General features: G+C 41.2%; 2 protein-coding genes and 1 long non-coding RNA gene across 4 annotated transcripts in view; 2 read left to right on the forward strand and 1 right to left on the reverse strand.

Moving 5' to 3' along the window:
* Window positions 1–3,428, forward strand: part of nebl (nebulette) — a 10,422-nt gene extending 6,994 nt beyond the window's left edge. Inside the window, exons 5-7 of the mRNA XM_024435039.2 lie at window positions 1,565–1,739; window positions 2,183–2,277; window positions 2,746–3,428. Of these exons, the coding sequence (XP_024290807.1) occupies window positions 1,565–1,739; window positions 2,183–2,277; window positions 2,746–2,922 (447 nt within the window). The 3' untranslated portion in view covers window positions 2,923–3,428. The remainder of the gene's footprint in view (window positions 1–1,564; window positions 1,740–2,182; window positions 2,278–2,745) is intronic.
* Window positions 3,429–15,024: 11,596 nt separating this feature from the next.
* On the reverse strand, window positions 15,025–41,608 carry LOC112260149 (chromodomain Y-like protein). 2 transcript variants are annotated; one of them, XM_024435036.2, is made up of 7 exons: window positions 41,294–41,608; window positions 29,042–29,834; window positions 20,090–20,355; window positions 19,589–19,761; window positions 17,761–17,971; window positions 17,339–17,482; window positions 15,025–15,399 (listed from the first exon to the last, which is right to left on the reverse strand). In XM_024435036.2, exons 1-7 carry the CDS (start codon window positions 41,315–41,317, stop codon window positions 15,241–15,243), a joined length of 1,770 nt encoding a protein of 589 aa, XP_024290804.1. In that variant the 5' UTR covers window positions 41,318–41,608; the 3' UTR covers window positions 15,025–15,240. The 2 variants fall into 2 exon arrangements, with proteins under 2 accessions (XP_024290804.1, XP_042184459.1); XM_042328525.1 differs by lacking the exon at window positions 29,042–29,834 and having other exon boundaries at window positions 41,294–41,606.
* Window positions 41,609–48,971: 7,363 nt separating this feature from the next.
* Window positions 48,972–59,566, forward strand: LOC121847441. The gene is made up of 2 exons (XR_006084301.1): window positions 48,972–53,706; window positions 58,681–59,566. It is a non-coding gene; the product is annotated as an uncharacterized LOC121847441 (long non-coding RNA).
* The last annotated feature ends 1,382 nt before the right edge of the window (window positions 59,567–60,948 follow it).

Genomic DNA, 60,948 nt, shown 5'->3' on the forward strand with positions numbered 1-60,948 from the left:
TTGTCTTGGTAAGCAACTCCAGTGTATATTTGGCCTTGTGTTTTAGGTTATTGGGCTTCTGAGTGGCACAGCATCTCAATGCTAGTGGCATCACTACAGACCCTGGTTCAATTCCAGGCTGTATCACAACCGGCTGAGATTGGGTCCCATAGGGCGGCGCACAATTGGCCTAGCGTCGTCCGGGTTAGACCGTCGTTGTAAATAAGAATTTGTTCTTAACTGATTTGCCTAGTTAAATAAATAACAAATATATTGTCCTGCTGAAAGGTGAATTTGTCTCCCAGTGTCTGTTGGAAAGCTGACTGAACCAGGTTTTACTCTAGGATTTTGCCTTTGCCTAGCTCTATTCTGTTTCTTTTTATTATGCCGATGACGAGCATACCCATAACATGATTCAGCCACCACCATGCTTGAAAATATGAAGAGTGGTACTCAGTGATATGTTATGTTGGATTTGCCCCCAAACGCAACGCTTTGTATTCAGGACGTGAAGTTAATTTCTTTGCCACATATTTTTTGCAGTTTTACATTAGTGCCTTATTAAAAACAGGATGCATGTTTTGGAATATGTTTTACTCTGTACAGGCTTCCCCCCTTTCACTCTGTCATTTAGGTTAATATTGTGGAGTAACTACAATGTTTTTCATCCTCCATTTTCTCCGATCACACAGCCATTAAACTCTAACTGTTTCCTTGCTCTCATGCAACTGAGTTAGGAAGAACACACGTATCTTTGTAGTGATTTGGTGTATTGATACACCATCCAAAGTGCAATTAATAACCTCAACATGCTCAAAGGGATATTAGGTCTCTTTTTTTTACCCATCTCTCAATAGTTTCCCTTCTTTGCAAGGCATTGGAAACCTTCCCTGGCCTTTTGTTTGAATCTGTTTGAAATTCACTGCTCAACTGAGGGACCTTACAGATAATTGTATGTGTGGGGTACAGAGATTAGGTAGTCATTAAAAAATCATGGTAAACTTATTGCACACAGTGAGTCCCATGCAACTTGTGACTTGTTAAGCAAATATTTCATCCTGAATTTATTTGCGCTTTTCATAAAAGGGTTTGAATACTTATTGTATTGACTCAAAACATTTCAGCTTTTCATTTTTAACTAATTTGTGAAAATGTCAAACGCAATTCCACTTTGACATTATGGGGTATTGTGTGTAGGCCAGTGACAACAAAAGAAATCACCAGAAACACAACAAAATGTGGAAAAGGTCAAGGGGTATGAATGCCTTCTGGAGGCGATGTATGTAGGCTGGGGTGTTTTTTTTAACCCACATATGCACAAAAGTAGTTAGAAACAGTTTACTTAGGAAATATGTTGTCTGGATCCACATGTCAGTGTTTAAAAACAAAATGTGCATATTTAGCTGATACATAATCTGACTGCTTCACATAGTAATTGAAAGAGTTTCCTATTATACCATTTAAAAAATTAAATTAACCCTGGTTAATTTAATGTATCCTCAGAATACACTAAATTAACCCTGGTTAATTTAATGTATCCTCAGAATACACTGATAGCATGTAAACTTGTCTGTGTCTCTTGCAGGTGAAATACCACAAGGACTTTGAGGTGATGGGCCCACAAGGAGTCACACATGGTGTTCATGCACCTTACCTTGTGCGTGGCCAGCTGCGTCAAAACGTCCGAACAGAAAATACAGGGCACAAGGGTGTGCACCAGTACATAGTGGAGATGGCCCGGAGGCCTGGTGTCATCGTAGGTGGGTTTTCATCTTGTATAGACATTTTATATTTTGGGTCTTGAGAGGTTGAGAGGTGGTTGTTTTCTTTCTTTTTTCTGTAAGCAGGAAGTTGGCCTGCTATTTATGATGAGGTCATAATCCTGAGTCTAACTTTATATTTAATCTTTATTCATGCAGGGTGGAATCCCATTGAGTCCAAGGTCTCTTTTACAAGGGAGCCCTTCAACCATACCACATTTTTAAGTTGTCTTGGGTTCAAATTGTTCATGATGAATCACAGTAACAAACAAACAAAATATTCAAGTTTCCTTTATTTGTAGCCGCAGCAGCAGCCAACAGTTAGCCATCAATATTGGGTTAGTCTTAGCATGCTGCTGGATAATGGAGTCAGCCCCGTGTTTAGGCAACAACTGAACCAATAGTGTCTGTACTGTAACAGACTGTCTGCGGTGTCTTTGCAGCTCCTGTGCTGCCAGGCGCGTACTACCCCAGTGGACACGTCCAGGGGCACAGCTACATGCACCAGACCAGTATGCACTCCTTACGGTCTCTGCAGGTGAATTAATCTATCTATCTATTAATATAGTAGTCATTTATCTAGCAATCAATTAAGTCTGTGACAGGCATCAGGGATACAAAGATTGTTTGCTCTTGACAATAGAAATCAGCATCATGCATCCTAATAAATATCCTTTCACACTTGATGAGCCAGACCAAACTGTACTGGGCAAGCATGGTTACACATAAACAATAGTTGCTGGAACCATGCTGGAAAGGTTCATATGAAAATAAAATTTCCAAGCCAGCCCAGTACAGGTTGTGTTGGCCCCAATAGTGTGAGTCTGGTCAAACATAGCCTACTGTTTCAGTTGATGTGTTTTTGCACCCCGACTGGGTAGAGTCCCCAATTGGCACCCTTTTCCCTATTTAGTGCACTACTTTGGTCAAAAGTAGTGCAATATTAGGGAATAAAGTGCCATTTGGGATGTACCTGGTGTCTCACCTTGGTGCTATCTTGCCACAGAGTGTGTACAGAGCCCTCTACGATTACGTGAGCCAAGACACGGATGAGGTGTCGTTTCGGGACGGTGACATCATCCACAGCGTGCAGCCCATTGATGGGGGTTGGGTGTACGGCACGGTGCAAAGGACTGGCAGGTCTGGGATGCTCCCTGGTAACTACATAGAGGGTCTCCACTAAGGCTTACCAAACTAACTCAAGGCCTGGAACACATTCAAGTTGTACAACTGTTTTGATACAACAGTTTGTCTGCACAAAAATAATTAAAGGCCTCAATTCAATCAGATCGAGCGTAAACCCTCATTGGTCAACATCCGCATAGTGTATAACTGCGGTATAAAATGACAAATCGGTGAGCGGCTGCTTTTGTGTCACCAACCACTCCTTTTCTTATTATCCCTACCGCGGTAGAAAATGTAGGCTATCAATTATAGAAATATTGACGGGCTAATGCATGTTTTCATGTTCATTTTGATGGGCCGATTTATAGCCTATCAGTCTAGTCAAGGTGTAGATAGAACATCACACATTCAAGTGTTTGAACTTGTAACATGATAAAGTTGGGTGTGGTTTCATTGCATCAAATGTCAGTGTCCAGCGCCTCACGACCGGCGCAGTGGTCTAAGGCACTGCATCACAGTGCCACTAGAGATTCTGGGTTCGATTCCGGGAGACCCATGGGGCGGTGCACAATTGGCCCAGCGTCGTCCGGATTAGGGGAGGGTTTAGCCAGCAGGGATGCCCATGTCCCATCGCGCACTAGCGACTCCTGTGGTTGGCTGGGCACGCTGACACGGTCACCAGGTGTATGGTGTTTCCTCTGACACGTTGGTGCGGCTGGCTTCCGGGTTAAATGGGCATTGTGTCAAGAAGCAGTGCGGCTTAGTTGGGTTGTGTTTCGCAGGACACATAGCTCTCGACCTTCGCCTCTCCCTAATCCGTACGGGAGTTGCAGCGATGAGACAAGACTAACTACCAATTGGATACCATGAAATTGGGGAGAAAACGCGGTAAAAACATGTCAGCGTCCGCGATAAGGTAACAAGGAGCCGCTTGTGGGTTTGACAGCTCTAACGCCACATCACCACCAAAATGACCGCTATGCGGATGTTGGTTTCGCTAATGATAGAATCTAGCCCAACAGTAGTTGTACAACCTGAGTGTATACTGGGTCTGACTGAGAGCATTATGTAGATAAGATGCACCATGACACTCGACGCACTTGTATATCAGAATATACAAGTGGTAATAGCAATTGAAATAATGTTTTTGGAAATATATGAACAAGTAAAGATTCAAATTCTGTACATGTTTAAAAATGAATGTAACTGTCATTTTTGTGTGCTTATAGTATATAACATGTTCTATTCACAGCAGTGTGTGCACTACAAAGTATGTTAACAATTTGAGTGTTCCATCTTCAAATCTAAAGTTGTAAACATGACAATTCCAGTACGTAATGTCAAGCTACTGTATGCAACCTGTCACTTGCACGTCTTCGATTCCATGTCTTCAATTCAAATGCAGGCAAAAGGTTTGCAGATAAATGTTTGTTTTTTTAAGTTAAATGTATTAACATGAAGTATTTTCTTGTTTAATAGTTTCCATACCTTAAAATAAATGAAAGATGACTGGCTGCAATACAATTTCCATGTGGTTATTTTGGTGTACATACGGGCTAATTTTAGCACAGGACATCAGGAGCACCTGCCAGCAAGCTGTTGCAGTAACTGTACATAGAAGAGCCCTTAACCTCTTTACACTCGTGGGAATGGGCCTATATGGATAGGGCTACATGAAAATGCATAACCATGGTAGCAATTGAAAGGGAACAGTTTTGAGATTATGGGGAAATTATTGGACCAAAAATGCGGACAACAGTTCACATTCGACGCATTTGTTGATAACGAAATCAGAAAATACTCTAGATACATTCAGTAACGTAAAATGTAGGGTAGGTGAAACATGAAATAATTAAGGGTTTGAGTGAGAGTACTAACTGGTGTCTCCAAGTGGGACACACACCTCAAGTGTGCACAATTCCTAAGTAATTTCAATCCACTTTTATGACTTTAGTCTTCAACTATTTGGTGCTTTTTTGAACTCTCCTTAGCTGTGCCGTTGAAATAGAGCAAGCACACATGCAGTTGTTTTGTTTGGGCAACAACCCTGCATCCCCGTCATCACACAATTACTGTTATTTTCGCAATCGAAAAACGGTACATTATAAATCCAGTCTGGGACAGGTGGGCATCATATGAAAGCTTGTTCTTTTATCAACATTACCAACAAATGTATAAAATACAATATTAGTGTTACATGCTGACTAGACTGGACACGTTGCGTGCGCGAGTGTCGCAAAATACATTTAGGAATCCATGTTATTTAATTTTTGCGCGCGCCAACAAGCATCTGCGATGCCAAGGGCTAAAATAGAAGTCATTACTATTTGACGCAGATCGCGCTGCAAGTCCTGCCTCTCCCATCTCCTCATTGGTTTATAGAAGCGGGTACCCACGTGCCATCTCATTGGTTATACCCACGTGGGGTGATTGAAAGACTAAATGTTTTGCCGGTTGTCATGGTTATACTATGAAAGTGTAGATGCCAGTCACCATAGGTTCAAATATGAAAAAGCCTGGGAGAGATGACTTGAAACATTTCGGTTGGCTATTTTATGTGTAGATCAATTGTCGGAGTAGCGGACCTTGTGCATTTCAGGTAAAATAACAATGTTTATATCCCAGGACAAATTACCTAGCAATAGCAAGATAGCTAAATAGGACAAATTAGCCGGCAAGTGCAAGTTAACTAGCTAAATTGCCATACATGTTAAATGCTTCTCGACCTGTCCCCAAATTAATGTCATTGGTTCAGAGTTTGTTTTGATATTTTAACCTGCTGTCGTGATCATGTGTGGGGGGACAAAATAAATGTATGCACGATAGTGCAATGCGCGCATCCGGTTTGGGTTCCATGTGTGCATAGGAGTCATGAGTGCGTGTGCAGTGTTCAGAACAACCCAGGGCATAGGACCATGTCCATCAGTTCAGAGTTACTGGGTTAAAGTTCATGTTTAGGGATAGTATCCCTGATTTCTGGATCCACTCATTTGCCTTTCACCTTTGAAACCCTCTCCTTTCGCTTCTTCACGTGTTTTGGTACTTTGTTTTTTCCTCTTTTGCCATTTTCTTATTTTCCTAAAATGCCTAAACAAGTTTGGATATAGCTAGAATATTAGATTAAAGATGTTGTGTGTGATTTAAGGTAACCCAAGTTCAGCCTGGAAGAAATCCAAATATTTTTGGACATTTGCATGATAAATGCTGAACATTTTTCAAATTAGTTTAATTTCGTATAGACCATGTTATAACCTAAGAAAGTAGAGGCCAGTCCTATTAAAATGTATTCAGATTACAGTCACAATATCCACTGGAGGTCAATTTTGTATTTTCATTTCATCCAAAGTGATACTCATCCCTCCAATGCAATAACATAAAAGGTCTGTTAAATAGCAGTTAAATATTGCAAGATTAATTGACAAACGCATGCTTGTCGTTAAGTCACAACCCTAATGGAAACGTACCTTCTTGGCGATCTGCTCGTTCCTTGCATCAGATTGGCTCTGGACTTGAGGGCAGCATGCAGCCTGGGAGACGGGGTTGCCTGTCAGGCGTTGTTCATGGCTTAAATGTCCCACGAGCGCTACAGGCCAGGTACTTCTTTCTGTGCATGCTCAGGCGCAAAAGTTCCCTCAACATTAACTTCTTATGGCTGCAGGGGCAGTTGAGGAGCTTGGATGAATAAGGTGCCAAGAGTAAACGGCCTGCTCCTCAGTCCCAGTTGCTAATATATGCATATTATTAGTACATTTGGATAGAAAACACTCTGAAGTTTCTAAAACTGTTTGAATGATGTCAGTGAGTATAACAGAACTCATATGGCAGGCAAAAACCAAACAGGAAGTGGGAAATCTGAGGTTTGTAGTTTTTGAACTCAGCACCTATCGAATACACAGTGGGATATTGGTTGTTGCACTTCCTAGGGCTTCCACTAGATGTCAATGTCTTTTAGAAAATTGAATGAGGCTTCTACTGTGATGTGGGGCCGGATGAGAGCTCTTTGAGTCAGTGGTCTGGCAGAGAGCCAGGTCCTGGTCACGCGCATTTCACATGAGACCGACCTGCGTTCCATGGCTTTTCTACAGACAATGGAATTCTCCTGTTGGAACGTTATTGAAGATTAATGATAAAAACATCCTAAAGATTTCAAACTAAGTATAGAATCAATGTTTCTATGACCTGTAATATAACTTTTTGTCCGGCGACCTGCACGAGCCTTTGGATCTGTGTACTAAACGCCCTAACAAAAGTAGCTACTTGGACATAAATAATGGACATTATCGAACAAATCAAACATTTGTGGAATTAGGATTCCTGGGAGTGCATTCTGATGAAGATCATCAAAGGTAAGGGAATATTTATAATGTTCTGATTTATGTTGAATCCAACATGGCGGATAATTATTTTATTTTCTTAGGGCCATTCTCAGATAGCATGGTTTGCTTTTTCCGAAATCTGACACAGCGGTTGCATTGAGAGGTATATCTATAATTCCATGTGTAACACTTGTATTGATCAATATTCACGAGTATTTCTGTAAAATTGATGTGGCCATTCAAAATCACTGGATGTTTTTGGAACTAGTGAACGTAACATGCCAATGTAAACTAAGATTTTTTTTTTTTACATAAATATGAACTTTATCAAACAAAACATACATCTATTGTGTAACATGAAGTCCTATGAGTGTCATCTGATGAAGATCATCAAAGGTTAGTGATTAATTTCTCTATTTGTGCTCTTTGTGACTCGTCTTTGGCTGGAAAAATTTATTTTTCTGTGGCTTGGTGGTGACCTAACATAATTGTTTGTGGTGCTTTCGCTGTAAAGCCTATTTGAAATCGGACACTGGTGGGATTAACAACAATATTACCTTTAAAACGGTATAAGATACATGTATGTTTGAGGAATTGTAATTATGAGATTTGTTTTAAATTTGGCGCCCTGCACTTTCACTGGCTGTTGTCATATCGATCCTGTTAACGAGATTGCAGCCCCAAGTTTTAACAAGACAGAGAAACCAGACATGCTCAAAGGATTCCGTTTTGGAGGTCTCTCGGTTGGCCGGGCACGGTGGCGTGTGCCCTGTAATCCAAGTCACTGGCAGGTTGAGGTTGGTTTTAGTCTATTCAGATGTGGGTCGAAGTTCCAGAGATTAGAATGTTGAGATGGGTGGGTAGAGGTTATGTTAGAATTTAGACGAGTATCGTATCAAATCATGTAATGCAGATCGGCTGTGAATGGCCTCACACACCAGTACGATAGGTGGTGGTGTATGCACCTAAAAATTGGATGCGCTCAGACAACCAAATCCCAAAGAAGAAGACACTCACTCATTGCTCACATGGAGCACTCCAAACATAAGACTATGAAAAAAGTCATAACTCATAAATGGTTATGAAATAAACCAAAACTTGTTTTTCACAAGTGTAGCAAGTTGTGAATTCTGCAAAAAAAACATTTCCACCCCGAAACTGAGAACAGTAAGAGTTGAGTCTAAAGAGTCTACCGTGCCGGAAGCAACTACAGCATACATTTTCAGGACCCAGGTTCACTCAAACATCTTTATTTTTTACTCTTGACAGTTGCAGCTGATTTCGGGATTGTATATTGATTTGTTAAATAGTTCTCATCTTATGTATTCGTTTGCCTCTGAATTGTTTGATCGATCGAACTTTTCGCCACAAGCTCCTGATATCAGAGCATAAATACTAGTTTGTCGTGAATTAGTCCAGGGTGCATGTGCGCCCAGCTATATCCTGTCCCTGGATAAAAGGGCAAGCTCATTGCCAAACTACTTAAATACTGCACCCTCAACTTCAAAACTCCTTTGCTCGTTATACAATCATGTAACTAAGAAATTCGCTGTAAAGAAACTTGAAAATTAGTTATTGTTTTGTTGAAGTCATGACGAGCAATATGTAGTGCCATAAAACAACGGTGGCGAAGGATATCATTGCTACTTAACACAGATCCAAGTTCAGTTTTGAGATCCACCGGTGTCACTGGCGTAGGGTTAGCTGGACGTTTCTAACTGGTTTTGGAACAGTGAAAACGGGCCGCCTCTCCCCGCTTGGCTGGATGGGATATGTAGTGATTTTGCCAACACAGCCAGAAACAGTAACTTCTCCCTTGTTTAATGTTTCTCTCATGCAGAAAGCTGATGTTTGTTGTTTAGTCAGCAGCCAGCTTCCTTTCGACATGTCTATCCAGAGCCCCAAACACCAGTGGGCCAAACCCTGCTGCTGCCCAAAGACATCTACTCACTGCTGAAGGAACTGGGGTAAGTTCACGTTCTGCAACATATCTGAATGTATCCGTCAAACAAAAGGCAGTATTTGTAATTCAATTTTGGTGAGACAAAAAAAGTTGTCCGAAAAGGGAGAACAGTACCGATAATACAATGAGGGCAAATTTATACAGTTGACCCCTAAAACACCATCTTAATTATCTGATTTAGTGAAGACATTTAGCAAAGTCCCAGGTCATCATTGACAGCGTCCTACAGAGTTCAAACCTGCAAAGCCGCACAGTCTAGGGACAGCAGTCTACGACTTGATAACATTTGTAGTCTCTGAATTAAGCTTGTCAACTGTATTGCACCAAAAATTGCTCTTTTGGTTTTGTTCAGTGTTTGGAAATTCACTTCTATGAAATTTATTTTTCAAAAATCAAGTCTTAAATATATACTCATTTACTCTGGTCTTCTTAGGCGGTACTTTGACGAGCCCAAATTCACATGCTGTCTGTCTCTGATTGCGCACAGCTTCAGGGACAGTCTCGTTTCCTGGAGACACAGAACACAGGTTCTACAAGGGAGGCAAGAGCTTTTATAATCTCATCCTCTTCAAAAATCTGCTGCACATGGGAACAGGCTCCCATGATGACTTGTTTTCAGATTCGTTTTATATGTTTGGAGAAGGTATTGTACAAAACAGTTCACAAAATGGAGTTCTCCATTTTTTTTAAATTTAAAAAGACATTTACGTAATCTTTTTCCTCTCATCTTGAATAAAACAATTGAGTCCCACTGAAGTACTCATAGTATAATATACATTTTAGGAAACAAGACCACTGCAGACACCAACACTAGAGTAAATTAAATTAAGGGATTCAATTGAATTTCAATTAAGGAGTAGAGAATTGCTTGTTATGTTTATGGTAGATATGTCCTGAAAAGACTGACCCCAACTCCGACTAACACACAATAAAAGGGATTAACAAATTCTAACAGTTTATTTTCATAGCGAGTATAGATTTCAGCATCTATATAAAAACAACTTTACAGATAGTAAATATTATACTTACTGTACAACAAAATAGGTCCCTTGTACTGTATGCAAAAATACTGTACCAGGATTTCAGTCTAAAGGCAGTTCACACAGTACATACTGTAGTTCTTCAGCCTGAAGAATTGGAAGGGTGAGGGTTATACAATTCAGACTTAGTAAAATATTTTGCTGCTGTACCAAAATAGGGTCAATTTCAACAGTGAATTCTGTGTGACTAGACAAGCCTCTTGGCATCATGCTGTGTTAACATAAGACATTGTTTAAATAATCTCTTGCACTTTTTGTCAACAAGAAAAATGCTTAAAACATTGGGTTGAGGAGGTGCAGTATGGGTGATCTTATGTATACATTAACTAAGCTAAGTCCAAGTGTTAAAGGGCTGCTAATATTTCTAATCAGCCTTCAGTGATACAAATGTTTAATGAAACAAGATAAAACAAGGAGATATGACATGCTTATCAGGCACAATATTTGGGGGCAGATTGCATCTTTCCTGGAGAGGGTATAGGTCAAAGACAAAAAAAAAAGTATCTTTTTATGTTATCCAGCCCTTAATCTGTAATGTGAATGAAATGTGCAGTGGTAACAATCGGATACCTCTACAGTGCATTCGGAAACTATTCAGACCCCTTGACTTTTTCCACATTTTGTTACTTTACAGCCTTATTCTCAAATTGATGAAATACATTGTTTTTCCTCAATCTACACACAATACCCCATAATGAGACAAAGCAAAAACTGGTTTTTAGAAATGTTTGCAAATGTATTAAAAGGAGTAAAGGACAAATATTCAGACCCTTTGCTACGAGACTCAAAATTGAGCACAGGTGCATCCTGTTTCCATTGATCATCCTTGAGAAGTTTCTACAACTTGATTGGTGCCCACCTGTGGTAAATTCAATTGATTCGACATGATTTGGAAAGGCACAAACATGTCTATATAAGGTCCCACAGTTGACAGTGCATGTCAGAGCAAAAACCAAGCCATGAGGTCAAAGGAATGGTCCGTAGAGGCCAGAGACAGGAAGGATTGTGTCAAGTCACAGATCTGTGGAAGGGTATCAAAAAATGTCTGCAGCATTGAATGTCCACAAGAACACAGTGGCCTCAATCATTCTTAAATGAAGTTTGGAACCACCAAGACTCTTCCTAAAGCTGAAAAACATCCCCACAGCATGATGCTGCCACCACTATGCTTCACCGTAGGGATGGTGCATTCAGGCCAAAGTATTCATTCTTGGTTTCATCAGACCAGAGAATCTGATATTTATCATGATCAGAGTCCTTTAAGTGCCTTTTGGCAAACTCCAAGTGGGCTGTCGTGCCTTTTGGCAAACTCCAAGTGGGCTGTCGTGCCTTTTACTGAGTGGTTTTGTCGGGCCACTCTACCATAAAGGCCTGATTGGTGGAGTGCTGCTGAGACGGTTGTCGTTCTGGAAGATCTTCCCATCTCCACAGAGGAACTCTGGAGCTCTGTCAGTGACCAGCAGGTTCACCTTCTAACAGGACAAACACCTTAAGCACCCAGCCAAGACAACGCAGGAGTGGCTTCATGACAAGTCTCAATGTCCTTGAATGGCCCGGACTTGAACATCTCTAGAGAGACCTGAAAATGGTTGTGCATCGACACTCCCCATCCAACCTGACAGAGCTTGAAGATCTGCAGAGAAGAATGGGAGAAACTCCCCAAATACAGGTGTGCCAAGCTAGTAGCGTCAGAACCAAGAAGACTAGAGGCTGTAAACGCTGCCAAAGGTGCTTCAACAGTCTGAATACTTATGTAAATGTGAATTATGTTTATTTGTAATAAATTAAGAAGTTCTAAACCTGTTTTTGCTTTTTCATTATGAGGTGTGTAGATTGGGGGGGACGATTAAATACATTTTAGAACAAGGCTGTAATGTAACAAATGTGGAGAAAGTCAAGGTCTGATTACTTTCGGAGTGCACAGTATGTATGAATGCCAAAACTGAATTCTGACGTGGATAGTGAGACTGACCCAAGAAGATATATATATATTTTTTTAAATGTGAAGTAACAGCAATTACAAACCATGAGCAATGACTCAAAAACAAACTACTTTGTCCAAACCAGCTGCACTTTAAATATTTAAATACTTCATATACTTTCAGACAATATAAATAATTACATTTTCCACCATTTTAAAATCAGTACCATGAATATTAACTATCCAAAAGGCTCACATGCCAAGACATGTTTAACAAATACATCAGGGTAAGCATGTGCCTGATGTATTTATGGTACTATATTCATGGTACTGAGAAATGACATGTTTTCCCTGATGTATTTATTAAACATGTCTTGGCATGTGCCTTTTTTTGGATAGTTTTCATAAACTATCACATCACACTGCATTGGCCCGATTTCACTACAATAACATTACAGGCTATTCTCACTGATAATCGCGTCAGATCAGAACCCACAATTTGTGAAGTCATGGAAAAATAAGTAAAGGACAAGGCACTGCTTTGGAGCTTAGCTAGAGCCTTAATGTGTACCCTAGCCTCATCACAACTGCATACAAATATTGCATTAGAATCTTGTAATTGTCTCTCCCTTGCGGGCATGTTTCATGGAAGGAATAATTCAGAAGCTGCAGAATATTTAATTATAATATTCTAATAAAAGTCTTAACTTAAAACAAAATAATTTACCATAGAAACTGTTTGGTAGCACATACCGCCCCCAAAGCCAAATAAGATAAATAAAAAGACTACCTGGGTGAAATATCTAGAGACTATATCAGTTAGACAAGCCTAAATACAGCCGAGAGCTTTAAAAGTTCGCCTGAGACAGACTTTGGACCGGATTCAATTAAAAGGCGCGTTGTTAAGGCACTACACTATTGACACACTTCCCTGACGTTCGAAGATTGCGTCTCAGGCGTAAATTACCTTCAAAAGTGAAGTGCTCTACGCTTATCAACAACGGGCCTTTGATTGAATCCTAGGCGCTATTCAACTTAATAGCAATAAGTCCTGTTTTGTATGGAAAGTCTTACAGGAGTCTAAAGAAAAAAGTTAATGTAGAGAATCCAATAAGCCGCCAATCCACTGGGCTACACTGTTTTCCCAAGAGTTAGTTCCAACACAGCTTAATTGAGTTCAGAGCATCACATCTTAGTGCAAAGCTCCACAATGGAAGTCGCTTGGGTTTTTGTTGATTGTTTACATTTGCTCTTTCGTTACGTCATAAATAAATGCTGATCCATGTTGATACAACATCCAACCCAAATCAATCCCGAGCTGAGTAGGACAGATACCCTGCTATGTAAGACACATTGTGTATTCAATGTCTTCTCCTCCTCCAATCCCTTCAATTTAGTTGAACCTGTAATGCAGCATGGGAAATTGTATTTCGTAAGTCAGGGTTATTGGGTAAAGGGTCAACACAAGGTTATCAGGATGCTAGGAAGGCGGGATTTAAAGGTCTAGCAGGAACGTCTACAAATGTTATTTTTAGCTGGTCCCCTTCAATGTGTGCACATACAATTCATTACATACAGTTCCTTCTGAAAATATTCAGACCCCTTGACTTTCCACATTTTGTTAGCCTTATTCTAAAAATTGATTAAATAAAATGTTTCTCAGCAATCGACAATACCCCATAATGACGAAGCAAAAACAGGTTTAGAAATGTTTAAAATTTATTCAAAATAAAAATCTGATTATTTACATAAGTATTCAGACCCTTTGCTATGAGACTCAATTGAGCTCAGGTGCATCCCGTTTCCATTGATAATCCTTGACATGTTTCTTCAACTTGGAGTCCACCGGTTCTAAGTTCACTCGATTGGACATGATTTGGAAAGGCACACCTGTCTATATAAAAGGTCCTACAGTTGACAGTGCATGTCAGAGCAAAAGCCAAGCCATGAGGTCGAAGGAATTGTCCGTTGAGCTCAGAGACAGGATTGTGTCTAGGCACAGATCTGGGGAAGGGTACCAAAACATTTCTACAGCATTTTTATTTAACTAGGCAAGTCAGTTAAGAATACATTCTTATTTACAATGTCTGCCTACCCCAGCCAAACCTGGACCAATTGTGCGCTGCCCTATGCGACTCCCAATCACAGCCGGTTGTGATATAGCCTGGAATCAAACCAGGGTCTGTAGTGACGCCTCTAGCTCGGAGAAGCAGAGAACCCATTGAAGGTCCAAGAACACAGTGGCCGCCATCATTCTTAAATGGAAGAAGTTTGGAACCACCAAGACTCTTCCTAAAGCTGGCCGCCCGGCCAACCTGAGCAATCGGGAGAGAAGGGCCTTGGTCAGGGAGGTGACCAAGAACACAATGTTCACTGACAGTTCCTCTGTGAAGCTGGGAGAACCTTTCAGAAGGACAGCCATCACTGCACTATTCCACCAGTCAGAACTTTATGGTAGAGTGGCCAGACAGAAGCCACTCCTCAGTAAAAGGCACACGACAGCCTGCTATGGAGTTTGCTAAAAGGCACCTAGACTCTCAGACCATGAGAAACAATATTCTCTGGTCTACTGAAACCAAGGTTGAACTCTTTGGCCTGAATTCCAAGCATCACATCTGGAAGAAACCTGGCACCATCCTTATGGTGAAGCATGGTGGTGGCAGCATCATGCTGTGGGGATGTTTTTCCACGGCAGGAACTGGGGAAATATGGACAGAGCAAAGTACAGAGAGATCCTCAATGAAAACTTGCTCCAGAGAAGACTCAAGGCTGTAATCGCTGCCAAACATGCTTCAACAAAGTACTGAGTAAAAAGGGTCTGAATACTTACGTAAATGGGATATTTCAGTAGTTTATTTGTAATAAATGTGCAAAAATTTCTAAACTAGTTTTTGCTTTGTCGTTATGGGGTATTGTTTGTAGATTTTTTTTTTAAAATCGATGTATTTTTGAATAAGGTTGTAACGTAACAAAACGTGGAAAAGGTCAAGGGGTCTGAATACTTTCCGAATGCACTGTACTCTCATACATGCAAGAGGGATGGTGGGATATTGAGAGGCTACAGATTGAACGCCATGCACTGCTAGTGCCATGTTTTTCTGGTTATTTGAGAACGTAGGGGGAATATGTGCTTTCCTTAAAACTCATCAATCTTCTTCTGCAGGTATTTGAGGATGGAGTCCACCCCTTGCGAAGAGCCCCACACTCTCTTCAGCGCCTCGCACTCACGTTCATTGGCCTGCTCCAGGGCGGCCCGGTTTGTGTTTCGCACCAGTGCTTTGGACTCCCGCAGGACCTACAGTGCAACAAACAGAGCCCCCCCCCACCCGGCAAGAAAAAAGCAAAAGGAATATGACTTATGGATATTGGCATAGATTTGTTTTACATTTAACTCTGGGACATGACACAAGATCCCCTTTTGTCAACAATGAAAAGATTCAGGAGAAATTCTATAACATCCAGATATTGGTGACATGATCTCAATTTAATGTATTGCTAAAAGCATTATATTAATTTAAAAACACACTCTTGGTTAGGGCCAGAGGATGATACCAGTATCGCAATACTCATTTGTATCATGGCAAGGAAACAAAACAAAGCATGTTTAACTTCTTTAGGAAAACAGCCCTAATGTTGGAAACAAATCATTATGTTGTCATCCAGTCACATTTATTTATTTTCCAAGTTTGACACACAATATTTTACATACGGAAGGTTTTTAAAAAAGGACCAAAGAGTTTGGACTGCGTTTTGTTGATTTTTTTTGCCATGGACAAAAAAAATTGATACTGGTATCCCGGGAGACTAAAATATAACAATTCAAGCGAACACTACGGCTAGGAGAGAGTGTGTGTGTGTGTGCAGTGCATTTGGAAACTATTCAGACCCCTTGTTACGTTAGCCTTATTCTAAAATCGATTAAATAATAAAAATCCTCAATCTACACACAAAATACCCCATAATGAGAAAAGCAAAAATAAATGTATACAGAAATACCTTAATTACATAAGTATTCAAACCCTTTACTATTAGAATCCAAATTGAGCTCAGGTGCATCCAACTTCCTTTGATCATCCTTGACCGTCCCGACAACTTGGAGTCCACCTGTGGCCAATTAATTTGATTGGACATGATTTAGAAAGACACCTGTCTATATAAGGTCCCACAGTTGACAGTGCATGTCAGAGCAAAAACCAAGTCATGAGGTCGAAGGAATTGTCCTTCGAGACAGGATTGTTGTCGAGGCACAGATCTGGGGAAGGACACCAAAAAATGTCTGCAGCATTGAAGGTACCCAAGAACACATTCTTAAATGGAAGTTTGGAACCTAAAGGCTCGTTCTAGAGCTGGCCAAACTGAGCAATTGGGAGAGAAGGGCCTTAGTCAGGTGACCAAGAACCTGATGGTCACCGACAGAGCTCCAGAGTTTCCTCTTTTGAGATGGGAGAACCTTCCAGAAGGACAATCATCTCTGCAGCACTCCACCAATCTGGCCTTTATGGTAGAGTGGCCAGATAGAAGCCAATTCTCAGTAAAAGGCACGACAGACCGCTTGGAGCTTACCAAAAGGCACCTAAAAGACTCAAGACCATGAGAAACAAGGTCCTCAGACTGGGGCAAAGATTTGCCTTACAACAGGACAAACACCCTAAGCACACAGTCAAGACAACGCAGGAGTGGCTTCGGGACAAACCTCTGAGCCCGAGCCCGGACTTGAACCCGATCTAACATCTTTTGAGAGACCTAAAAATAGCTGTGCGGCGACGATCCCCATCCAGCTTGAGAGAATCATGGGAGAAACTCCCCCAATACAGGTGGCCAAGCTTATAGCGTCATACCCAAGAAGGCTTGAGGCTGTAAACGCTGACAAAGGTGCTTCAACAAAGTACTGAGTAAAGGGTCTGAATACGTATGTAAATGTGATAATTTAAAAACAAAAACAAAAATTTATTTGCAAAAAAAACTGCTTTTCATTATGGGGTATTGTTTGTAGGTTGCAGGGAATTTAAAAAAAAAAATCAATTTTAGAATAAAACTAACGTAACAATGTGTGGTCTGAATTCTTTCCGAAGGCACTGTAAATGAGTGTCGGTGGGAAAATGTTTTTTGATGAGACAAAAAAAGCAAGAGAACAAAAGACCAAAGTGAGGGAGAGGGGCAGGGTCGTACTGTGTGGAAAAGAGACGCCACAAAATATAAAAACAATTCAAAATAAAATGAAAAGGATGACTTACAACTGAATTACAAGTGACTAGCTCCCTAATGCGAACCATCACCTCCTGAGTGAAAGTCCCGGGCCACAGCACCTGGGACACGAGGCCTTTAGCGCAGGCCTCCTGGGCTGTCAGCTTCCGCCCACTCAGCAACATCTCATTGGCCTGGGAGAAGAGGGGGAGGGAGAGAGAGAAGACGGGGTGAGGTTAAGCAGGAAAAAGTACTGGTATGGTAAGTATTAATAGTTGTCTTTTTTAAATAAAAAAGACATTTAAAAAGGAGTGGGGCTGTCCCACTCCACTCTAATTTTTTGTATTGGACAGGATATTCCCCATCGCGGGAAAACCAGCCCAGTGAGTGCTCCACTTAAATAGTTCCCCACACTACATCTGGACTACTCCCCCTCGGAGGAGGATTTTCAGACAATGCCGTATGAACTCACCGAGGCCACGCCCATGATGCGAGGGAAGGTGAGGGAGGCGCAAGCGTCGGGTGTCTGTCCATAGGTGGTATAGGGTGTCTGAAACCAGGATTTCTCGTTGGCCCAGACAACGTCACACAGCGGGAGGATAGAGGCTCCGAGGCCCACTGCAGGTCCATTCACGGCTACGATGATGGGCTTCTTGAATTGGATGAATGTGTTCACGAATGTCCTGAGGATGGAGATGACATACTGTCTGCATAACTGTCTTCTGTGGCATCATTACAAAGACTAAACTAAATCAAAATAAAGTGACGCACACTCCATATACAGTGTAAGTCAGAAGTTTTACATACACCTTAGCCAAACACATTTAAACTCAAGTTTCACAATTCCTGACATTTAATCCTAGTAAAAATTCCCTGTCTTAGGTCAGTTAGGATCACCACTTTATTTTAAGAACGTGAAATGTCAGAATAATAGAAGAGAATGTTTTTTTTCAGCTTTTATTTCTTTCATTCACATTCTGGGTCAGAAGATTACATACACTCAATTAATATTTGGTAGCATTGCCATTCAATTGTTTAACTTGGGTCAAACGTTTCGGGTAGCCTTCCACAAGCTTCCCACAATAAGTTGGGTGAATATTGGCCCATTCCTCCTGACAGAGCTGGTGTAAGTAACTGAGTCAGGTTTGTAGGCCTCCTTGCTTACACACACCTTTTCAGTTCTGCCCACAAATGTTCTATAGGATTGAGGTCAGGGTTTTGTGATGGCCACTCAAATACCTTGACTTTGTTATCCTTAAGCCATTTTGCCACAACTTTGGAAGTATGATTGGGGTCATTGTCCATATGGAAACACATTTGCGACCAAGCTTTTAATTCCTGACTGAGGTCTTGAGAGGTTGCTTCAATATATCCACATCATTTCATCTATTTTGTAAGTGCACCAGTCCCTCCTGCAGCAAAGCACCCCCATAACATGATGCTGCCACCCCCGTGCTTCACGGTTGGGATGGTGTTCTTCGGCTTTATTTTTTCTGAGGTCTTGGATATCTTTTGATTTCCCCATGATGTCAAGCAAAGAGGCACAGAGTTTGAAGGTAGGCCTTGAAATACATCCACAGATACACCTCCAATTGACTCAAATGATGTCAATGAGCCTATCAGAAGCTTCTAAAGCCATGACATAATTTTCTGGAATTCTCCAAGCTGTTTAAAGGCACAGTCAACTTCTGACCCACTGGAATTGTGATAGATTATTTCACTTATAATTAAATGTGTCTATAAACAATTGTTGGAAAAATGACTTGTGTCATGCACGAAGTAGTTGTCCCTAACCGGCTTGCCAAAACTATAGTTTGTTTACAAGAAATTTGTGGAGTGGTTGAAAAACAAGTTTTAATGATTCCAACCAAAGTGTATGTAAACTCCCAACTTCAACTGTATAAACTCCCAGTAATTTCATTCGGCATCACAATAACTTGTTTTTCATTACAAAGACTGCCCCTACAACACACAGCTAACGTTCTACTCCTCATTTGTTCCACCTGTTCAAAATAACTGATGATTCGAGACAATTGTCTACAATTCTGTCACTTGCACTGATCTGAAAGAACTGACCAGAGATGAAATCAACCATTCCACCATTTTGTTTTCTCCAATCAGTGCAGATGATGTAAGAGGGACAAGGACAGGACACATTTTTGGACAATCGAGAAAGGGCCAGGGTGAGCCTTCAAACGTCAGTAAGGGACAGAAAGTTTTTTTGTTTTCATCATTTTTCTTCTTCTCTGAAAACAATCCACATACAAAATAGAAAACAAAAGTACACCCTTCTGACCTACCTAATGGTCTCAGCCATCTTGATGCTCTCCTTCTTGCGGTCGTCGGTGAGCAGTCTAATGAAGTAGATGAAGTCCAGGCCGAAGCAGAAGATGCTACCCACGGCACTCAGCAGGACCAGCTTGCTGTCGTCTGCCGCCGCCGTGGCCATGGCACTCTGCATCTCCTTCATCACCTGAGGCAGCCATGAGGGAGACAATTATTATAGGCCAATTACCTAGACACAGATGAAGCCTAGTCTGAGATTAAGAAGCACTTTAAATGGAGTTAATATTGGAAATATGTTTTAGTACAGTACTAGGCTTAATCCAGGACACCAACCCAATATTTTTTATAGGACAAGTATTTGACTTTCATTTCAGATATTTTGCATACATTTATATTTGACTACCAATTGTTTGGAAAAGTTTGCATAACTAAACGATGAAGTACTACTATTTTTGGCCTGTCATGCAGTGTAACAATTGTTTTGTTAGGGCAAAGACAAGACGGGCATGACTCACATCGGGGTTAAGTGAGTTGTTCTCCGAGGACTTGGTGGAGAGGAGGATGTGGGTGAAGCCATCCTGCTTCTTGACGACAAGGTCCCTGTAGCGGTAGGCACTCTCAGTCTGCCGGACGCTGAACCGAAGGCGCTTGTCGAAGACTGAGCGCTGCTCCTCGAAGCGCCGTTTCCCTGCCACCCCGGAGACTGCAGTGACTACTGCCACTGCACTCTGCAGGCTAGCTGTCCCATTGGCCGCCAGAGCCTCCATGAGTGTTGATGTACCTGGTGGATTAAAAAATGGTGACAAAATATAACGGTGACACAGCCTTTAACATTGTCTGTTTAAATAACCAGGTAAATTAAATCTTTGGTACTGCCTGAATGGTTTACTTTAGGTTCTACTCAACAGCAGATGAACAGTCCACCAACTGACTTAACTGTGTACTCATTCGTTTGTGGAGAAGGGGGAGAAACAACCTTGTAAAGAACTCTGTTTGCATGGCAATGTCCACAATCACTCACCTCTGCAATTGTGGTCTACTTAGACCAGAGCGAGAAGTTGTAGGCTACATATTTTTTTTAAATCCTCAAACTACTTCTAACATCTTAATTCACAGAGACCTAGGTTCAGTATACATCACAACAACAGTTATTGAAGTCTATTGAAAAAGCCTAGAGGACGATTACATGCCAGCGGGAGCAAAATATATTTTTGGCATCTCAGATTGTTCTGGCAATTCTCAGAAACTTCATTGGGAGGAAGGATGTTACACATGCTTTTTACATTTGTATCAAACTATTTTTTCTATGAAATCATGATGAAAGTGGCCATTTTAGGCCCTTTCCAGACCTACAGTGTCTTCAGAAAACTATTCACACCCCCGGGACTTCTTCCACATTTTCTTGCGTTAGAGCCGGAATTTTAAATGGAATCAATTGACATGTTTTCACTGGCCTACACACACACAATACTCCATAATATCAAAGTGGAATTGTTAAATTATTTTGTCAAATTTCCTAAAAAAAAGGAAATGCTGAAATGTCTTCAGTCAATAAGTATTCAAACCCTTTAATGGCAACAATACCCCATTGTTGCCATGACTTGCAAATGTATATAAATAAAATGGATTAAAATGCCCCCCCCCCAATCTACAAACAATACCCCATAATGAAAAAGCAATGTTTTTTAAAATTAAAAATCTTGCTATTTTGTTTTAAAAGTATCACATAGGTATTCAGACCCTTTACTCAGTACTTTTGAAGCACCTTTGTCAGTGATTACAGCCTAGAGTCTTCTTGGCTTAGTTTAGTTTATTAATTCAACCATAAAAAAATATATATATCAAATTTCAATTATGATCTTGTCTCATCGCTGCAACTCTCCAATGGGCTCGGGAGAGCTGAAGGTTGAGTCATGACCCACCAAACCGCAGTCCTTAACACCACCTGCTTAACCCGGAAGCCAGCCTGCAGGCGCCTGGCCCGCCACAAGCAGTTGCTAGAGCACAATGAGCCAAATAAAGCACCCCCAAAGTCTATTTTCAGGTCTCTCCAAAGATGTTCGACCGGGTTCTAGTTCGGGCTCTGGCTGGACTACTCAAGGACATTACGATACTTGTTCCAAAGCCACTCCTTTGTCTTGGCTGTGTACTTAGGGTTGTTGTCCTGTTGGAAAGTGAACCTTCGCCCCGGTCTGAGGCCCTGAGCGCTCTGGGGCAGGTTTTCATCAAGGATCTCCCTGTGCTTTGCTCCGTTCATCTTTCTCTCGATCCTGACTAGTCTCCCAGTCCCTGCCATTGAAAAACATCCCCACAGCATGATGCTGCCACCAACATGCGTCACTGGTATTGGCCTGGTTTCCTCCAGACGTGACACTTGGCATTCAGGCCAAAGAGTTAAATTTAGGTTTCATCAGACCAGAGAATGTTTCTCATGGCCTGAGAGTCCTTTAGGTTCCGTTTGGCAACTCCAAGCAGGCTGTGCCTTTTACTGAGGAGCAGCTTCCATCTGGCCACTCTACCATAAAGGCCTGATTGGTGGAGTGCTGCATAGATCCGTAGTTCCCAAACTTTTTATAGTTCCGTACCCCTTCAAACGTTCAACCTCCAGCTGCGTACCCCTCTAGCTCCAGGGTCAGCGCACTCTCAAATATTGTTTGTCTGCCATCATTGTAAGCCTGCCACACACACACTATACGATACATTAATTACACTTAAGAAGTTTGTCACTTCCCACGAGCCAGGCTGTGACTAAGAGCGCTTATTGGACCAGGGCACAAATAATAATTTTGCTCTTTATTTAGTTAATCTTACATAAAACCTTATTTTCTCATCAAATTGTGAATGAGAAGGGTGTGCTTGAAAGGATGCACATACCTCTGCAATGTTGGGTTGTATTGGAGTCTCTGTCTTAAATAATTTTCCACACAGTCTGTGCCTGGATTTCGTTTTCATGCTAGTCAGTGCCAAGAATCCACTATCATATAGGTACATGGATTGCAAAGGGCATCAGTGTTTTAACAGCGAGATTTGCGAAAGCAGGACTCTCAGCGCAGCCATATCTGGCAGTAAATTTGATAAAAAAGAACCTTGTATGTTGTCCTTGTTCAGATATCAGTGGACTGGAGAAGAGCTAATGAATCCAGTTCTTTGGGTCATCATGGCCTCAAGGTTTTGTCCAGACATTGTTCGTAAGCATTAGAATCATACAATGATAGAAAGACCTGTATGTTGTCCTTGTTAATGCAGACAGAAGAGCTCTCTAATCATGGCCTCATTTTGTCAGATCCTGGATTCAGGCAAGAAAAAACATCACCCAGATAGGACAGTTGTGTGAGAAACTCGTCGTCATGCAAGCGGTCAGACAAGTGAAAATTATGGTCAGTAAAATGAGCTCGTCTCTCAAAAAAAAAAAAAAAATGTACCCCTTGATGACCAGCGCACTTCTGTATGTTATAAAAGTGGCGTCGGGAGCAACTGCTTGCACGCGCATTACCACTCCACTGTATCCCTGTCATGGCTTTTGCACCATCAATACAGACACCAACACATCTTAACCACCAAAGTCCATTTGATGTCACAAAGCTGTCCATTACTTTAAAAATATCCTCTCCTGTTGTCCTGGTTTCCAGTGGTTTGCAGAAGAGGAAGTCTTCCTTAATTGACCCCCCCATGAACGTAACGGACATATACCAGGAACTGTGCCAGGACCGCCATGTCTGTTGACCCATCCAGCTGTAACGCATAGAATTCACTGGCTTGTATGCGAAGCAGTAATTGTTTCAAAACATCTCCTGCCATGTCACTGATGCGTCGTGAAACAGTGTTTGATGAAGTCATTGTCTGTATAGTTTTTTGGGGCCTTTTCCCCAGCCATATCTGCGGCATCAGGAAGAATTAAGTCCTACACAATAGTAAGGGGCTTGCCTGTCCTAGCCACTCGGTAGCTCACAATATAAGGCGCTTCTAGCCCCTTCTTATTAAGAGTATCTGTTGCTTTTATACATGTCTTACTACTCGAAAGTAATCTTAATTCTCGCTCAAAAAACTCCAGTGGCATGTTTTGTTTCTAAATGCTTGTGCAAGAGTGAAGGTTTCATCGAGTTGTGAGATATGTGCAAAAGTACTGTGGCTGAGGAAAGGCACTACTCCCAATATAAGTGAACCCCAAATCAATGTAGTTCATCATATTTGCAACTCTTCGATGGTCCAACTTCCCTGTCTGTTGTTTGGTGCTTTCCCGGGTAAGGGGGCAGTAGCTCTTCGTCTGCATCCATTTCACAACTGTCAGTGTCCATGCTAGCTGGGCTAACAACAAATGTAGAGTTACTGATGCTAGCATTGGATGTGCTCGTGGAAGCAGAACAACTTGTGTCATCGACAGGTGCAGTGCTGCTGGTCGTAGCAGTACTACCAGTAGAGCTGGTATGTGTTTCTATGGACATGGGCCTTAATTTTTTTATCCATTAGTTCATTTTCGAGCAAAAGGAATGAGCAGCAGCAACGTTGGCTACATATGGACCGTTAGTGGAATTCCCGCAAGAGTAACGGTTAATGTGACTAGATGTTAATTATTTGACTAGGCTACCTGAATTTGACAATATGTTGTTATCTCGCTGAACACTAGATGATTACATTTTTTGGCAGTGAAATGAGGCTAATCAGGCGCAAGAGAAAAAAAACTTGCCCTATAGCCCCGTTGGAAAATCTGGACTGTTTGAAAATGTGACTCACATTTGTATTTAGCGTATCCCCGACGGCATCGGGTTCTTGGTCACCTCCCTGACTAAGGCCCTTCTCCCCCGATTGCTCAGTTTGGCCAGGCAGCCAGCTCTAGAAAGAGTCTTGGTTGCTCCAAACGTCTTCCATTTAAGAATGATGGAGGCAAATGTTTTCTTGGGGACCTTCTTTGGTTATTTTCGCCATATCTGTGCCTCGACGCAATCCTCTACGGACCACTCCTTCGACCTCATTGCCTGGTTTTTGCTCTGACGTGCACGGTCAACTGTGGGACCTTATATAGACAGTTGTGTGCCTTTCCATGTCATGTCCAATCAATTGAATTTACCACAGGTGGACACCAATCAAGTTGTAGAAACATCAAGGATTATTAATGGAAACAGGATGCACCTGAGCTCAATTTCAAGTGGAATAGCAAAGGGGCTGAATACTTATGTGAATATGGTATTTGTTTAAAAATGTTTATACATTTGAAAACATTTCTAAAAACCTGTTAACGCTTTGTTATTATGGGGTATTGTGTGTAGATTGAGGGGGACATTTAAAAAACATGTTTTTTTAGAATAGGCTTTTAATGTCACAAAATGTGGAAAAGGTGAAGGGGTCTGAATACTTTCCAAATGCACTGTAGTTACTCCACAATGCTAACAAATGACAGAGTGAAAAGGAAGCCTGTACAGAATAAAACATATTCCAAAGACATGCATCCTGTTTGTAATAAGAAACTAAAGTAAAACTGCCAATCATTTGGAAAATAAATTAACTATGTCCAGAATAAAAAGCGTTATGTTTGAACCAAATCCAACAACACATCACTGAGTATCACTCTTCATATTTTCAGGTATGATGGTGGCTGCACAAGGACAAATATACACTGGAGTTGCTTACCAAGACGACATTGAATGTTCCGGAGTGGCCAGTTTAGACTTTAAATCAGTTTGAAAATATACAGCAGCTGAGATGACTGCAACACTCAACAAAGAGCTGCAGTTAGTTTCAGAGTGGTTGGCAAGGAATAAGTTAGCCCTAAATATTTGTAAAACTAAAAGCATTGTATTTGGAACAAAACACTCACTAAACCTCAACGAAATCTTGTAATAAATAATGTGGAAATTGAGCAAGTTGAGATGACTAAACTGCTTGGAGTAACACTAGAATGTAAACTGCCATGGTCAAAATATATTGATGCAGTAGTAGCTAAGATGGGGAGAAGTCTGTCTATAATAAAGTGATGCTCTGCCTTAACAACACTATCAACAAGGCAGGTCCTACAGGCACTAGTTTTGTCACACCTTGACTACTGTTCAGTCGTGTGGTCAGGTGCCACAAAAAAGGAATTAGGAAAATTGGAATTGGCTCAGAACAGAGCAGCACGGCTGGCCCTTGGATGTACACAGAGAGCTAATATTAATAATATGCATGTCAATCTCTCCTGGCTGAAAGTGGAGAAGAGATTGACTTCTTCACTGCTTTGATTTGAGAGGTATTGACATGTTGAATGCACCGAGCTGTCTGTCTAAACTACTGGCACACAGCTCGGACACCCATGCATACCCCACAAAACATGCCACAAGAGGTCTCTTCACAGTTCCCAAGTCCGAAACAGACTATGTGAGGCACACAGTACTACATAAAGCCATGACTACACTGAAGTCTATTATTCCACATCAAGTAACTCAAAGCAGTAAAATTTGATAAATAAAAAATAAACTTAAGGAACAACGGGGACTGTGAAGCAACAAACATTGGCACAGACATGCATACACACATGATAACATACGTACTATACATACACATGGATGTAGTACTGAAGACATGTGGTAGTGGTGGAGAAGGGGCCTGCGGGCACACAGTGTGGTGTGAAATCTGTGAATATATTGTAATGTTTTAAAATTGTATAAACTGCCTTAATTTTGCTGGACCCCAGTAAGAGTAGCTGCTGCTTTGTCATCAGCTAATGGGGATCCATAATAAATACAAAAAAATTGTCAAGACTTAGAAATGGCTGTCTAGCAATGATCAACAAACAACTTGACAGAGCTTGAATATTTTTTTAAAGAATAATGTGCAAAAATTATACAATCCAGGTGTGCAAAGCTCTTACTCTTAGAGACTTACCCAGAAAGACTCCCAGCTGTAATCACTGCCAAAGGTGATTCTAACATGTATTGACTGTGAATTCTTATGTAAATGAGATATTTCTGTATTTCGTTTTCAATCAATTATCTAACATTTGTAAAAACATGTTTTCAGTTTGTCATTATGGGGTTGTGTGTAGATGGGGGAGATGTATTTATTTAATCAATTTTGAATTCAGGCTGTAACACAATTGGGAATAAGTCAGGGGGTACGAATACATGCCTCTTGTAAGACCTTATGATCTGTGAACCGTACATAGAGCACACTATAAGGAATGTTAGATTTTGAAATACACATTCATTTATTTAACATTAATCTCTCAACAACCCTTTTTGATTTTGTTCATTTTAAAGACATATAGTTTGGAACGATGTCCTTGTAGAGTATATCACTTTTCCAGAGTGGGCTCTCCGCCACCACCAACACAGCGAATGGATTACAAGGAATGCCCTCTGCTGGTGATTGCTGAATGTGCAATCCTAAAGGAGGGCTGAGATTGGTTAATGACCTATAATGTAAATGTTCATGTATAAAAAAAAATGGGTCACATTGTTACAATTACCAAGAGTCCCCACTCTGGAAATGTGACGCGTTTGAAGAGTATATTGTTCCAAACAGTATATCTAAAAAATAAGCTAAATCAAAATGGGTAGTTTTGATATCCATTAAATAGTTCATGTTGAATAAATTAATGTGAAAATTTCTATTTCAGAATCTAGACATACTCCATATGTTAGAGCACACTATTAGGATTATAATGACAAAGATGTCTGTATCATGTAGTTTACAGATCATAGGGTCTTATAGGATGCATGTACAGTGGGGAGAACAAGTATTTGATAACCTGCTAAATCAGCAGGTTTTCCTACTTACAAAGCATATAGAGGTCTGTAATTTTTATCATAGGTACACTTCAACTGTGAGAGGCGGAATATAAAACAAAAATCCAGAAAAATTACATTGTGTGATTTTTAAGTAATTAATTTGCATTTTATTGCATGGCATAAGTATTTGATCACCTACCAATCAGTAAGAATTCCGGCTCTCACAGACCTGTTAGTTTTTCTTTAAGAAGCCCTCCTGTTCTCCACTCATTACCTGTATAAACTGCACCTGTTTGAACTCGTTACCTGTATAAAAGACACGTGTACACACACTCAATCAAACAGACTCCAACCTCTCCACAATGGCCAAGACCAGAGAGCCGTGTAAGGACATCAGGTATAAAATTGTAGACCTGCACAAGGCTGGGATGGGCTACAGGACAATAGGCAAGCAGCTTGGTGAGAAGGCAACAACTGTTGGCGCAATTATTCGAAAATGGAAGAAGTTCAAGATGACGGTCAATCACCCTCGGTCTGGGGCTCCATGCAAGATCTCACCTTGTGGGGCATCAATGATCATGAGGAAGGTGAGGGACTACACGGCAGGAACCTGGTCAATGACCTGAAGAGAGCTGGGACCACAGTATCAAATAAAACCATTAGTAACACACTACGCCGTCATGGATTAAAATCCTGCAGTGCACGCAAGGTCCCCCTGCTCAAGCCAGCACATGTCCAGGCCAGTCTGAAGTTTGCCAATGACCACCTGGATGATCCAGAGGAGGAATGGGAGGAATGAGGAATGGGAGAAGGTCATGTGGTCTGATGAGACAAAAATAGAGCTTTTTGGTCTAAACTCCACTCGCCGTGTTTGGAGGAAGAATAAGGATGAATACAACCCCAAGAACACCATCCCAACCGTGAAGCATGGAGGTGGAAACATCATTCTTTGGGGATGCTTTTCTGCAAAGGGGGCAGGACGACTGCACCGTATTTAGGGGAGGATGGATGGGGCCATGTATCGCGAGATCTTGGCCAACAACCTCCTTCCCTCAGTAAGAGCATTGAAGATGGGTCGTGGCTGGGTCTTCCAGCATGACAACGACCCGAAACATACAGCCAGGGCAACTAAGGAGTGGCTCCGTAAGAAGCATCTCAAGGTCCTGGAGTGGCCTAGCCAGTTTCCAGACCTGAACCCAATAGAAAATCTTTGGAGGAAGCTGAAAGTCCGTATTGTCCAGCGACAGCCCCGAAACCTGAAGGATCTGGAGAAGGTCTGTAATGGAGGAGTGGCCCAAAATCCCTGCTGCAGTGTGTGAAAACCTGGTCAAGAACTGCAGGAAACGTATGATCTCTGAAATTGCAAACAAAGGTTTCTGTACCAAATATTAGGTTCTGCTTTTCTGATGTATCAAATACTTATGTCATGCAATAAAATGCTAATTAATTACTTAAAAATCATACAATGTGATTTTCTGGATTTTTGTTTTAGATTCCGTCTCTCACCGTTTAAGTGTACCTATGATAAAAATTACAGACCTCTCCATGCTTTGTAAGGAGGAAAACCTGCAAAATCGGTAGTGTATCAAATACTTATTCTCCCCACTGTATAGGTCTAAAAAGGGCCTAAAATGGCCACTTTCATCATGATAAATGTAAAAAACATTTCAAACATCTTTCCTCCTAGTGAAGTTGTGAGAATTGCCAGAAAAATCTGCGATACCAAAAAATATTTTCCGCTGGCGTGGAATCGCCCTAGAGCCTTACCTTTCCCATTGAGTGTGCGTATTGATGCGGGGGTGATGGGGACTTGCTGAGGAATTAATGGGCTTTGGCTTTGAATCCTGGGCCGGGTCCCCATGCGCGCTCTTTCTTCCCCAGGCCCCAGCAACAACCCTGGAGGCTTTTCCAAAAGGGCTACCTCTGGGGGCACAGAGTCCTGCTCCTGACCCCCTTGCTCCAGACAGTGGGCCGCCTCGCTAGGCGACGACTCAGAGTCCGCCCGGCTGCTCATGGGGCTTTTGGGTACTAGGATTTTGATCCCGGACTTCGCCAGGTCCATGCTCCGACGCACCGTGCCCACCGGAGAAGCCGCAGGCCCGCTTGTGAAGCCAGGTCTACAAATGTCACCGGTGGCCGAAACACTGTACTTTTGGCTCAAGTTAAGCTGCATATTCGTTCTAGTGTGTGCCACGCCAGGGTCAAGTGGTGGCAACGGTTTCGAGATGGCCGTAGCTGCTGCGGTGGGGGAAGAGGCATTCCCGGGTTTTACTAGAGCATGGCTTCCTGCGCCACTGTGTGGCTGAGGCCTGCAGATCTGTTTGCGGGCGTTGTTTCTCGAACTGTGGGTCGTGCTGGGAGTGCTTCGAGTGGAGCGCAGTAAAGTACTGTCTCTCTGTCTTTCGCCGTGTTGCAGATTAAAATCGTGAATGAACTCCACACAGGCAGAGAGGTGCGTCTCGGGTTCCCAGGTGTCCCCCTCGTAGCCATAGCCCCTCCAGCGCACCAGGTACTCAATCTTTCCTTTCTTGTTCTTCCGTTTGTCCACAATTCTCTCAACCTGTAACAGAATTTTAAAAATAGTTGGCAGTGGCAATGACTGGATTTAGGGCAGTCACTAAGTCACAAATCATGAGACTAAAACGACAGCTATAGCATACAATGGACTACGTGACGTGAGAAACAATCAGCCATATGGTGAAATCATCTGTGATATTCCAGGGTCGTATTCACCAGGCACTCAAATTGACAAAAAAGGACAAACAGGGCAGGACTCCCTAAACTGTCCAATAAGAAATGCTTGTTTTTGTTATCCGTTTGCACTAATGAATACGACCCTGCTATAGCTTCTTCTAACACCCTCAGATCTCCAGTAGGATGTTTCTAACTCGGGGTAGACCTCAAAAATAAGGCAGCCCCACATATATTGACCTAGCCTAGAAGGAGGCACCTAGGAACAGAGTTGCCATCTTTCAAGGACATTTTCATTAACCACTGCATCATCAAGGACCCCAGCAACACAAGTCATGAACTGTTTTCATCCCTATGGTCTAGCCATAGTATTAGACCTAGACCACCAGCTCCAAAAAGGCTGTTTATTTCCACAGGCAGTGACTAATGAATAGAAGATTTCATGGCTAATTGGGCCAGTTTTCTTTATATTGGCCTACCTTATGATATTCCTCCTATAAGTTTTGATTTCATAGATATATTGCTGATTAGTGTAGTTATTTGTGTGTTTAACCCGAACTGCCTGTGTGTAAGATTGTCAATGTAGGCAATTTAACTACAGGTAAATGGCAAACTTGAACAAAAGACAACATCAGCATGTTGAGTTTGAAACTAAAATGTTCAATGTAACTTTAATCCATTACCTTATATAGTATAGATAGGATAGGCTGGCAACTTGCAACAGTTCACCTATCGTCCAGGCCATATGTGAAAATTAATGTTCACCTTTTCATAAAAGCATGAAAAACTTTCAGATATGGAGCTATCCCAAAAACAGCTCATGGCTGCCATTTCCCATTACAAAAATGTACACTGAACAAAAACTATAAAATGCAACAGTTACAGTTCATATAAGGAAATCAGTCAATTGAAATGAATGAATTAGGCCCTAATCCATGGATATCACAAGACTGGGCAGGGGCGCAGTCACTTGGGAGCCAGGCCAAGCCAATCCGAATGTTTTCCCCCCTATAAAATGGCATTATGAAAGACAGAAATACTCCTCAGTTTCATCAGCTGTCCAGTTGGCTGGTCTCAGACGATCCCACAGGCGAAGAAGCCGGATGTGGAGGTCCTGGGCTGACGTGGTTACACGTGGTCTGCGGTTGTGAGGCCGGTTGGACGTACTGCCAAATTCTCTAAAACGACGGTGGAGGTGGCTTATGGTAGAATGAACATTAAATTCTCTGGCAACAGCCCTGGTGGACATTCCTGCAGTCAGCATGCCAATTGCATGCTCCCTCAAAACATCTGTGGCATTGTGTGACAAAACTGCACATTTTAGTGGCCTTTTATTGCCCCCAGCACAAGGTGCACTTGTGTAATAATCATGCCATTTAATATGCCACATCTGTCAGATGGCTGGATTATCATGGCAAAGGATAAAATGCTCACCAAAGGGATATTAACAAAGATTTTTGAGAAATACGCTTTTTGTGCTTATGGAACATTTCTGGGATCTTTTATTTCAGCTCATGAAACATGGGACCAAGACTTCATGTTGCGTTTATATTTTGTTCAGTATGTAGCCTAGTGGTTAGAGCGTTGGACTAGTAACCGAAAGGTTGCAAGAGCAAATCCCCGAAATGACAAGGTAAAAATCTGTTTTTCTGCCCCTGAACAAGGCAGTTAAACCCCTGTTCCTAGGCCATCATTGAAAATAAGAATTTGTTCTTAACTGAATTGCCAAGTTAAATAAAAAGGTACAAAATATATATATAATAATATTTTGCGTCATAGCTCCTGTACCAAACATAACATGGAAAATGTTATATCTACCCCTATGTTTCGATGGTCAAGGATTACAAATCACAAACAGTTCAGACTATTATATAAAACGATGGACTGCCAGGGTAAGAAAGCAAATGCCACTCGCCAAATTCTTTTTCAGAAGAGAACATGTCCATTTTGGAGCAATTCACAATTTTACTTTATGGACTAAAGCTCATGTTGAAATGTTCATGAAGAAAAAACAGAAAAATGAGCAAATCCTCCCACAAATTATGCATTGGTGCAGCATTTCAAACTCACTGAATACTAATGTTCTTTATATAGCCCTTTTCACAACAATTATCAACACCCCGGCCTAGACTCCCAAAGACCAAGCAGCAGCAAAGGAAATAAAGAAAAGATGGAAGGAACCTCCTTCAGCTGTACCAAGTAGAAGGTTGGAATGCATATGACCATCTAGGCCAGACAAATTGTCAATTTAGGCACGAGAGTATGGTAGAGTATGTGATGAAGATTCATGGCATGGATGACCAACAGGGTCATAGAAGATGACCCTCTAGCCAGAGGAGCTGTCCACATAGGCCGACAAAGATCTAATATTCTATGCTTCAATCCACTTCATCCCCATATGGACATAATTCGATAATGAGTCTATATATGGGCGATGTCATCAAAATCAGTCTCTTGATTGGCTGTGTGACATATTGTCTTCTTGTATAGCTTACTGTTGTGCATTTTATTCGGCCAGAAGATGCAGCAGATTCTGTTGCGACATCCAACTGCTGAAAGACTCCATCCTCCTTATGTCATTCTTGGGGTTAGCAGTGTGCAGTTGCTCCTGCCTTAGCTTGGTATCAATGGTTGACTCCATTCATACATTTTCAGTAAAGCAGAATCCGAAATGGTTGATTCTGCATTACCCCAAACCCGAGCTTCATTTTCAAGCATTATGTAAGATTTAAAAAGTGTAATCCAATTTTCAAATCAACATAAATAATATTATATTGCGTACCAGTGGTGAGGCAGACAGTGGTGATGCTGAGGCAGGCTGCAATGCAGGAGGTGAAGGAGACAGAGAGAGGAAGCAAGCCGAGAGAAAGGTTAGTAGTACAGTGGTTCCAAAACTTGGGATCCCCTGAAATTGAAATAGGGTCCCATGAGAGAATCTTTAATCTTATCAAACCCATTAATAACTTCCTTCTCTTCAAATTGTCATAAAATACACAAGAGCCAACTAAGGGCCTTTTACAGTGTTAGAATGCACTGTCATGTTGGTGAGAGTGACTCTGAACTTAGAATGGCTAGCCCCAAGTCGTTATATATATATATATACACATTTATTTTTTCTTGTGCATTTTGCCCCATTACTCCTGTATACTTTGTTGACTACAAACTTTCTTTACCCAACCATGGGACAGACTGTTTGTTCCCACACTCAGGACTCTGACTATTGTTTACACAGACTTTTGGCCTCTCATCCTATTCTAACCACCTCTCGCCAGCTTTGTATTCATGTTACCTGATGAAATTGTTGTTACAATATGATCTTGTTGCCATCTGATGCACATTCAGATGTCATGAATCAGCACTGCAGAGCTCTCCCTGTCCTCTGCCGTGCCTTGATTGTATTACTGTTGATGATATCTGGAAATATGCATGTACACCCTGGCCCATCTACTGTTGCTAGCGCCAATTCTGATTTCTGCTCTCGTAAAAGCCGGGGTTCTCTGCATGTTAGAAGCTTATTACCGAAAATGGATCAATTGAAAGTGTGGGTTCACGGCTCCATTCCAGATGTGTTGGTCCGGTCCTTACTGAGACGTGGTTACGGAAGAGTGTTTTGAATACTGACGTTAACCTTTCTTGTTTTAACCTTTTTCGATTTGCTGGTTTTAAGCATTACACTTTCAAATAGCTCTTTGTTGACTGTTGCTGGGTGTTATCATCCTCCATCTGCACCGGCCTGTACCCTACCTGCCCTAAACTCTCTCCTGGCCCCTTACACGAAGTCTACATTTGTCCTGCTTGGTGACCTAAACTGGGACATGCTTAATACAACCTGACCAAGTTCTAAAGCAATGGGACTCTCTAAATCTTTCTCAGATTATTACAAATCCCACAAGGTATGACTCCAAACACCCAGAAAAGGCTACTCTCCTCAATGTTATCCTCACAAATAATCCTGATAGGTATCAGTATGGTGTTTTCTGTAATGACCTTAGTGATCACTGTTTTACAGCCAGTGTTCGTAATGGCTGCTCAGTGAAACGACCTGTCCTGATTTGTCATAGATGCTTGCAATCGTTCAGGCAAATGAGAAATAAGTGCACTCAGGATATCCGGAAGGCCAATGTTAATTACTTTAAGGAGCAGTTCTCTCTGTTGGTCTAATCCCAAGAAGTTCTGGAAAACAGTTAAATACCTGGAGAATAAACCCTCCTCACAGCTGCCCATGTCCCTTAATGTTGATGATGTGGTTGTTACTGACAATAAGCACATAGCTGAGCTCTTTAAATCACCACTTCATCAAGTCTGGATTCCTATTTGACTCAGCCATGCCTCCTTGCCCATAAGAAGAATGCCCCTCCTCCCACATGTGTGATTACTACCTCTGAGGGTTTAGATCGAGGTAGTCACCTCATACAAGTACCTAGGAGTACGGCTAGACGCTACACTGTCCTTCTCTCAGCACATATTAAAGCTGCAGGCTAAAGTTATATCTAGACTTGGTATCCTGTATCGTAATCACTCCTCTTTCACCCCAGCTGCCAAAATAACCCAGAATCAGATGACCATCCTACCCATGCTAGATTACAGAGACATAATTTATAGAACGGCAGGTAAGGGTGCTCTCGAGCGGCTAGATGTTCTTTACCATTCGGCCATCAGATTTGCCACCAAAGATCCTTATAGGATACATCACTGCACTCTATACTACTCTGTAAACTAGCCATCTCTGTATACCCATCGCAAGACCCACTGGTTGTTGCTTATTTATAAAACCCTCTTAGGCCTCACTCCCCCCTATCTGAGAAATTTACTGCAGCCCTCATCCTCCACATACAACACCCGTTCTGCCAGTCACATTCTGTTAAATGTCCCCAAAGCACACACATCCCTGGGTCGCTCGTCTTTTCAGTTCACTGCAGCTAGTGACTGAAAACACTCAAACTGGACAGTTTCTCTTCATTCAAAGAATCATGGACACTCCTGCTGCTGCTTTGTGTGGATGTATTGTTGTCTCTACCTTCTTGCCCTTTGTGCTGTCGTCTGTGCCCAATATTGTTTGTACCATGTTTTGCTACCATGTTGTTAAGTTGCTTACCATGGGGTGCTGTCATGTGTTGCTGCCTTGCTATGTTGTTGTCTTAGGTCTCTCTTTATGTAGTGTTGTCTCTCTTGTTGTGATGTGTGTTTTGTCCTATATTTATTTTTTAATCCCAGGCCCTGCAGGAGGCCTTTTGGTAGGCCGTCATTGTAAATTAAATAAAACATTAATAAAATTTAGTGAAATACAGTATAAAGACCATTTAAATAGGATTTAATATTATTCTCATATATATAAAAATCTATTTTTAAAACAATAGTGAGGCAAACAGTGGTAAGCAGTCTACAATGACGGCCTACTTCCGGCGCCGACAGAGATGGCCGCCTCGCTTCGCGTTCCTAGGAAACTATGCAGTTTTTTGTTTTTTTACGTGTTATTTCTTACATTAGTACCCCAGGTCATCTTAGGTTTCATTACATACAGTCGAGAAGAACTACTGAATATAAGATCAGCGTCAACTCACCATCAGTACGACCAAGAATATGTTTTTCGCGACGCGGATCCTGTGTTCTGCCTTACAAACAGGACAACGGAGTGGATTCCATGCAGCGACCCAAAAAAACGACTCCGAAAAAGAGGGAAACGAGGCGGTCTTCTGGTCAGACTCCGGAGACGGGCACACCGTGCACCACTCCCTAGCATTCTTCTTGCCAATGTCCAGTCTCTTGACAACAAGGTTGATGAAATCCGAGCAAGGGTAGCATTCCAGAGGGACATCAGAGACTGTAACGTTCTATGCTTCACGGAAACATGGCTCACTGGAACGACGCTATCCGAGGTGGTGCAGCCAACGGGTTTCTCCACGCATCGCGCCGACAGAGACCAACATCTTTCTGGTAAGAAGAGGGGCGGGGGCGTATGCCTTATGACTAACGTGACATGGTGTGATGAAAGAAACATACAGGAACTCAAATCCTTCTGTTCACCTGATTTAGAATTCCTCACAATAAATGTAGACCGCATTATCTACCAAGAGAATTCTCTTCGATTATAATCACAGCCGTATATATCCCCCCCCAAGCAGACACATCGATGGCTCTGAACGAACTTTATTTAACTCTCTGCAAACTGGAAACCATTTATCCGGAGGCTGCATTCATTGTAGCTGGGGATTTTAACAAGGCTAATCTGAAAACAAGACTCCCTAAATTTCATCAGCATATCGATTGCGCAACCAGGGATGGAAAGACCTTGGATCATTGTTACTCTAACTTCCACAACGCATATAAGGCCCTGCCCCGCCCTGCCTACAGACAGAAACTAAAACAAGAAGCTCCCACGCTGAGGTCTGTCCAACGCTGGTCCGACCAAGCTGACTCCACACTCCAAGACTGCTTCCATCACGTGGACTGGGAGATGTTTCGTATTGCGTCAGACAACAACATTGACGAATACGCTGATTCGGTGTGCGAGTTCATTAGAACGTGCGTTGAAGATGTCGTTCCCATAGCAACGATTAAAACATTCCCTAACCAGAAACCGTGGATTGATGGCAGCATTCGTGTGAAACTGAAAGCGCGAACCACTGCTTTTAATCAGGGCAAGGTGTCTGGTGACATGACTAAATATAAACAGTGCAGCTTTTCCCTCCGCAAGGCTATTAAACAAGCTAAGCGTCAGTACAGAGACAAAGTAGAATCTCAATTCAATGGCTCAGACACAAGAGGCATGTGGCAGGGTCTACAGTCAATCACGGACTACAGGAAGAAATCCAGCCCAGTCACGGACCAGGATGTCTTGCTCCCAGGCAGACTAAATAACTTTTTTGCCCGCTTTGAGGACAATACAGTGCCACTGACACGGCCTGCAATGAAAACATGCGGTCTCTCCTTCACTGCAGCCGAGGTGAGTAAAGACATTTAAACGTGTTAACCCTCGCAAGGCTGCAGGCCCAGACGGCATCCCCAGCCGCGCCCTCAGAGCATGCGCAGACCAGCTGACCGGTGTGTTTACGGACATATTCAATCAATCCCTATACCAGTCTGCTGTTCCCACATGCTTCAAGAGGGCCACCATTGTTCCTGTTCCCAAGAAAGCTAAGGTAACTGAGCTAAACGACTACTGCCCCGTACCACTCACATCCGTCATCATGAAGTGCTTTGAGAGACTAGTCAAGGACCAAGGATCAAGGACCAACACACTGACACTGACTCAACTCCAGCCACTTTAATAATGGGAATTGATGGGAAATGATGTAAATATATCACTAGCCACTTTAAACAATGCTACCCTATATAATGTTACGTACCCTACATTATTCATCTCATATGCATACGTATATACTGTACTCTATATCATCGACTGCATCCTTATGTAATACATGTATCACTAGCCACTTTAACTATGCCACTTTGTTTTCATACTCATCTCATATGTATATACTGTACTCGATACCATCTACTGCATCTTGCCTATGCTGCTCTGTACCATCACTCATTCATATATCCTTATGTACATATTCTTTATCCCCTTACACTGTGTATAAGACAGTAGTTTTGGAATTGTTAGTTAGATTACTTGTTGGTTATTACTGCATTGTCGGAACTAGAAGCACAAGCATTTCGCTACACTCGCATTGACATCTGCTAACCATGTGTATGTGACAAATAAAATTTGATTTGGATTTGATTTGATGTGGATTTGCAATGCAGGAGCAGGAAGAGGTAAGCAGGGAGATGTTAGTAGTCAGGGGTCACGTTAATACAGGATTTCACATTTTTCACGCAGAAAAGGAAAGAAAACACTGAAAACATATCTAGCTGGGTTTTGAAAGTGCAGATTTAAAAGGCTTCTTTTTGTAAATTCTGCACCGCTTCAGTCAAAGTTCGCTCCAAATCATGAATGTAAAAGGACTAATTTCGTGCTTCAGTTGCACATCTCTACTCGGATGAAATATCCATGCTCTTGTCATTGGATCACCAGACAGCGCTGACTGATATGTAGGCTACCTCTCTCTGGTACTTTTCTCCAGGGTAGTTTTTCTCCGGTAGCAAGTCAAAAAATGCAAGATTAACTTTAAGCAAAACATTAGTAAATGTAGCTGGCTATAGTCTCTATATGATTTACAGAAATATGATGGCCATGCATCGTTTTTGCAAAAAAAAAACTTTATTGTAAACTAATTTACTTGTGTGGCTGCTAGCCAAATAGCGTTGCACTTCTGTTGAAATTGTTTTCATCAGATGACATTTCCTGCCGAATGTGTTGCACTAACATATTTTGTGTGAAGAAAAACTAGTTGCACACCCCGCATCCCTCTATTGAAGATTGATTTTTTTTTTAAAGTTCAATATGAAACGCAAGGTGAAATTGTTTCAATTGCATTGATTTGTTTGATGGTCCGCGTTTAAAAATTGCTGCATTCTGAAAGTTAATTCGACCCCTGGTACAATAGAGAAGTATTGTAGTATATTACATTATATTGTAATCTAAATTGGGATTAAGAAAAATATGCATAATTAAAAATCACAGTGCAGATATCCCAAACGTAATTTTTCGTGTTATAGCCTAACTAAACAATAGGCTATAAAAGGCCTGGGGAAAGTTGTAAAATGTAAATAAAACCAGAGGGGAAGAGGCACATTTTCGGCTACTTTCGTGAATTTGCAAGACAGAGATTACCAAGATATGCACACAATTATTTCTGCCCCGGCCGCTCGCTACCTCTTGCAGGCTCGCCTGCTCCTTCGCTTCTCTAATGATGCGAGTGTGTGCTCAGTCTTCGGTCTGTTGGATGTAGAATATCCTAGCCTATTCATTGATGATAGGCTGTACTTTACTGACTTTGCAAGCCAAGAAATTGTGAGTTAAAGCATTTGATTGTATATAGATAGGCCTAATGCACCATTTTGACTGTCTGCCTGGTGGCCGACCTGCCTATACTGTGCCCCTCCCCTCTCTCTCCGTCCCTCGCTAGTTCACTATGAAAGATGTGTGTTTGCTCTCGGAAGTATGGCAAGTCTCCTCCGTTCCAAAAAGCAGAATCAAATCTTGACAGTCAGAAATGGGAGTCGACACCAGGAGTTGACAGTCGAGGAATCAACCACCATGTCATTGCCGTTAACTTCTTGACGCTACTCATCCCTTTAGCAGGATAATTGTCATCAACAACCACTGAATTGTAGAGCGCCACATTCAAATAACATTACTAAAAATATTTATATTCATGAAGTCACAAGTGCAATATAGCAAAACACAGCTTAGCCTTTTGTTAATCCACCTGTCGTGTCATTTTGAAAATATGCTTTACAGCGAAAGCAATCCAAGCGTTTGTGTAAGTTTATCGATCGCTCGACAAAACATTATGAACACCTAGCATCAAGTAGCTTGGTCACGAAAATCAGAAAAGCAATCAAGTGAATCGTTTACCTTTGATGATTTTCGGATGTTTTCACTCACGAGACTCCCAGTTACACAATAAATGTTCCTTTTGTTCCATAAAGATAATTTATATATCCAAAATACCTCCGTTTGTTTGTAGCGTTATGTGAAGAAATCCACAGGAAAGAGCGGTCACGACAACGCAGACGGAAATTCCAAATAGTATCAGTAATGTCCACAGAAACATGTCAAACGGTTTTTTATAATCAATCCTCAGGTTGTTTTTAAAATATATAAATCGGTAATATATCAACCGCAACCGTCTTTTTCAGTAGGAGAGGGAGGAGAGGGAGAGACAATGGCTGCCCAAACTCTGTTGCGCTTACAAAACGCTGTTGGCACCCAGCCATACAATGACTCAATGTTATCGTTCTCGCTCATTTTTCAAAATAAAAGCCTTAAACTATGTCTAACGACTGTTGACACCTTGAGGAAGCGATAGGAAAAGGAATCTGGTTGATATCCCTTTAAAATGGAGCAAAGGCAGGCTATGGAACATGTTTTCAAAATAGAAGCCACTTCCTGGTTTGATTTTCCTCAGGGTTTCACCTGCAATATCAGTTCTGTCATACTCACAGACAATATTTTGACAGTTTTGGAAACTTTATAGTGTTTTCTATCCTAATATGTCAATTATATACATATTCTAGCATCTGGTCCTGAGAAATAGGCCATTTACTTTGGGAACGTTATTTTTCCAAACATAAAAATAGTGTCCCCCCCCAGCTGGAAAAATGTCAATGAGGAAGCGACAGCAGCGAAGTCCTACAGTATATGGCAATACTTTGAGAAGTTAAATGCGAGGTGGATGTGGAATTGCGAGGTGGAAACTTGCAAGGTGGAATTGAGATACAGTAATGGTAGTAATGGTAGTACAGGTGCAATGCTTAAGCATCTGAAAGGGACGCACCACGAGACCCAAACCGGTGCTGGCAGCTGCATAGTGAATTTACCTGGAATTTTTAGATTTTTTTGTATGGTTTTAACTTTTTATTTTCTGTTTAAACATTATGAACATTTTTCCATTTCTCACGTCCCTGGTGTGCTCTACTGTACTGAACTATACATCCCTTTCCTCTACTGTAACTGTGGTTTGTGACTGATATCCCCTTGTGGCCAATTCAATTGCAGTCATTCATTAGTAACAGAGTGACTCGTTTTAATTGCTTAATAACTCAAAATTGTTATTCGTAAAAACACGAACTAATTGGTAAGTCTACCTCTACTTTTTACTCCTCGGAACGGACAATAGCCACCAGGAGGCGTTTTATATCTGAAAATGTTCTGGGCCCCAAACTAATTGTACCAAGTTTCATGCTTTTATGAAAAAGTTCACATATCACCTAAAATGTGGCACATAACTGCCTGGACTACTACGAACGTTAATAACTGGAAAGCATTCACATAATTACATATAGAATAGTACCTCTGTGAAAGCATAAACCTATGCTCCATTGATTTGTTTAAAAACCTGGCCACAAGACCGAAGTTAGAGGTGAGGCAAAACCCTCTTGCTGCAGAGACTGTAGTACCCAATAGCTAGCTCACTCACTAGCTTAGCTTAAGCAAGTTGGTCGGGGAAAATAGCAAAGAACACATGACATGCATCGTCGGTATCACTGCTAACTAACGTTGGCTAACGAACGGTCAGCAAGCTAGCCATCGTTAAGGTGGCCCAATTTCGATTTAGTAGGCAACTTCCTGGGCTGAAATTTTTATGAAGCTCAAGCTAATATGAGGTGTCTTTCAAGCCAGGTGGCTGGCTAAGAAGCTAATTTAGCTAGCTACATGAACAACAACAAAAAAAACATTTCAGCTAGCTAGCTAGCAGTAGATAGTAGCTAACTCACCTCATAAAGCTCTTCCGAGGCCATTATAAGTTGCAATTTCTCTCGCCGCTTGGCTAGCAAATCTTATTAGGTTAAAAGGACCTCCAGATTTGATGAAGCCCAGTTAACGTTAGCTGTCTTTGGCGTGCTCCCAATCCTCGTAACGTTAGCTAGGTACTCAGGGTGGTGTTCTGTCCAGCATGAGAACTTTTTTTCTCTGGGTCTGTGTGCGGAACTATTTATTTTGCGCTCACAGCTGCGCATGTTTTGCGCATAAGAATGCGGTTTTGTAGCCTAGCCCTAGACTGAAAGACAGACTGCTGGTAGCTCAGTGGTGCATAGTCAATGTCTTTTTTACGCTTCTGTATTGATATGGAGACAATTTTCTGTTGTTTGATAAGTATGGAGTGAGATTTGTTTCTTTATTCTGTAAATATGTCTACCACGATCCGTGGTAAAACTATGATCTGTGAATATATTGACATATTTAGTAAATAAAACCATCAACGTAAATATTTAAAAAGATATTTCACAAACTAAACCATAAACCATGAATATGTACAAATATTTCACAAATATTCACCATTTATATAAGGAGTGGGTCTAATCCTGAATGCTGATTGGTTAAAACCGTATTCCAGCGGTGTGTCTATTTAAGCAATAAGGCAGGAATGGTGTGGTATATGGCCAATATACCAAGGCTAAGGGTTGTTCTTAAACATGACGCAACGCTGAGTGCCTGGATACAGCCCTTAGCCGTGGTATATAGGCAATATACCACAAACCTCCGAGGGGGCTTATTGCTATTATAAACTGGTTACCAACGTAATTAGAGCAGTACAAATAGATGTTTTATCATACCCATGGTATACAATCTGATATACCACGTCTGTCAGCCAATCAGCATTCAGGGCTCGAACCACCCAGTTTCTTAACAAGAAGTTACCACCAGCTAAATCTATGACCCTAAAATGACTATTTACTCTTTTCCATCTGACTGCAATAAAACCACCATAAATCACAAATAAATCTATGATGTGTAATAAATTCAACATAGCTCACAAATAAAACTACAATTTGAACAAATGAAGAAGGATCTGTTTCCCAACACCATCATTACTAAAGTTGCACTTAAATTTCCGGAATTTTGGGAAGTTAATGGGAAGTTAAGCCCGGGAGTTTGAGGAATTTTGGCAATTCTAGGTCTTGTGGCATATTTTGGTTAAACTGTCCCCAATTCAATGGGATTGCAACACTCTGCATGCACACTGCATGCACTTGAACCAAAAAGGTTATCCTATGGGGACAGCCAAAGAACCCTTTTTTCAGAAGTCACCAAATAAATTGGTCCACATGGAAAACTAAAGGCATAGAAACCATAAATTACTTGGTAACAGGAAATAGATTTATTTCCATGACAGAATTAAAAAGTAATTTGGGACTGACCAGGTTAGATAGACAACATTTCTAAATGAAATATTTTAGACAGTAGAGCGACCTTGAGGGAATCTTATTTGAGTCAGAAAAGGATGTTCATATGATAGGGACGATATACAAAACCTTCCAAAGAAAATATCCAACAATGTTTTACAAAAAATATGGAACCAATACTTAAAAATAACTGATGTTAGAACAAGATGGCGTTGGAGCATAACTAATTAGTTGGAGCATAACTAATGAAATTAAAGTTAATTGAGTATATCAATTGTAGAGAATTTTTTATATGAGACAAAATTCACACATTTTACAGCACAACGGTAGAGTCATATCTTAAGTGTAAAACTAACAATGATTCAATAATCCATGCATTCTAGGAATGCTACAAAGTCCAAAAGTTATGGGCACACCTGGAAAGTTGGCTGATAGATTAAAAGTATGTTTACATTGTAATACTTCTATCTGGCTGCATATTTTAAGACATGGCATATGGGGGTGTAGTGAGATACACAATGATTTATTATTGAAATAGCATGGGCGACCGAGAAAATGTGTAAAATGTAAGACCACGTGGCAAACAATAATGCATGCACTAGGGATGGAGGTGTGATCATGCGTGTCTGGGCAGAGGAGATGTACTGTAGTCGTTGTTTGTGTGTGTCTATAAGTTGTTCATATGTGTATGTTTGTATTTGGTGTAAAAAATAAAATAAAAAATGGAAATTAAACATTTACCCACAGAGCCACACTATAAGAAATTATTCTGGGGTGAATTGAAATAGACACTGAAATACAAAACATTAAGAACACCTGCTGTTTCCATTACATAGACTGATCAGGTGAAAGCTATGATCCCGTATTGATGTCACTTTTTAAATCCACTTCAATCAGTGCAGATGAAGGGGGGGAGAAAGGTTAAAGAAGGATTTCTAAGCCTTGAGACAATTGAGACATGGATTGTGTATGGGCAAGACAAAACATTTAAGTGCCTTTGAACAGGGTATGGTAGTAGGTGTCAGGCGCAATGGTTTGTGTCAAGAACTGCAACGCTGCTGGGTTTTTCACACTCAACAGTTTCCGTATCAAGAATGGTCCACCACCCACAGGACATGAAGCCAACTTGACACAACTGTGGGAAGCACTGTAGTCAACATGGGTCAACATCCCTGTTGGGTATAGACTTCATTGACACCTTGTAGACTTCATGCCCTGATGAATTGAGGCTGTTCCGAGGTCAATTATTAGTTATTTTCATTTGACCAAAATAATGTAAATCCAATTTAATATGTTGCTCAAAATCTTTTATGGGGATAACCAATGAGAGTGACAATAGAGTGATTGGAATTATTTGATTTTAATCACCTTGCATTTGCTATCTTGCCACGTGACAGTTTTTAGAGATTTATGGGTAATTCATAACTTTTGACTTTATGATTATATATTGTATGCATGTTTAAAGAAAGAAAATTCTATTTCTATACTATTATTATTATTTTTTGGTATTTGTATAGAATATTAAAACACAATCTACTTGCAGTGAAGCCGCTCAACATTTACATTACATTCGGTCATCTACTGTAACAGACTCCCATCCAGAGCGACCCACAGGAGCAACCAGGGTCAACGCCCTGCTCAAGGGCACGTAGACAGAATAAAATTAAATAATTAAATGCCCCACCCACAAGATCCCCATTCCCCAAGCCCCCATTCCCCAATGCACCAACAACCAACAAAACGAACAAAAGAGAAAAAAGAGAAAGACAAAGGTAAACAGAAAACAACAATGCAAAAAACAAAAGACATCAAGGACATCAAAAATCATAACAGCAAGGCAAAATCAATACATTTGTGTCACCCTGACCTGTTTCACCTGTCTTTGTGTTGTCTCCAACCCCCTCCAGGTGTCGCCCATCTTCCCCATTATCCCCTGTGTATTTATACCTGTGTTCTCTGTCTGTCTGTTGCCAGTTTTGTTTCATGAAACCTACCAGCGTTTTTCCCCTTGCACCTGTCTATTCTAGTTCCTGTTTTCTAGTTTCTCCCGGTTTGGACCTTTCTGCCTGCCCTGAGCCTACCTGCCGCTCTGTACATTTCCACACCACACTGGATTATGGACCCCTGCCTGCTCTGACCCCGAGCCCCAGCATTCTGAGTCCCACCCGGACCCAAACCGCCTCAACACCATGGAGAGGAACTACAATGTGGGGAATTGTGAGCTTCTCACGGTGAAGATGGCGTTGAAGGAGTCTCCACTGGCTGGAGTTGCGGAACATCCTTTCATTGTGTGGACCGACCACAAGAACCTGGAATATCTCCGCTCCTCGGTCCTGGACTCTGGCTTTTGTGCGACAACGCTTTTGGTGGCCTACCATGATGCCTGACGTCAGAACAAGACTCCTCTGCAAGATCTGTCTGGTCTCCTCCTATTTACGTGTGGATGTGCACGTGTGTTTGTTTGAATGAGTGTGTATATGCATGTGTACACGCATACAAACACCTGCGCAAAATCAGCCTCAGGCAAACAAGCATTAGATGTAACACCATTGCCCCTCAGTGTCATTCAAATGTAGTTTTTGTTCTGTTTTGACTTTATTTTTTTAAACGTTATCTTTGACCGTCATTCTATCCCCTGCCCAGCAACTCTACTCCCACTTGTCTCAATTCCACATGTCATGATCGGTATAAGGAGTGGACCAAGATGCAGCGTGGTATGTTTTATCGGGAAGAAAAACTCAAAGAAAAACAATAAAGCGAAAAAAAACTAAACGTGATGCTCAAAGTAGTGCTCACAGGCAACTATACCTTGACAAGATCCCACAAAGCACAATGGGGAAATGGCTACCTAAATATGATCCCCAATCAGAGACAATGATTAACAGCTGCCTCTGATTGGGAACTATACCAGGCAAACATAGATATAACATAGATATATAATTCACCTAGATAACCCACCCTTAATCACACCCCGACCTAACCAACATAGAGAATAAAAAGCTCTCTATAGTCGACACCACATCCCACCACATCCCAACCCTCAACTTCCCTCAGCTGGTGTGGCTCTAGTGGTTAGAGTGTTGGGCCAGTAACTGGAAGGTTGCAAGTTCAAATCCCTGAGCTGACAAGGTACAAATCTGTTGTTCTTCCCCTAAACAGGCAGTTAACCCACTGTTTCTAGGCCGTCATTGAAAATAAGAATTTGTTCTTAACTGACTTGCCTGGTTAAATAAAGATAAAATAAATCCCATATGTCTCTGCTAGCCACCCTCTTCAGATTTCTATGCACCATATATCTTTCAACTATGCAGTGATGATTAACGTACAATTTGAATCTATATAATCAACAGAGTTGAAGCGAAACACTTTTACTAAGAGTAATTAGTAATTGACTGACTGGTCTCTCCAGATCTCCCAACAATGCTATTTCTAGGGTCAATTTAAGATTAATGTTATGCTTTTTCTGCCATTCCTGAAGCTGAGACGAGAACCAGTCTATCTGAGGGCAATACCAAAACAAATGGTCTATTGATTTTGCATCCTCACAACAAAATCTGCAGAGATGCAATGATTGTATGCCCCACATATTTAACATTTTGTCAGTGGCAAGAATTCTGTACAGTGATTTTCCTGAAAAGCACAGAGTCTTGAATCTTGTGTTGTTTAATATATCAACTCTGTACCATGGAATCAGTACATCAAAATATTTCTTCCTAACTATTTTGCAAACTGTATGGCACAGCTGTCAACATCCTGGTCCTCAAATGAAACTGGTATAATTTTCTATTTATGCTATTTTTATTCCTCCACCAGTTTGGATCCTTTATATTGAGCAGACAGACCAGTTCCCTACCTACTTTTGGGGTAACACTGTAATCAATTGGTTGCAATCTTGGATTGAGCAGACCTTCCCATACAATTATGATAACTCCATGAAATAACTCTCCCATTTCAATTTACAATATAATTTAAAAAACAATACAGGTCTTTTATCAACCTGCACATTGTTGTAATATTTGCTCTACAATACAATTTGAAAAAGAGATACTTTGAAAAAGGTTTAATTATGAGACATGGCAATCTGCACTAAGGCAAAAAGGCCATTTTTAAACAATGGATGAGCTTGTTTTAGTAATCTAATTGAGAACCATTTAGGGTTCAAGTAAAACTTTTGAATAAGTGAAGCTTTTAGAGAGAGGTTTAGTGCTTTTATATTTAATAATCTCAACCCACCCAGTTCATATTCGTTATATAGATAGGCATGCTTTATCTTGTCTGGTTTAGCATCCCAGATAAAGCTAAATATATTTTGCTCATATGATTTGAAAAACTAATCATCAGGAGTAGGCAGCGCCATAAGTAAGTGAGTAAACTGAGATATGACTAAGGAGTTATTCAGGGCAATTTATCCATAAATAGACAGGTATTTACCTCTCCATGGTTACAGGAGCTTGTCTATTTTTACTAGTTTTCTATTGAAATTCATTGTGGAGAGCTCATTTATATATTTTGTGATATGAATACCAAGTATGTCTACGTCACCGTCAGTGCATTTTATAGGTAAACTGCAGGGTAATGTAAAAGTTGTATTTTTTTAAACTTCCAGTACGTAATATTGTACACTTATCCTAATTAGGTTTTAGTCCAGAGAGACCAGAAAAGTTATCTAGATCTTCAATGAGACATTGCAGGGATCTAGCTTGCGGACTTAATATAGAATTTGAGTCGTCGGCATACATGGACACTTCTGTTTTTAAGTCTTGGATTTCTAATCCTCTAATGTTGCTATTTGATCAAATTTGAAAATTTGTTTTAATAATAACGAAATCATACTTTCCTGTTGAGTACATGACAGACTACCATTTCTATACAAGTAGTTAAAACAAGCTAATAATAGAGCTTTAAGTATATCAAAAAAGGCTTGGATATACACTACTGTTCCAAATGTCCTTGTTTTTTAAAGAAAAACACATTTTCTGTCCATTAAAATAACACCAAATTTATCAGAAATACAGTGTAGACATGGTTAATGTTGTAAATGGCTATTGTAGCTTGAAACAGCAGCTTTTTTATGGAATATCTACATAGGCCTAAAGAGGTCCATTATTAGCAACTATCACTCCTGTGTTCCAATTAAAAATCATTATTTATAACCTTGTCAACGTCTTGACTATATTTCCTATTCATTTTGCAACTCATTTCATGTATGTTTTCATGGAAAACAAGGACATTTCTAAGTGACCCCAAACTTTTGGACGGTACCTCTACCGGTATGCCATCAAGCCCTGGGGTTTTCCAGACTGAAAGGATTTAATAGCCTCAAAAAGTTCTCTGTTATTTGGATTTCGCACTTATCTTTTTGTATGTTTGTTAATTTTCCTTTTTTTGTATTATTTGGAAAGAATTCCTTACAGTAGTCACCATTCAGAGGGTGAGGATGAGATGGAAAAGAAAATATCTGCTTAAAATATTTAACGTCTTCTTTTTTTATTTTTAGAATTTTACCCCTTTTTAGCTACTATCTTGTCTCATCGCTACAACTCCCGTACGGGCTCGGGAGAGACGAAGGTTGAGAGTCGTGTGTCCTCCGATACACAACCCAACCAAGCCGCACTACTTCTTAACACAGCACGCATCCAACCCGGAAGCACCAATGTGTCGGAGGAAACCCCATGCGCCCGGCAACCCCGTGCATAGGGAGGGGTGGTCATCACGAGGTTTACCTGAGATGGAAAAATACTGAACAACACAATAGCAGGAACTGAGCAACTGTTATAACTAGGGTGTGATACCAGAACAGTAAGAATCTATATATCGACAGAGGGTGGACTCCAAGAAGCGCCAAGAGGCTGGGACTAGCCTGAGCACCTGCGATAGGCTGAGCAAGTCTAAACCACGCTCAGCCTCTACTGTGATAGGCCAACAGATGGGTTGGAACTATGTCTATCACAGTATAAGAACAGCTGTTTACTTACATCCGGTCAATTCTCGGTTAACCCTGCGTGGTGACACATTGAACCCGTATATACGAAAATTGCATTTACAATTTATTGCTTACTTAATAAAAAGTAGACATAGAATAAAATCCGTGACTTAGTGTTCTACTTGTCTTGATACCAGATTCGATTGACGCAACCTTTCAATTGGTGACCTCAACGTGATCTGGTGAAAAGGACGTCGCTGGACATTGGTGTGCCAGCCGATTGGTCAGTACTGTCGTCAGACGGTGTGTCTCACAATATCTGACCGGTCATCTAAAAAGGTAAGCAGATACCTATTGTAATAACTGAAGTTCTGCATATTGGCATTATCCAAAGTTATTTTGTGAGAATACCTGTTTGACGTAAATTACCAAATTATAATTCCCTATACCTAGTATAAAAATATAATAACAATATAGACACAACTGTGGGGAATGCAATTTCAATCGATCATCCCTATTTTGCAATGTGTAAATGAAATGTACTGTATGAGTGGATAGTCAGGGACTACATGTTATGAATGCGAATACATGGAAATAGTCAGGGACTATTAGGGGTAAATTACCATATGATAATGAATGCAATGTACTAGATAGGTCAGGGACCTGTTGGTTTGCATGTGGGTGGGTCGGCGTACCTACTAGTGTGAGTGTGGGGGAACGGCAATATAACAGATAAATACAGGTCAGGGACCTGGGTTATATTGGAAGTAAGATAAGTTCGCCGAGTGACTGTGGTATATTGGGTATTAAGTCAGAGTACTAATACCATGTGTGAATGACCTAAGGTGTTAAAGAAGTGTCGGGGACACAGTTCATATGGAATAATTTACCTAGCGTATGATAGTACATTGAATATTGCAGTCAGGGACGGAATATTCCTAGGGGACCCACATTGCAGATTTGAGTGTGTTGAGAAATAAGGTAGATTTATTTTGCTATTTTAATTAATTTACATGAGTATACACATAGACATATGTACTAAAATGTTATTAGAAATAGAAAAGGTACTAAAAACGTTGAAGTCCACGTATGATTGCAGGTTTGAGTGATTCGAACTGATGTACGTTTGTAAGGTTTGAGTGATTCAACCATGTATGTTTGCAGGTTTGAGTGATTCGAACTGACGTATGATTGCAGGTTTGAGTGATTCAAACTGACATATGATTGCACGTTTGAGTGATTCAAACTGATGTATGTTTGCAGATTTGAGTGATTCGAACTGACGTATGTTTGTAACGTTTGAGTGATTCAACCATGTATGTTTGAAGGTTTGAGAGAGTCGAACCATATGATTGTAGTACATTAGGTATTAAGTCGATGTACTAATACCAAGTTTGTATGACCTTCGGGTAAATAACAGGTGTGAGACCTAGGTTATGTTTTGAAACGGTAAAGGAGAAGTGCACGGTGTTTACTAGACAGTGGCTAGATTGAGACACATTCTAAGGCAGCACACAATTGAACCTGATAATTTCTATTGTATTCAAATTAAAACAAGTAATTGAAATACATTAGACAATGGCTAGTCAGGAGGCAGAGAAGGTGTTGAAAACATTGAAATCAGCATTAGAGACCAATGGAGTAAAAATGGGAACGATTGGAAGAAACAAGGGGAAAAATTATACAGAGAATGAACAGAAGAGGGCAGTATCGCCGCGCCCAACGGCTCCCAGTCGAGGGGGAACCTGGTTAGATATTGGAGACGCTAAAACGGAAAACATATACAACCAATTCGGAGTAGATAGAGAGAATAAGGAGAATCCTCACTGGGGAAAAGCTTGGACCTTTGAATTGTCATATTTTCTGGGAATTGTCTCGGTCCTGGAGTTTGCAAATACAGACAATTATAATAATATCCTTGTTGGCGGGGAAACTCAATCATTTCAATAATGTTAGTGGTTCAGTGGTAAAGTTTTTGCCTTCAACGCGGGAGACTGGGGTTCATATCCCAGCCTTGACATCGATAGACTAAAATTAATTTGGATTGTAATTCAAATATTTATAGGTTTTCCCCGGAAAGATACGGTTGTTAGAGTTTGTTCAAGATATGAACTGAATGTTTTAATAGGTTGTTTGGGTTGAATTGAGAGACTATCTCATTCAAAATAATGGCGAGGCAATTTATATGTAGTACGTTGTGTTTCCCAAATAATCTGCTGGAATAATTATTGAGACTGGAGTCGTATTTAAATAAATGTATCATAGAAGAGAAAGTTACCTAAACCTGATGAATTCTAAGGAATAACGGAGAGATACGATAAAGTTTTGTGCCCATCAGGATGTTATATTTTTTATGAATTGACTGACATACGATATAAATTTAGCAAAGTACATGGTACGTTTCAATTTTGGGGTATAGAAAGTTGGGAAGTTCGGTTGGTTTTACTTTTTCGATAGAATTTAAAGCAGAACTCAATCTGAATAGGGGATATATCTTTGACTAGAGGCAGGTTGATTTACTGCGTCATTACATTGAATACACAATAACGTTCCTCAAATTATGACAGAGAAAATTTGGTTGTGTCATTTAGAGGGAAAACGTGTGCATTATAGCTTTGAGTCACTTTTCAAAAGTGGCTAAAGGTTCCAAATAATTTTTTAAAAAGTAGCTGAATATCGTCAGGATAGTCTGAAAACATGCTAAAAATAGCAACAAAATTGCTAGGCGTTTCATTGGGCTATATTTGGCTATAAGAGGGGGAGGTCGTAAAAAGTTGTGGTAGTTCCCGGTTATTGATTTTTGGTTTGATTGTTTAGGTAACACCAGAGAATTTGAACACGAAGTTAACGTATTCTAAACATTATCTGTAAACATGACCTGTTTTCATTATGGGGAACAATGAAAGGCCCGCAAAGTGGTATTGCTGGCTGGGAGTGTTTTATTTTAAAGGGACAGTGCACGTTTATCACAGTTGTGTGAGTGTAATGGCAGGGTAAAAAGCATTTTGGGGAGACAATTTGGAGAAAGACTGAATGAGTTACATGAAACATCGAGGAAATTTAAAACGATTGATTTGAGGGTATTATTATAATTATTAGGTTTTATTTGTAGTAAATGTTTTGGGTTTAAGGGGATTTCCATGTTCCCAGAGACAAGATATCTTAAAGGGGTACACTCACATATGGAATATTAGGAGTTTTATTTTCTGGGTTTTAATTAAACACGTGAATTCTTTAGATAAAGGGTTCTTTAATATGTCTAATATAGTATGGAACACGACTGTAAAAGGTTGGTACAACCTTTGACCACTATCACGGCTTTCCCTTGTGGTCATATCAGCCTCAGGGGATGGCCATTTGGATAATGAATTTGTGGTCATTTGTGATACTGATTTCAAGGTAAATTAATTATGATGGAGTTTATAGCTCTTGGACATAATTGTAGTTTGAACCACAGAGGAGAAAGTGGAATTGAGACAGGACAAATTATGGGGAGCGGGGGAATAGACTCTAGTGAGGATAAGAAAGAGGTTCAGGATTCTGTCGTAAACACTGTGAAGGTTTCGAATTGGCTACTATTGATTTGGTATTACAACAGGAACAGAAATCCTACTTATCATCGATAATAAATAGGGGAAGACATGGTACATTGAGGTTTGGACAGGACAAATTTTAAGCAAATAGGGCAGGAAAATACATAGATAGAAAAATAGTGATTTTATAAGCATTCAAATTATTTCTGAAAAGAAATAAGTTGCAGTTCTTAGGGATGGTAAATTACTGTAGATAAGGTATCCCACACTATGCAACATATATTAAATTCTTGATGAGACTGATTTTAAGGTTAACCCATGTTATTGTTAGATAAAATACAGTGGACTCCTGAAGAGAGCTCATTAGTACAGAAAGGATATGATATGGTTAGCATTCGTTTGGCTTTATTTGATCATTAGAATATTTTTTATTTAAATAGTATAAAGTGGACAGGGACATATGACATCTGTGGTGATTCAGGATTATTGATAGGATCGAGATGACCTTAATTAACCTATGTAAGGACTTTAGAAATTGCCACCATAGACCATGTTTTTCCCAAAAATCCATGAGTTTAGATAAAGCCAAACAGTGAGGCATTTAGTTAATATTTGGAAACAACACATAGTTGTTACTGACTGTTATGAGAAAAAGAGCTACAGACAGATAGGGGAAAAGGCAGACGGAGGAGCCCTCCCCGCACAGCTGAGACCTTGAAGGTTTGAGAGCAGAGAGGAGAAGGGGAGCCAGGAAATGAGCAAGATAGGCGTGACATAGAATGGGTAGATAACTGTTACTGAGTGGAGTAAAAAGGGGAATGAATGCTTAGTTGGTTTCAGGAACTAAGGTGTTAAACACAGAAACATTGCCCAGAAATTATTCTGCACAATCAGGCCGAAATAGTAGCATCAACTAGTGTCTGTGAAATAAGAAATGAAAGAAAGGTTACTGTTTAAACAGACAAACACATCTACAGGAAGAACATACAAAGCAGCACAGATAACTCTTAAAGTAGATAAGACACTTGACAAAGAATTGATACAGGATAGACATGAATGGACGCCCGAGGGAGAATTGGACATGTGGAGAATGAAAGGGGCGCTCCTACATGATAATGTCAGACAAGGATAATTTACTAATCTTACCTAAGTCATTGTTTAGATATTGCCACAAAGTTGTTACCTGGGCAGAGCCAGGTATCAAAAGGGAGATGGGTAAGTTGTGGTCTAGGATAGGACACTTTGTGGCCTATTGGATAATAAACTAATAAATAAATACAATTCTAGCTAACAAGTAGGCATAGAAGTTGAAGATATAATCAGATAGAACAAATGAGAAACTGTTTGTTAACCAAACCTGTATGTCCAAGATTTTATGCACTACAGGTGAATTACAGGAGAAGGTGATTCACTCAATCCAGCCCCTGGGGAGAATAGACGGGAAGCAGCCCCGTTGGGAGGGGCTATACCAAGTACTCCTGGTGACAGCCTTCGCGGTGAGAATAGCTGATAGAGTTACCTGGGTTCATATCACACACTGCAAAAGGGTAAGACACACTGACACTGTCGAACAATCACAGTGTTAGAGAGGAGAACCGTAACCAACAGGGTTCGGCTGTCATCTCTCTAATGAAGGTTCCCTGATCCAGTCTTTTCCCCACTGTGAGCATTCATAGAAGTGAAAGTGTGGGCTGGCCTCTGGCTGATGATATGTTCTCTGGGAGGGTTTGGAGCTTTACAGGAGTGCTGATTGCTCTGAGCTGTCTTATTGTGGGAACAATATTCCTTGATATACCAGGACCCATCCGAGAATTTAGAAGGTAGTAACGTGATCCATAGTTAGACGATGAGGATTTTGTATTAACCAAGCATAAAAGATCACTTGATCTGGATAAACAGGGAGTGTAGTGAAGGTAAAGGTTTCGGTTGACACCCTAGTGCCATTCCGGGTAGAAGAAGTTAGGGCAGATGATAGCTCTATAGTCAGCCAGAATACAAGCAGAGCCCCTGATAAAGCAGATACTGACCGTGGAGTCGTCCAGAGCCGGTGAGGATAGTGCAGACGAAAGATCTTAAGGAAGTGATTGAGGTGGAAACGGGTTATGGGGATTCTAACCTATGGTTAGAATGGATTCAGTATAAAGCCAGATCAGTAGCGAAAGAAGAATGTTAGGCCTGCGCCACAGCAAAACCTCAGTTGACAACCATTCCCTTTCCATTTGATGGAATTGATCAAATCAAAATCATCAAATCAAATTTTATTTGTCACATACACATGGTTAGCAGATGTTAATGCGAGTGTAGCGAAATGCTTGTGCTTCTAGTTCCGACAATGCAGTAATAACGAACAAGTAATCTAACTAACAATTCCAAAAAACTACTGTCTTATACACAGTGTAAGGGGATAAAGAATATGTACATAAGGATATATGAATGAGTGATGGTACAGAGCAGCATAGGCAAGATACAGTAGATGATATGGAGTACAGTATATACATATGAGATGAGTATGTAAACCAAGTGGCATAGTTAAAGTGGCTAGTGATACATGTATTACATAAGGATGCAGTCGATGATATAGAGTACAGTATCTACGTATGCATATGAGATGAATAATGTAGGGTAAGTAACATTATATAAGGTAGCATTGTTTAAAGTGGCTAGTGATATATTTACATCATTTCCCATCAATTCCCATTATTAAAGTGGCTGGAGTAGAGTCAGTGTCATTGACAGTGTGTTGGCAGTAGCCACTCAATGTTAGTGGTGGCTGTTTAACAGTCTGATGGCCTTGAGATAGAAGCTGTTTTTCAGTCTCTCGGTCCCAGCTTTGATGCACCTGTACTGACCTCGCCTTCTGGATGACAGCGGGGTGAACAGGCAGTGGCTCGGGTGGTTGATGTCCTTGATGATCTTTATGGCCTTCCTGTAGCATCAGGTGGTGTAGGTGTCCTGGAGGGCAGGTAGTTTGCCCCCGGTGATGCGTTGTGCAGACCTCACTACCCTCTGGAGAGCCTTACGGTTGAGGGCGGTGCAGTTGCCATACCAGGCGGTGATACAGCCCGCCAGGATGCTCTCGATTGTACATCTGTAGAAGTTTGTGAGTGCTTTTGGTGACAAGCCGAATTTCTTCAGCCTCCTGAGGTTGAAGAGGCGCTGCTGCGCCTTCCTCACGATGCTGTCTGTGTGAGTGGACCAATTCAGTTTGTCTGTGATGTGTATGCCGAGGAACTTAAAACTTGCTACCCTCTCCACTACTGTTCCATTGATGTGGATGGGGGGGTGTTCTCTCTGCTGTTTCCTGAAGTCCACAATCATCTCCTTAGTTTTGTTGACGTTGAGTGTGAGGTTATTTTCCTGACACCACACTCCGAGGGCCCTCACCTCCTCCCTGTAGGCCGTCTCGTCGTTGTTGGTAATCAAGCCTACCACTGTTGTGTCGTCCGCAAACTTGATGATTGAGTTGGAGGCGTGCGTGGCCACGCAGTCGTGGGTGAACAGGGAGTACAGGAGAGGGCTCAGAACGCACCCTTGTGGGGCCCCAGTGTTGAGGATCAGCGGGGAGAGATGTTGTTGCCTACCCTCACCACCTGGGGGCGGCCCGTCAGGAAGTCCAGTACCCAGTTGCACAGGGCGGGGTCGAGACCCAGGGTCTCGAGCTTGATGACGAGCTTGGAGGGTACTATGGTGTTGAATGCCGAGCTGTAGTCGATGAACAGCATTCTCACATAGGTATTCCTCTTGTCCAGATGGGTTAGGGCAGTGTGCAGTGTGGTTGAGATTGCATCGTCTGTGGACCTATTTGGGCGGTAAGCAAATTGGAGTGGGTCTAGGGTGTCAGGTAAGGTGGAGGTGATATGGTCCTTGACTAGTCTCCCAAAGCACTTCATGATGACGGATGTGAGTGCTACGGGGCGGTAGTCGTTTAGCTCAGTTACCTTAGCTTTCTTGGGAACAGGAACAATGGTGGCCCTCTTGAAGCATGTGGGAACAGCAGACTGGTATAGGGATTGATTGAATATGTCCGTAAACACACCGGCCAGCTGGTCTGCGCATGCTCTGACGGCGCGGCTGGGGATGCCGTCAGGGCCTGCAGCCTTGCGAGGGTTAACACGTTTAAATGTCTTACTCACTTCGGCTGCAGTGAAGGAGAGACCGCATGTTTTCGTTGCAGGCCGTGTCAGTGGCACTGTCTTGTCCTCAAAGCGGGCAAAAAAGTAATTTAGTCTGCCTGGGAGCAAGACATCCTGGTCCGTGACTGGGCTGGGTTTCTTCCTGTAGTCCGTGATTGACTGTAGACCCTGCCACATGCCTCTTGTGTCTGAGCCGTTGAATTGAGATTCTACTTTGTCTCTGTACTGGCGCTTAGCTTGTTTGATAGCCTTGCGGAGGGAATAGCTGCACTGTTTGTATTCAGTCATGTTACCAGACACCTTGCCCTGATTAAAAGCAGTGGTTCGCGCCTTCAGTTTCACACGAATGCTGCCATCAATCCACGGTTTCTGGTTAGGGAATGTTTTAATCGTTGCTATGGGAACGACATCTTCAACGCACGTTCTAATGAACTCGCACACCGAATCAGCGTATTCGTCAATGTTGTTGTCTGACGCAATACGAAACATCTCCCAGTCCACGTGATGGAAGCAGTCTTGGAGTGTGGAGTCAGCTTGGTCGGACCAGCGTTGGACAGACCTCAGCGTGGGAGCCTCTTATTTTAGTTTCTGTCTGTAGGCAGGGATCAACAAAATGGAGTCGTGGTCAGCTTTTCCGAAAGGGGGGCGGGGCAGGGCCTTATATGCGTCGCGGAAGTTAGAGTAACAATGATCCAGGGTCTTTCCACCCCTGGTTGCGCAATCGATATGCTGATAAAATTTAGGGAGTCTTGTTTTCAGATTAGCCTTGTTAAAATCCCCAGCTACAATGAATGCAGCCTCCGGATAAATCGTTTCCAGTTTGCAGAGAGTTAAATAAAGTTCGTTCAGGGCCATCGATGTGTCTGCTTGGGGGGGGGGATATATACGGCTGTGATTATAATCTAAGAGAATTCTCTTGGTAGATAATGCGGTCTACATTTGATTGTGAGGAATTCTAAATCAGGTGAACAGAAGGATTTGAGTTCCTGTATGTTTCTTTCATCACACCATGTCACGTTGGCCATGAGGCATACGCCCCCGCCCCTCTTCTTACCAGAAAGATGTTTGTTTCTGTCGGCGCGATGCGTGGAGAAACCCGATGGCTGCACCGCTTCGGATAGCGTCTCTCCAGTTAGCCATGTTTCCGTGAAACAAAGAACGTTACAGTCTCTGATGTCCCTCTGGAATGCTACCCTTGCTCGGATTTCATCAACCTTGTTGTCAAGAGACTGGACATTGGCAAGAAGAATGCTAGGGAGTGGTGCATGATGTGCCCGTCTCCGGAGTCTGACCAGAAGACCGCTTCGTTTCCCTCTTTTTCTGAGTCGTTTTTTTGGGTCGCTGCATGTAATCCACTCCGTTGTCCTGGTTGTAAGGCAGAACACAGGATCCGCGTCGCGAAAAACATATTCTTGGTCGTACTGATGGTGAGTTGACGCTGATTTTATATTCAGTAGTTCTTCTCGGCTGTATGTAATGAAACCTAAGATGACCTGGGGTACTAGTGTAAGAAATAACACGTAAAAAAACAAAAAACTGCATAGTTTCCTAGGAACGCGAAGCGAGGCGGCCATCTCTGTCGGCGCCGGAAGTTATTTAGTGATAGTTGATAGTGACAACTATAGCCAGGGGAATGGCCAGTATGGTAAAGCTGTTCATGAGGGCAGGGAAGCCGGACAATGACAGTTGCATTGATCTGTGTTATCTGTATCCCCATGTGCCCATTGCATCCAGACTTCCCCCTTTCACAGATTACAGGAGGACATTATTATTGTATGGCTCGCTGCATCACACACTGATGGGACATAGGGGAAGTAAGAACATGCAATAGGACAGAGAATGTTACAACCGACAAGACAATGAGGGACATGACTGGCAGATGAAAGGCCTAGAGTGGAGGTCTACTGGTTTTTGGAGGTGTAAGACTGTACCCTAACCTGCCTACCAATTGGACCGGTAGTTGTGCACTATTGCAGCAAGGCATGCTCTTTACCCTTACCCAGAGCCAGGTAGAAGAGAGAGAAGGAGTGCTCCGTTAGGATCTTACCTGATGAGTTCTGGATTGGAATCAAGCATCTTCTAGTGATAACAGCTACAACTAGGTTGATGGGATGTCAGGATAGAATAGCCTTGGATATGTTACTGGCTGAAAAGGGTGGGGGGGTGTGAGGTTTCCCCCTGGAATAACACAGCTCCAGATGGATCAGTCACCAAGGCCCTGGCAGAGAACTCTGGGGTAGATAATGCTCTAAGAAATTGGTTTGATAGTGTGTTTGGGAAATGAATAAACGTCATGATCACTGTGTTTTGGGCAACCTTCACCTGTGTGACAAAGTTAGTTTTGTGCAGCTGTTGTCTTATTCCTTGTGTGGGAGTTCTCATTTCTAGGACTCTGGAGAAATCGATGACACAACAGATGGTGAGATACGGACCGATTCCAAGCTCTGACCAGTGGAATGATGAATACATGCCCCCAGACCAAGCGGATGGATCCGGCTCCTTCACATACGAGGAGCCTGAGTTGGATGGGGCCATTTTTGATGTTTAGGCATTTTAGGTTGTTTCTTGTTTTGATGTTTAGACTGTTTCTTTGATGAAGATTATAACGAAAATCCTGATAAGAAGAGTTATGATTCTGATGTAGGCCTAGAACAGTCAATGTAATACATATGTTGGTCTTTGTTCGGTTGTATTTGGATAACAAGAGATAGTTCTAATAAAAATAGATGTGTGCTTTTTAATATTTTAATAAAAATAGATGTGTGCTTTTTAACATTCTAATAAAAATAGAGGTGTGATTGGATGTATAATATTTAATCATAGGGTGGATATGTTATGGGATTTTTATGAATAATGACTAAATTATGTATACATTTAACTTAGAACTACAACTAAACAGAATACTACTATGTTACTATATGAATGTATGAATATTATTATAATCATAATACTGAATATAATGTGTGTAGTTTTACTCAAGAATTAGAACAAGGACTTTCTGTTCCTTGTTAGAAACTAATGGAGCCATCGTCAGACCGGCTGGAATACTGTGTTCCTTACAGGTCATTCTGTCCCTACCCAGGGAGGGGAGAGACCTTGGGCTTGTAGTAGAGTGTTTAACAGGTGGCAGACAATGTGAGAAGGCTTGAGAACTATATTGCCATTGTATCTGAGAGGAGGAGAGACATTTATGATGAAATGTGAGGTATATAAACCAATGTACATGGTATTATGACCAGAGCTCTCGGGAATAAATGCTATTGATTAATTTTGAGACTGATCTTTGTCTATTTTATCCAAATAAGAACCTTACAAATTCTTAGAAACGGACCAAGTGTTTTGCTTTGTTACAATTGAATTGGTTAATGAACATATAGAAATTAAATTCATGACCAGAGCTCTCGGGAATAAACGCTATTGATTAAGTTGGAGATGGATCTTTGTCTATTTTATGCAAATAAGAATTCTTAGAAACAGACCAAGTGTTTTGCTTTGTTACAATTTAATTGGTTAAAACCTGTTGACGGGTTAGGGTTCCCTTTTGGGAACGACCCCTCCCCGTTCAGCTGGAACGTGGCGCATGGAACGCAAAAATATTCTTAGAAATATTTAACCTCCACACATTAACAAGTCCAATAGCTCAAATGAAAGATAAACACCTTGTTCATCTAGCCAGCAAGTCAGATTTCTAAAATGTTTTACGGCGAAAACATAGCACATATATTTGTCAAACCACCACCAAAGACACAGCTAATTTGAATAGCCACGTTGAACAAAATATGCAATCAACAACCACAGGATTAAAAGAAAAATAATTCACCAACCTTTTGAAATCTTCATCAGATGACAGTAATAGGACATGTTATACAGTACATTTATGTTTTTTTCAATAATATGCAATTTATATCCATAAATCTCTGTTTACAATGACGCCATGTTCAAAAAATGCTACTCAAATGTCTGGAGAAATGATGATAGCCCCGGCAGATAACGTCAGATAACAAGCAATACACATCATAAACTTTGACTAAATATACATGTTCTACATATAGTTAGAAAGATACACTTCTTCTTAATGCAACCGCTGTGTTACATTTATTTTTAACGTTACAGAATTCGTTCACTAGGCTATAATATGAGACGGCGCTCATAGATTAGCAATATGACTCCGCTATCTTGGAGTCCACAGAAACCCAAAATTAACACATAAATATTCCCTTACCTTTGATGTTCTTCGATCAGAAGACGTGGAATGAGTTATACTCACCAAAAACTGCGTTTGGTTTTCAAGTCTGTGTCTTTAGGTTATCAAACACGACAAATTCCGGTTGAAATGCAGCCAAAGTTCTAGTGGATGCGCATCTAAACTTCAAAATTACATATTATATGTCGACTAAACTGGTCAAACTAAGTGCAGAATCAAACTTTAGCATGTTCTAAACATGCAAAACAATCCTTAGCTCGAACAGACAAACCTACATCGTTTGGTCAATCCTGGAAGAAAGAGAGCTCCGGACCCGACGCGCGCATGAAAGTACATGTATTTTCGCGTGACCCGGAGGTTTCAGCCCGCCAAAAACTCAAGGGAGCGTGCGATTCTCACAATGACAGGCCCCACTGAAAGGGGACATCGCGCTGAAGAGATAGGAACTGTTC

Source organism: Oncorhynchus tshawytscha, linkage group LG10 (assembly GCF_018296145.1).
Source record: "Oncorhynchus tshawytscha isolate Ot180627B linkage group LG10, Otsh_v2.0, whole genome shotgun sequence".
In the NCBI taxonomy this organism is placed as follows: Eukaryota; Metazoa; Chordata; class Actinopteri; order Salmoniformes; family Salmonidae; genus Oncorhynchus; species Oncorhynchus tshawytscha.

Bases quoted from the DNA above. Each gene is read 5' to 3' on its own strand.
- LOC112260149 (XM_024435036.2), bottom strand. From the start codon at position 41,317: ATGGCCTCGGAAGAGCTTTATGAG. The intron at 17,972-19,588 runs GTAGGTCAGAAG...CTCCATCCTCAG, and splicing joins AAGATGGCTGAGACCATTAG to GACATTCGTGAACACATTCA. The intron at 17,483-17,760 runs GTGAGTTCATAC...CTCTTCTCCCAG, and splicing joins GCATCATGGGCGTGGCCTCG to GCCAATGAGATGTTGCTGAG.